A 72089-nucleotide genomic window follows, 5' to 3' on the forward strand; every position below is an offset into this window, starting at 1 on the left:
ACATGCCTAGCTGTCTATGCTGGCTGGCTATGCTGGCAGCCCCTAATCCCAACCAAAGCAGCAAACACTAATCCTAACCCAATTTGTTATCCCTAATCCTAACATATGACCCTAATCCCAGTACTTGCCTTTGGGGGGTTGGTCAACACCCTATTATGAGTACAAGTGACATGGTGGTGATGCCTCGTTATTGGTTCAAGTGGTAGAAACCGAATTCGTTGCTTGTGATAATTAGAAGTGTGGTGCTAATCACCCCTAATCAGTATGCCTACTGTAAATCTAACTGGCATGTGTATTGTAGCGCTCCTAATCAGCATGGGTGAATGCCCATGTGTAGTTGAACTATCAACATAAATAGTTACACACTTAATCCATATCTAGCTACTTTTATATAATATAAGTTGCCAGTATATAAAAATTGTTATAAAGCATATGCATCATGGTCTACTTTTGTCGATCTCATCGTAAGAAACGCAATGGTGCAAACGAAATTAATGATGAACATTTGGTAAGAAAGTTATCCTATTTTAAATAGTTGAATGGCTTAGAGCTTGTTCGGTTGCCCACGTTCGGCTGGCCAGCCATCTTTTTTTTCTACCGAAACAGTATACTTCTCTCATACAAACCAAGTTTCTACAGTGTTTTTCGGCTGCTACAGTCCGATCTTAATGCCAGCCGACCCCTCCCTTAGTTCAAAACTCCTATTAGCATCTTACGTTAGCATGTGCTGGTTGCTCTCGTATTGTTAGGCCAACAGCCCGGTCGGATAGCGCGCTCTTGTCTAGCATGATAGGTCTTTGTGGGCTCCGTCTTGCCTCTGCCGCACGCCGCTATCGAGCTAGGCCAGGTCTCTAGCCTACTTGCGTGCTGGTCGCGCACTCGGCGCCGAGCGCGACCACTAGCGCGTTAGACTTTGCGTTTCAGAAAAGTTCTCAGCTCACCTTCTGTGTCTCTCTCTCGGTCTCTCCCCATTCTTGTCCTGTGTGATTAGGGAATCGATGGATATCAAGAGTTATTGCTAGGGCTTTCTTAATTTATTTCAAAGCTGTAAAATAATTTGTCTTCACTTGTGCTATTCAAACAAAGCCAGTTGTCTAACAAAGTAACAGCCTGAAATGCAGTGTCGAAAATCCTCAGAACCGTGCACACGCAAGATTTTCATCTCTGATCCCTCACCGTCGCCGGCGTTTTTGCTTGGGCACCCGCAACCGCAACTCCTCCCAACATGCGCACAGCGCACTGCCCCGATCTGCTACTGCTATGGACAGGCACGGTCGTATCCTCGAAGTTCCTTCGCTCCCAGTTATTGTACTAGTAGCATTTTTGCATCCATTTGCAGCATTCGCAACTGTTACTGCCTCTGTGGTCACCGTCAATCACGGGGCCATCGCCGTATTCTTGCACCTACGACCATAAATGATGTGCCTTGAGAGGGCGCGGCTAATAACTTTTGCTGCATCTAGATATAATAAAATTTATAAATCTAGAAAAGTCAAAATAACTTACAATTTAGAACTAAGAGAGTACTAATTAGTACTAGTATAAAAAATAGAGTCACTTCATTAGATTTCAAGAATGGACTTATGATACACCATCTGTCGGTGTTTTTATCACCGACGAGTAAATTTGTATTTACGCGTCTAGCTCGGATGATGTGCTCGGAGGACACAATGATTTATACTGGTTTGGACGGAACGTCCCTACGTCCAGTTCGCTGTTGCTCGTGTTACCGACACTTGATTTGCAGCAGGGGTTATAAACAGGCGAGAGAGCGAGAGGATCTCAAGTCTCTGGTGGAAGGAGTGAACGGGTGCTGATAGCTCGCTTGCCGCTCAGCTATGTGCTCGTGTCGTGATCTTGTATCCAGATCCTCCTCTTTCATGGGGCGTCATGCTTCCCCTTTTATAGGCGAAGGGAAAGCGTGGGTTACAGAGGAGGAAAATAAGAAGAACGGGAGAGAAGAAGGCTTCCAGGGTTGCCGGGTCCTTCTCTTCCTTCATGCGTGTCCCGTCGATCCTGTAGATGTCAACAGGGACGGCACTATGTCGCGGCCCTGTTTGTCACTGGCGCCATGCGCAGGCGTCATCTGCCGGTCATGGCGTTCTACTCCGTCCCGATGGACGTCGTGGTGAACTGACGCGTCTGTCAGCGTCCATACGAGGATTAGGCAGAACAACACCGGCACGTTCGACACTGTTCTTGATGTGAATCCCCAGGTATGGCCCGTCATGGCCACGGGTTACATCGAGGCGTGTCAGCCTCTTCCCTGGCGTCAGAGTTTTGACCCAGCCCCATACGCTTGGACCTGGAGTGGTTAGCGGCGGTATGGGTCCCCGTCAGACGAGACGGAACCCGCATCCTCGAGGTCGGGCGAGATAGAGCCCGTGACCTTGAGCGAGACGAAAACTGCGTCCTTGGGGTCGGGCGAGACGGAGCCCGCACCCAAGGGGTCGGGCGAGATGGAGCCCGCGGCCTCGAGGTCAGACAAGACGGAGCCTGCGGCCTCGAGGTCGGGTGAGACAGAGCCTGCGACCTTGGGCGAGATGGAACCCGTGTCCTTAGGGCCGGACAAAACGAAGCCCGCAACCAAGGGGGCGAGCGAGACGGAGTCCGCGGCCTCGAGGTCGGGCGAGACGGAGCCCGCGGCCTTAGGGTCGGGCGAGACCTTTTAATACGTCTCGAGCCATCTGGGGAAGTCAGCATGGGCGCTAACTTTCTTGCTTTGGGTATCCCTAATATCGATACCCGACAGTAGCCCCCGAGCCTACGGAGGAGTAGAATACTCCTTTGGAGGCTTTTCCGGACGGGAGGACTCTGAGGGCCTTGGCCTTCATTTTGTAGCCCGCGGCGTGTCCTGGTAGGACGACAATTCCCTTTTATCGCGATTGGTCTTCTTGGGGGAATGTAACCATAGGATTCGGGAGGTCGGAAAGATTTTTCTTGATTCTGGTCCCCTAGGATCCGATCGGTCCGCCGTCGTACTGCGATCGCGCGTTCGATCTCCTTGCAAGTCCAACTTCCCTTGAGCCCCCGCGTGTAGCAGGGGTCCGGTCGAGGGCTGGCTCGTCTTTGTAATCGTTATCCCTCAAGCGTTTTTGATAAAACGGAGGGGCTGAGCCATGCCACGTTTTTCCTCGATGGACGAAATATGGTGCTCGGTGAGCTATTAACGGGCTATTCTGAGTGGGGCCCCGGCTTCCCGTTCGTGGGGGATCGGCATGGGTCAGCTGGTGACCGACTCCAGATTCTCAGTGGCCAATCCATATAATTCTCGGGTCCGTTCGACTGGTCCCAAATGCTCGTTGCCTTTCTTCGAGGAAAAACCATGGACTAGGAACTAACCAAGACTCGAACGTGGGCCGGGATACCCGCGGCACCCGTACGCCCGGGTACTGGCTGCTAGTGGGCCTATCCCTTTTCACTCCTCACTCTAAGGGCACCTCGGAGCGGCTATGAACCCATCGGAGGGCTAGCCTTCGAACTCCTGGGCCTGAATGGGTCGTAGGAGCGTTTTCAGCTCCGTATCCCTCCTTACCTATGACGGTTCTCACGCCTATCTACACCGATGCCAAGCTGGACAACATTGAGAAGGAAGTGGCCCCTCTGGCATAGGACTTACCTGCCGAGATAGAGGATGAGATCACCCCCCAAGAAATTAGTTAGGTAGATAAGCCAGGTGGCGAACTTGTAACTAGTGGACAAGCTCTTAAATTTCGTTATGGCCAAACATATTTTTAGCTCTTCTCCCCTTTGTGTATAAAAAGGTTAATGCGTTTCGACCCTTTCCGTCATTAAGGCTGTAAAGCTCGAGGTGCGGGTGAAAAAACTCTAATCACGCTGGTGAGCAAAAACACCGTAGCCGCTGGGGCGTAGGTTTCTTGCAGTCCGACCAGTTTTACTCAGCGTTCGTTTCCGCAACCCTTGCTTCTAGATCTTAACATGAGAAAGGATCGGGCACAGAGAATGTTTGTTGGCTAGATATACTCTTTAATGTGTTTCGACTCTTTCCATAGTTAAGGCTAAAAGGCTCAGGGTGCGGGAAAAAAACTCTGATCACACTGGTGAGCAAAAACGCCATAGCCACTGGGGCATAGGTTTCTTGCGGTCCGACCAGTTTTACTCAGCATTTGTTTCCGCAACCCTTGCTTCTATATCTTAACGTGAGAAAGGGTTGGGCATAGAGAATGTCTACCGGATAGATATACTCTTTAATATGTTCCGACTCTTTCCGTAGTTAAGGCTAAAAAGCTCGAGGTGCAGGCAAAAAACTCTGATTATGCTGGTGACCAAAAACGTCGTAGTTGTTGGGGCATAGGTTTCTTGCGGTCCGACCATGTAGGATCTCTGGTACACCTAGAGGGGGTGAATAGGCCTGTAAAAATTTAACTCAAACCGAAGTCAAATTCACCCGCGACATTGTCACTCCGAACAGCGGCACTGCCACACCTGCAGGAGAGATTAGTTCATAGTTCAAAAACTACCCAATGAAATTTAGATCGGGTAAATTTCTTAGCTTCCTATAGGGTAGTAGATCATAGATCCATAGCTCTCGAGGCTACTATACAAGTTGGCAAGCTCCACGGGTGACGCTCTAGCCGGCTAGGAGCCAAGCTCCAAGAGTAACAAACACAACCGCCGGCCAAAACATGAACCAAGTGCTCTTTAGAATTTGGGAATCAATGGAGTTGCTCTCTAATCAAGTTTTGAACCCTTTTCCCTCAAGGATTGATGGGGAAATCAATGGATTTGCTTGGGGGCTTTAGGTCAACAATGGAGTGAGAGAGAGAGCTCCTACTCTGCTTTGGACGTGCTCAAGTGAGGAAGAAGAGGCAGGTTGGTTACCGTTGGAAAGGAAGGGGAAATATATATATACCCCAACCCCCAACAGTCACTTTAAATCGCAGATAGCTGTTGGCGAGGAAAGTGAAAGGTATATATATACCCCAGCCCCCAACGGACATCGCACCCAAGGGGTTAGGCAAGACGAAGCCCGTGGCCTCGAAGTCAGGCGAGACAGAGCCCGCGACCTCGGGGTCAGGCGAGGCAGATCCTGCGACCAAGGGGTCGGGCGAGCTAGATCCCGCACCCAAGGGGTTGGGCGAGGAGGATCCCGTGACCCTAGGGTCGGGCGAGGTGGATCCCACAACCAAGGCGTTGGGCGAGGCAGATCCCGCGACCCTAGGGTCGGGCGAGGTGGATCCCACGACCAAGGGGTCGAGCGAGCCGGATCCCGCACCCAAGGGGTCGGGCAAGGTAGATCTCATGACCCTAGGGTCGGGCGAGGTGGATCCCACACCCAAGGGGTTGGGCGAACCTGAGCCCATGACCAAGGGGTCGGGCAAGCCTCTCTTCAAGTGCGGCAGTGTCGCACCGCGCAAGACAGCAAGGGTAATAGTGGAGTGTAGACTGTCTTGACTGTGAATCTGAGGATACTTGTGGTTGTTTGAGCACTTGGTAGTACATATTAGCTTAAGCATTGTGTCCCCCTTTATAGTACGGCTTTTCCTATACTCAAATTTAAGATATAAAAAAATCTTAAACCTCTTTTGAGTTTAAAGCCATCTACATTTATAACTAGGGGGCTCCTCTGTTTCGTGTAGCATCCTCGAATATAAATTCCCTACTTGTCATCTCGATAAATCTCATTAGTTCTATAATTGCATGGCCATTATCACAAAAACCCACAATTAGGGCTTGATTGCACTTTTAATCTCCCCCTTTTTAGTGATTGATGACAACCCAATTAGAGCTTACAAAAGATATAAAATAAATACTGAGATTTTTGAGCCATGGGTGTAGAGCATCCCCCTAAGTATGTGAGTAGAGAATTGAATTCTCAAATTGGCATAAGAAGCTAAGATTCACATTTTAGTGAAAGTGATGGGGCTCCCCCTACATCCATGCTCCTGTGGGGTGCTGCATACTGTGTCAGGTATGTAAAACATGATGCAAATGACAATTTATGCACACATACGCTTGCTGCTGTGCGGCAGTGCTACACCTGACTATACGAGCAAGATAGAGTCAAGCACCACACAGCTAGCTCAGACAAAAAGATATGCAACCTAGCACAATAAGATGACTTCTAATCCACACAATGATACATGTCCATATCCGATACACAAAGAGTCAAATAGTAGCATTATTTCATAATTGAGGGTTTTGAGCGACTCTCAAACTTTCCACCTAGCGAAGACTAACACTCATCGAATAGGACATGAAGCGCAGCTGCTGTGAAATTCTCTAATTTTTCCTCTAATTTTCTCCCCCTTTGGCATAAAGCACCAAAAAGAGAAGAAAAGAAGAAAGATCAACAATTACTCACCATCTCCCTGGATGTCCATCTAATCAATATCATCACCTCCTGCAGTAGTCCTAGCACCACCATCATAATCATCGTCATCGGAGTCAATACGTGCACGGCCCTGACGGTGAGTAGTGGTGGTGTAGCAAGTGGAACGCCTCGGCTCCTGTATTTAACGATATCTCTCTAGGGTCTCATCCCAATCTGCTACTCATCCCTGCTCCTCCTCCTCATCATCATCATTATCATCATCTGAATCTGTGTTGGAGAGACTCGAAAGGTCATACTGTGGAGGAGGTGGAATAGGAGGAAGTGGTGGAAGGTCCTGTCCATGCTGCTGACGCTGCTCAAGCTATGTCTCATACGCTCTATCAGTTGTATAGGTGCACTTGCCAAAGATTGCCTTCAACCACTTGCCAAACTTCTTCATCTTGCCTCCTCTGTGAGACCTAGAGCGAGAAGATTTAGGGATGTCTACATGAGCATGAGAGCTCCCCGCTCCCTGAGTAGCTGTAGTTGGATGAGTCTTCTCAATTTTGTAGACAGTGTGCATTCCATCCTTCAGAAAATAAAATTCAATGACCCTCTCAATCATGAACATGAGGTAAGGAGCATAGGGTAGCCCCCTCCTCCCATCCTCTACTGCAAATCTCTACTCAGTCCACATGAATCTAGGGACATTGAACCTGTCCCCACCTGGAGCAAATCTAGCCAACATATTTCTCACATAGCCATTAATATCTGAGGCTGCTCCATCCTTTGGGTTGATGGTGTTCCTGATGAGGTTGTTGAGGATGTAATAGAAGCTATGTAAACCACTCCTCTTACCATCTGCAATCCTTATATCTCTCCACATGTAACTGATGTCATGGATCTCAGCTCGAGGCTCATCATGAATGTAAGTGTAACCTCTATGCTCCTCCCCAAAGCCAAGAATCCGACTGAAAGTGACAAAGTTGACTCGGTAGTGCTGATCATTAGTCATCCAGTGAATCTCATCAGAGGTCTGGTCATAGAAGTATGTGGCATGAAACTATGCAAGGACCTCCTCATTCCAGTTATACTGGAAACCCATGATGTCTGAAAGCTAGAACCTATCACAAATTTTGATTGCCTTGTCAAACTCAGGCTCCTCCTTCTCCTACATCTCATCCCAATCAATGTATTGCATCTTGATGATCTTGATTTTCATGGATGCAAAAATGGCAGTGGCATAAAAGTTAAAATGAAACTCATTCCAGAATCTATAATCAATGCCCAAATCCTTGCGCACTGCATAGGGTTTGATCCCCCTTACCTCTTTCACCAGCTTCCAACTTTTGGAATAGTTGACAACTACATGCTGGCGGGAGTCATCTGGAGGTCTCATTATGATCTCACCCTCAAAATGTCTCATGTATCTACCATCAAAGTTAGAGAGAAGCTACGGGGTGTCAGGAATGGCATCAGTGGTACGACCTGTCATCTCTAGTCTCTCCTCATCTTCAAGGTTTTGCTTGTGCCTCCCCCTATCACCAAGTCCCCTTAGAGCTGCACTACTGCCTGCTACTATTGACCTCCCTCGACCATGGTGAGGTGGATCCTTGTCTCTTTGCTCATTCATCTTCCTTTTCCCCCTACGGTCATTATCTCCGTGCTCCATCTTCTCAAATGAGGAATGGAGAGGAGAGGGAAAAACTACTCAGGCTAGGGGCAGTAGCAGCCATCAGTGATGTTGAGGGATGGCTGGCAGCTGCCTCGACACTTCTAGAGATCGGCAACGCACGGCCAAGCGACGATGACGACGTGGGCGCAAGAGAAGCGAGAGGCATGGGCGTTGGCATCGAGGGGAAGAGAGAGGGAATGAAGTTACTACAGACTTGAGGATAAGAGGAAGAATAAATGGGCCTCACAGTAAAATGGTTTGGGCTGAATCTCAATTGAGAGTCAAAGTGCGGCACTGTCGCATGCCTCGCCCAGCACTGCCGCAAAGCGACATTGCCGCACGACAGGCATGGCACTGCCGCACTCTCCAAAATAGTGGGAATTAGCTATAATCTATATGACTTTCTTTGTATAAGATATGGACACATATCACCTATATACCATGACCAGAAACAAACAATCAATACAGACTTCGATCATGATACATAAGTTGCCTTTTATAAATCATTTTCATGCACAATATGAAAATTTTCAACTCTTTTGCCTAAATACTAGTTTATCAAATAGAGGCATGCTAAAATTCAAACCACGTTATGAGAATCAAGTATATTTAGCTCACTACGCAAAGCGCAAAACCTTGACTCGTCGAGGGGCTTTGTGAAGATATCGGCTAGTTGCTTTTCGGTGCTCACATAGCAAATTTCGATATCTCCTTTGGTTTCGTGGTCTCTCAAGAAATGATGACGGTTGTCTATGTGCTTGGTTCTAGAGTGGCTTATGGGATTGTTTGCAAGCTTTATGGCACTTTTGTTGTCACACAAGAGTGGGATTTTAGTGAAGTGACATCCAAAATCTTGAAGGGTTTGCCTCAGCCAAAGTAGTTGAGCACAACATGCACCGGCTGCAACATACTCGGACTCGACGGTGGAAAGGGCTACACAATTTTGCTTTTTAGAACTCCAAGACACTATGGATCGTCCAAGGAATTGACATGTCCCCGAAGTGCTTTTTTGATCTACTTTGCAACCGGCGTAATCGGAATCCGAATACCCAAGTAGATCAAACTTAGAGCCCTTAGGATAGCACAAACCAAGGTTAGGAGTGTGTACTAAATATCTCAAGATTCTCTTAATGGCCACCAAGTGGCACTCTTTCGGGTTAGCTTGAAATCTAGCACACATGCACACACTAAGCATAATATCGGGCCTAGATGCGCACAAATAAAGTAGAGAGCCAATCATGGAACGATCCATGGCTTTCCCTTCAATGTTGAGATCAAGATGTCCATTGGTTGGCATGGGAGTTTTGATAGGCTTGGCATTCACCATGTCAAACTTCTTGAGCATATCATGGGTGTACTTCGTTTGACTAATAAAAGTTCCATTCTTCACTTGCTTGATTTGAAATCTGAGGAAGAACTTCAACTCACCCATCATGGACATCTCAAATCTCATTGTCATGATCCTACTAAATTCCTCACAAAAAGTATGATTAGTACTACCAAATATTATGTCATCGACATATATTTGGCACACAAATATATCTTTACCGACTTTGTGAGTGAAAAGGGTAGGGTCGGCTTTGCCTATTTCAAAGCCTTGTTTATGCAAGAATTCCTTAAGGCATTCATACCATGCTCTTGGTGCTTGCTTAAGCCCATAGAGCACCTTTTGGAGTTTGTAGACGTGGTTAGGGAACTTATGATCTTCAAAGCCCGGTTGTTGCTCAACATAGACAAGTTCTTAAATAGGGCCATTGAGAAATGCACTCTTCACATCCATTTGATAGTAACATTCGAATTGCTTCAAGTCTTGCCATTGGTGCATATGTTTCTTCAAAGTCCAAGCCCTCTACTTGAGTGAAACCTTGAGCAACCAGCCTTGCCTTGTTCCTTGTCATCACTCCATTTTCATCTTGCTTGTTGCGAAAGACCCACTTGGTGCCAATGATATTGGTGTTGGGTCTCTCCACCAAGGTCCATATTTGATTTCATTCGAAATTGTTGAGCTCATCTTGCATGGCCATCACCCAATCCGGATCACCAAGTGCTTGCTTAACCTTAAAAGGTTCCAAAGCGGAAACAAATGAGTAATATTGGCAAAAGTTTGCTAAATGTGAATGAGTTGTTACCCCCTTTCGAAGACTCTCAAGGATGTTGTCAACGGGATGATCCCGTTGTATTGTTTGTCTTAGCCTTGGATGATCAATGGCCTCTTGTCTATCTTCTGGATCTTCATTATCTTCTTGCTCAAATATGAGTTGTAGGTACTGTCCTTGAATTGAAGTTGGACTTGCTGCTGCTGTCAGAGGGAGTGCGGCACTGCCGCTCTTATGTGCGGAACTACCGCTCTGCTGATTTGTAGCAGGGGTCGGCTCTCCCTCAGCATCAGGTACGTCAGCAGAACTTTGTTCATCAACAGCTTGAGGAACCACCACTTTAGTGACTTCATCTTCTTGTGGTCTAATATCACCAATAGCCAATTACTTGATTGCTTTACATGATAGATCCTCCTTTCCTACAACACTTGAATCAACTTGCTCCATTTGAGAGCCATTAGATTCATCAAATATTACGTCTACCGCTATTTCAACTCTCCTGGAGGTTTTGTTGAAAACACGATAGGCATGCTCATTTGATCCATAACCAAGAAGAAAACCTTCATCAACTTTAGGTGCAAACTTAGATATTTTGGGTTTCTTATTAAGTATGAAACACTTGCACCCAAACACTCTAAAGTAGGACACCTTTGGTTTGTTACCGGTTAGAAGCTCATATGAAGTTTTCTTCAACTTCTTGTGTAGGTAGAGGCGGTTGATGGCATTGCAAGCGGTGTTGACGGCTTCGCACCAAAAGAGGTCCGGCGTCTTGTACTCATCTAGCATTGTTAGTGTACAATTCTTTCTCTCTACTACACCATTTTGTTGAGGGGTGTTTGGAGTTGAAAACTCATGCTTGATGCCCTCTTCATAAAAAAACTCCTCAACTAGAGTATTCTTGAATTCGGTCCCATTGTCGCTTCTCATTTTCTTGATGGGGAGACCAAACTCCTTTTGAGCTCTTCTAACAAAAGTCTTCACTTTGTCTCTAACTTGACACTTATCAAACAAGAAAAATACCCAAGTGAAACAGGAATAATCATCGACAATAACAAGACCATATTTGTTACCCCCGATACTTAGGTAGGCGACCGGTCCAAAGAGATCCATGTGTATGAGCTCCAATGGTTGCATCGTGGTCATGATGCTCTTTGGTGGGTGAGGTATGCCAACTTGCTTTCCGGCTTGACAAGCGCTACATATCCTATCTTTCTCAAAGTAAACATTTGTTAGCCTAAGAATGTGTTCATCTTTTTGAAGTTTGGCCAAGTTCCTCATCCCAACATGGGCTAGTCGGCGATGCCAAAGCCAACCCATGCTAGATTTTGCCACTAAACAAGTCTCAAGCTTAGCTTGACTTTTGTTGAAATCAACTAAGTAAAGCTTGTTCTTTAATTAACCCGTAAAGGCAATAGAGGAATCCTCCCTTCTAAAGACTTCCACACCCTTATATGAAAAGAGATAATTGTTGCCCATCTCACACAATTCAGAAATGGACAACAAATTGTAACTCAACGAATCAACATGTAATATATTTGTAATTGAATGCTCAAGGGTTATAACAACTTTACCGAGACCGATTACATCCCCTTTTGAATTGTCTCCAAAGACAATATTTTTATTTGAGTGTGTCATCAGGGAATATGATGAGAACATACTCCTTTCTCTGAGTATATGATTTGTACATCCACTATCAAGCACCCAACTTGACCCACTAGAGGAGTATGCCTGCAAAATAGATTTAGTTGCTTGATTTAAGTCCCCAATTTGACTTGGGGCCTTGCATGTTAGTCACAAGAAATTTAGGAACCCAAATAGAAGTATTCCTATATGTGTTGGCTTCCTTTCCAACATATTTGGCAACCACTTTTCCACTATTGTAGTTCCTTAAAACAAAACATGAAGTCAGGCTTTGTCGAGGTGGTTGAAACTTTGGTTGGTAGGCAACTTGTTCATAGTGTCCCACACTGATTCCTTTGGCTTCTGCTGAACCTGTTTCTGCTAGGACACCTTCTTCTTGGGCTTAGTTTGATCAGGAGTAGAATTGGTAGCCTTCCCATTTTTGCAGGGAGTGGCATAGCCGGCCTTTGCTGTGGCACTACCACGGTGAGACACTGCCGCTCTGGACTGTGGCACTACCGCTATCTGTGCAGGCTGATCTATACCAACTCTTTCCTTCCTCTCAAACTTGACACACTCATAGCCATTTATGATCTTTCTTCCATTTGTCTTGGCTCCTACAGTGTGCCCAAGCACATGCTTGATTGAGGGGTGTCTCCCTTGCTTTAATTGAGGCACTTTTGAATCATTTGCCTTCTTGTCACTTACTTGAGCCTTAACACTGAAGCAGCCCTTGTCAATGATCTCATTGAGTCTAGCAATTTCTTTTCTCATTGCCTCTATGTTTGCAAGATTAGTGGAATAAGCATTCAAATTAATATTATAACATTCTCCACAACCTTGACTAGTGGAGGTAGTAGAGGCATCCTTTGCCTTAGAGGGATGTGAGTTGCTATCTCAAAGAATGTTATATTGCAGCTCAAGTTCTTTATGCTTTTCATCTAAGTCACAATACTTTTTCTTGAGAGCAATATTTTCTTTCTTGGTGATAGCATGGTCCCCTTGTTCTTTGGCCAAGGCCTTGCGCAAGGATTCTACCTCACTTCTCTCTAATGCAAGGCTTCCTTGCTAGCAATGTAGAGATCCTCTTGTTGGATAAGAGTTTCCTCTCTAGATTCTAGCTTGGCTTGGACACTCTCTAGATCCTCCATTAGGTTAGTGATGAATAATTTGGTCTTTCCATCCAAATTTTTAGTTATCATGTTTATTTCTTCATCACTAGATTCATCGTCACTAGAGCTATCACTAATATCACTACTAGAGATATCACTAGGAGGTGGAGGAGATTTGGCCTTCGATTTGGATTTTACCTTCTCACCCTTTGCCATGAGACAAATGTGAGGGGAGTAGTAGTCATCATCGGACATATCGTTGAAGAGCCTTGGTGTAGGGGATGACTTGTGAATAGCAATAGTTGCAACATTCTCATCCTCTTCACTTGTGCCTTCTTTAGTTAAGTCCCATTCATGCCCAATGTGAGCCTCTCCCATGTACTTCTTGCTCTTTCTATGGTTGGCCTTCTCCTCTTTCTTGTCCTTCTTGTATTTGTTGTCCTTGATCTCATATGGGCACTTGGCAATGAAGTGATCAGTGCTTCCATAATTGTAGCATGTCCTCTTTTTCTTGTTTGGGAAGCTTTTCTTCACTACCTTGTAGCCTAGCTTCTTTAGCCCCTTGTGATACCTCTTCATAAAGAGAGCAACATCATCAACTTTCTCATATTGATCATCATCTTTTTCACTTTTAGTTGAAGATGATGTGGTCTCTACTCTTTCTTGAACTTGCTTGCTTGCTTTGGGCTTGCTAGTTGAAGCTTGTTGGTTGATCTTAGACTTGCTTGTAGAGCCTTGCTTGCTTGATTTGTTGGCCTTGAGAGCTACATCTTTGATCTTGATGCCCTCTAACTTTGCTTGAAATTCTCTAAGTTTCTTCCTCTCATTTACTTCTTCTCTTTGCATGTCAGAGGTCAAGATCCTCCCAAGTACATCATTTGGTGTGAAGTACTCAAACTTCTTGTCTCTAATTAGAGTTACTACGGTCTCATTTCTTAGTGAATAAGCTTCCAACATAATCTTAACAACTTTGTGATCATCTAGCTCATCACAACCATAGCCTCTAATATTGCCCACCATGGTCATCAACCTATCAAACATGTCTTGTGGCCCTTCTCTATCCAAGATAACAAATCAGTTGAGCTTGGACATCAACAAATCAATTCTTGCCTTTCTTACTTTGTCAACTCCTTCATGTGCAAGATGCAAAGTATCCCAAATTTGCTTGGCAACGTCCACACCAATCACTCTATTGTACTCATCACCATCCAAGGCACTAAGTAGCACACTAGTAGCTTGACCGTTGAGGTGGATGATTCTCATTTCTTCCATGGTTTGATTCTTGGGATCAACCGGTGGCTCAAATCTATTGCAAACAACCTCCCAAATGCCAGGATGAAGACCTATAAGATAGGCTCTCATCAAGTGCTTCCACTTGGCAAAGTTAGTCCCATCGAAATGAGATAACTTGCCCATGGGCACATTGATGAAAGACTTGCGATCATGGTTAGTCATAGACATAGAAGAATAGTTAAAGGATATGGTGGCATATTTATTGTCATCATTCTTCTTGCCCTTTCCTTTCTTGTCCTTCTTGCTATGCACTTGGTAGGACTCATCATCATCACCATCTTCGGAGCTGCTAGATAGCTCACTTGAAGATGCATTGGAGCCTTTTGCTTCTTGTTCCTTCTTCTTTCTTGCTTCTCTTGCTTTTTCGGCATCGGTTGCCTTTAGCTGTGGGAGCATGGAGTTGCTCACTGTAGAGGCACTAAGCTCATTGCTGTTAGTGTCATGCAGCCCAACGTCCTCCAGATCGATGTTGATGGGTGTCACAATACCGGATCCTCCCCCGGGCTCCATACCTCATGTGGTGAAGCACACATGAGGTAACCTAGCTCTTATACCACTTGTAGGATCTCTGGTATGCCTAGAGGGGGGGGTGAATAGGCCTATAAAAATTCAACTCAAACCGAAGTCAAATTCACCCATGGTACTGCCGCTCCGAATAGCGACATTGCCGTACCTGTAGGAGAGATTAGTTCACAGTTCAAAAACTACCCAACGAAATTTAGATCGGGTAAATTTCTTAGCTTCCTGTAGGGTAGTAGATCATAGATCGACAGCTCCTAGGGCTGCTACACAAGTTAGCAAGCTCCACAAGTGATGCTCTAGCTAGCTAGGAGCCAAGCTCCAAGAGTAACAAACACAACCGCCGACCAAAACGTGAACCAAGTGCTCTTTAGAATTTGGGAATCAATGGAATTGCTCTCTAATCAAGTTTTGGACCCTTTTCCCTCAAGGATTGATGGGAAATCAATGGATTTGCTTGGGGACTTTAGGTCAACAATGGAGTGAGAGAGAGAGAGAGCTCCTACTCTGCTTTGCATGTGCTCAAGTGAGGAAGAAGAAGTAGGTTGGTTACCATTGGAAAGGAAGGGGAAAGGTATATATACCCCTAGCCCCCAACGGTCACTTTAAATCGTAGATAGCCATTGGCAAGGAAAGGGAAAGATATATATATACCCTAGCCCTCAACAGACACCACACATAAGGGGGCGGGTGAGATGAAGCCTGTGGCCTCGAGGTCGGGCAAGACGGAGGAGCCCGTGACCTCGGGGTCGGGCGAGGCAGATCCCGCGACCAAGGGGTCGGGTGAGGTGGATCCCGTTGTAACACCTCTGGTGTTTTGACCTAGCACTAAAATTTGACATGTCATCATGTGCATTGCAAAGCATTCATAAAGCAGAAAATTTTGAATACATTCACTGAATAAGCTTTATTTCATAATGTTGTTATTTCATGTGATGTGATTCAAAACCCTAAATAAAGATCATGACCACAAGGGTCAAATTTCATGTGATCATGTGAGGTCATGTGTCATTTGACTCATAACCCTAATGGGCCATGTTACTGGTAAAAAATCAAAGTTAAAGTAAAAGGAAAACAAATCAAATTTGAATTCAAATTCAAATCACAAAAGTCCTTTTTGCCCCTTTTGTCTAATTCAAAATCCAATTGGAATTTGGGGTTGAGGCAAAAATCAAAGTTGAAGATTATTTTATGTGGATCAACTTTGGTATTTAAAGTTTTTCAAGTTTACATATAAAATCTGGAGTAATTTTGAAATGATTCAAATGCTTAAATGCACCCCAAATTCAAATTTCAAAATGGAGGCATAATTTGAAAATGTTCCTTGAAGCAAAGTTGTAGAGTTTGAAAAGTTGAGCAACTTTCATTTTTGGAGATTTTCAACTTCTTTAGAAAATTTGTGAGTAATTTGCAAAATTAACGCAGTGGCAATTCTGTAAATACTTCAAAATTGAAAAGCAGCCGAGCGCCACCTCTCTGCTTGCCGCCGGCGCCACACGGTTGTCGCCGCCGATCAATTTGCGCCGCTTCCTCGCGCGTTGACACGCAGCCGGAACTGTGGCGAGCTCGGGCGTGAGCTGTCGACGCCGGGCGCGTTCCTCCCGTCTATAAATAGCAGCAGCCGTCGCCGTCGTCCCTATTTTTCCCCTCTGCTCTGCTCCGCCGTCAGCTAGCTCCGCCGCTCCCCGTAGCCACTGTCGAGCCGCATCCGTCGTACCCAGCTACGCCAACGTGATCGCCTCGGCCTTGCGCTTCTCTGCGGCTTGCTCACGTCGTTTGGGTTGGCCGGAATCGCCCGGCGCAACGTCTTCTTCCCCGAGACCGGCCGGAGATCCGCCACCATCGACTCGACGTGGCCAGGCTGTTCCAGACCGTCTTCGTCTTCACCAAATGCACCGGCGTGATCGTGGTGAGCTACTGAACGCGATACTCGCTTTGTTTTAGACTCTACTGCACCGTTGCCGGGGTTACGCCATGAGCCGTCGTGCCCAAGCCGCCACGGCCAGCGTGGAGCTCTCTCTGGTGCGCCTTCTACCATTCTAAGGGCTGGGATGGGTTCGTAGGAGTGTGTAGATCATTTGGGTGCGGTCTGCCTCGCCGGAGCGTCACCGTCGGCGCATTTTGGGCCGGCCAGTGATGGCAGCGCCGCCATGACCTATATGTGTCACTGACGAGTGGGGTCGGGCTGTCAGTGAGAAAGAAGGAGAAGAACAGTGAGGTTTTATTATTTTCTGATTTTGAATAGTGCTGAATCTTTGGAAATTTGTAGGAAAATAATCATAGCTCCAAAAATTCTGAAATTTTGTGTGTAGCCTCTGTACTTGCTCTAGTATGCTTCAAAATTTTGAAACTTGAAATTTGAATATATTTTTAATGTTCAAATATTCAGTCCATTAATTGATAAATGCAAATTCCATGATTTTTGTAGGCTACTGTATAATTCCAAAAATTATGAAATTTGTTTTGGTACACTAATTTGTCATGGGGATGCTTACATAAAATTTTGAGGTCATTTGGAGCAAGTTCATTTTTGGGCTCATTTCCAAATTAATTCAAAAATGGATGAAAGCAAACCCTAAGTGTTACCGTAGTGGTCGGAGAGTTCGCCAAAGTGGTCAAAGAGCTCGCCGAAGTGGTCGGTGCTGGCGTGGTCACATCCGTTACGAATATGGTTTGATTAGTTTGGATTGTAACTATACCGTGAAGAAAAATTGTATTCGAGGTGTTGTTATATTTCATGTACCATGACAACATCATGTTTACATTATCATCATGTTAAAGCATCTGTTATCATTTTGTGTAGAATCCGAGAGTGAAACAATTCTAGTTGAGCAAGTTCTGGAAGAACCCCTGGTTGTCACGGGATTCGATCATTGTAGTACTGATCCGGAACCTGAGATCGTCAATGAAGGCAAGCCCTAGTTTATGCATTAAACCATTACCTTGTTTACTTTGAAAAGTTTATCACCTATGTTACTTATTGCATTAAGTTGATTAATTCAAATGTTACCTACTTGATGCATTGCCTACCTTGCTAATTGTTTACCATCCTTGAAGATGTTTTCATTTACAAAGGCATAGAATGCTTAGTATGCTTTATGGTAGGATTTCAAAGTAAAAGTTTCGATACAATCAAAGATGGCATACTGGCCAAAGAAAGAAAGAAGGTAGAATGAACTAGAGACTAGTCGGGTGACTTATCTTGAATTTTGGGTAATGTTGCCGACTATGTCGCTTAAAGGCCACTCATTATGGATCTTCTGAACGAGACACTTTGTAGTACTGGTCACATACTCCGGTAAGCCTACTTCGGCTAATCCGATACTAAGACGAATGCCCACGCACTGGGAGTGGAGAGATGGCGGGAGTAGCGTGTACCCTCGTGGCTAGAATGTGGCCGGATTTGAGGTGTGCTGTGCTCTCGGGTGGCGTGGAGACGGCTTAGTATAGGAGGATCCGGTAGCGAGGTTGATATATGCAAGATTAAGTTCTACATATGTCGTGTGATAGGAATCCCCAGCTAGGACTTGAATCAATTCGAATTGCCGGTGCTCCGCGGATATGGAGACTCGATTCATTACAGAAGCAATGCAGGACTGGTGAATTACTAAAATATGAGAAAAGAATGGAATGAGAAGGAATGGAATATGGGAAATATACATTTAGTTGAGATAATGAACAAAAAGGACTTAGGGGTAAAACTTGAAAATAGGACAAGAATAGTAAGCTTTTGGCAAAGAACTTTGAACCTTGCTACATCCTTACCTTGCCCTAAACCCCTGCATCTCTAAAAGTATTACACCCCTTTACGTCGGGTTAGTCTTGTTGAGTACTTTTGTACTCAGGGTTTGTTAACCCTTGTTGCAGGTGAGTCGCATGCGCAGGCTTGTTTTGGTCCCTGTTGCATGTCTGTGTTTGAAGTCAATGACGATGAGGAATGATGAATGGCCTTTGGACACGGCACTAGTTTGTATGATAAATAATGTTAATGTAATATTATCCCGCTACTATGGTTGTATGACACTTATGGTATTGTAAGTTTAAAAACAACTGGTTTGTAAACTATGTTATCTTAAGACTTCCGCTATCTTTTACTCTGATGTATATATTTGAATAAACTGTTGTAATCTGCAATGTCTGTGATTGGGATCCTGTTTGAAAAGAGAATCATGGATGATTTGGGTTTCCCAAGGATACCCGATAGACCTGTTGAGTTGTTGGGAACTCGTGTACGCTATCCGAGGTCTGTCAAGACAATGATAGGTGCATGTGGGCCCGATTTCTTAGGAGGTTCTGCCACAGCTGGTATCAGAGCAGTTCCCATCTAAGATCATTGTAGGTTACTTTGAAAAACCTTCAAATTGATTTGGATCAAAGAAAGTAAACTTGATATTTTAAAGTTCAAATTTCTTTCTTCTTACCTTTTGATGTAGACTCAATCCTATCTTATTTGAAAGTTCGTGGTGGATAATATGATTAGGTTTGTCCTATGTATTAAAAATCTAGTACTTCTGATTATATAAATCTTTTGTACCTAGATTCGTAAGATCGATTCATGCATCATGCTTGAACACTTTGCATAATAATTCCCCTTAAAAAGTGGTTGGGTAAGTAATGTCAATCCCATTCTTGCTAACCTCCGTTATCCTCAAGCTATTCTTATAGTCCTACCCTAAATTCTACAGGCTATGGCAAAGACCAAGGTAACCGCACGCAAGTCCACCGGACCTCATGGAGTCCCTCGTCACCAGTTGGCACCAAGAAACCATGAGCTTGGTGAAGGAAGTGCCAAGACCCTAGGAGATGAAGGATCTTCAAGCAACCCCGCCAACATCGAGAACCTTACCAAGGAGCTCAACACTCTTTGTCGAGCTCATGCCAAAGATCAAGAGAAGCTGGCGGAAATGCAAAGGGGTATCACCATGACCATGGAGCATCTGAATTTACAAATCATAGAATAAGGTTTCCTATCCAATATTGCAGTAGAGTCCACTATCAAAGATCAGATCATTGCTGCTCAACAGAAAAGTAAGGGCATAGCCCATATCAAAGATAAAGTCAGATCTGGAAAACCAACATGTTTCAAGATTGATGAATCTGATGTTGTATGGTTCAAGGATAGATTGGTAGTACCCAAAAATCTGGAGCTGCGAAAGCAGATTCTTGATGAAGCTCATTCTACAAGATACTCCATTCATCCAAGTAGCAACAAAATGTATCATGATCTGAGAAAGAGATATTGGTGGACCAAAATGAAAATAGAAATAGCTCAATATGTGGCCAAGTGTGATATTTGTCAGAGAGTCAAAGCGATTCATATGAAGACTGCAGGTCCATTACATTCATTGCCAGTTCCATCTTAGAAGTGGGAAGATATATGTATGGACTTCATCGTGGGATTGCCCAGGACATCTGCAGGCTACAATTCAATATGGGTTATTGTTGATCGCCTAACCAAGATAGCTCATTTCTTACCAGTTAGAGATAAATATTGAGCGAAACAATATGCAAAGCTTTATCTTGATAGAATCTTCAGTCTGCATGGGGCACCCAAGACCATTGTCTCTGACAGAGGGTCATTGTTCGTATCCAAGTTTTGGAAAAGTTTATATGAGTCTTTGGGAACTAAACTTATCTGTAGTTCTGCTTATCATCCGCAAACAGATGGACAAACTGAGAGGGTAAATCAAATTCTTGAAGATATGTTAAGAGCATGTGTCCTTTCCTATGGTGCTAAATGGGATGAATGTCTTCCCTTAGCTGAATTCTCATATAATAATAGCCATCAAGAGAGCATTAAAATGGCACCATTCGAAGCATTGTATGGTCGTAGATGCCAGACACCTTTAAATTGGTCAGAAGCTGGAGAACGTTGGTTCTTTGGACCGGATGTGGTCAAGGAAGCTGAAGAGAAAGTTAAACTCATACAAGCCAATATGAAGGTAGCTCAATCCCGACAGAAAAGCTACGCTGATAAGAGGAGACGGTCGCTAGAATTCAAAGTGGGAGATTATGTCTACCTCAAGGTATCACCGATGAAAGGAGTTCATCATTTTGGGATTCGGGGAAAGTTGGCGCCCCGCTATGTAGGTCCTTTTCAAATCCAAAACGGTGTGGACCGGTTGCCTATCGCGTCAAGCTACCAGATCACATGTCAGCGGTGCATGATACCTTCCATGTATCCCAGTTAAAGAAGTGTCTTCAAGTACCTGACCAAGTGATAGACTTAGGTGATGAAGAATTAGAACCTGATTTGACTATTGCCGAGTACCCCATTAGAGTCTTAGATCAGAAAGATCAAGTCACTCGAAGACGTACAATCAAGTTCTACAAAGTATAATGGAATCAACACACAGAAGATGAAGCTACTTGGGAGTCCGAGGATTACTTAGAAGAAAACTTTCCTGACTTCTTCGCTTCTATTTAGTTGCAAAACCTTGTCTATATTGTAACTTGTCTTGTTTGTCAACAGAATGGAAAACCCCCTCACTAGCCTTTTGAATAAAGTTATGATGTGTTAGCTTGACACATTTCCTTTTCCATTACCTAGCCTTAGGTTTTAAATCTCGGGACGAGATTTCTTTAAGGGGGAAGGGTTGTAACACCTCTGGTGTTTTGACCTAGCACTAAAATTTGACATGTCATCATGTGCATTGCAAAGCATTCATAAAGTAGAAAATTTTGAATGCATTCATTGAATAAGCTTTATTTCATAATGTTGTTATTTCATGTGATGTGATTCAAAACCCTAAATAAAGATCATGACCACAAGGGTCAAATTTCATGTGATCATGTGAGGTCATGTGTCATTTGACTCAAATAACCCTAATGGGCCATGTTACTGGTCAAAAATCAAAGTTAAAGTAAAAGGAAAACAAATCAAATTTGAATTCAAATTCAAATCACAAAAGTCCTTTTTGCCCCTTTTGTCTAATTCAAAATCCATTTGGAATTTGGGGTTGAGGTAAAAAGCAAAGTTGAAGATTATTTTATGTGGATCAACTTTGGTATTTATACTTTTTCAAGTTTACATATAAAATCTGGAGTAATTTTGAAATGATTCAAATGCTTAAATGCACCCCAAATTCAAATTTCAAAATGGAGGCAGAATTTGAAAATGTTCCTTGAAGCAAAGTTGTAGAGTTTGAAAAGTTGAGCAACTTTTATTTTTGGAGATTTTCAACTTCTTTAGAAAATTTGTGAGTAATTTGCAAAATTAACGCAGTGGCAATTCTGTAAATACTTCAAAATTGAAAAGCAGCCGAGTGCCACCTCTCTGCTTGCCGCCGGCGCCACGCGGTTGTCGCCGCTGATCAATTTGCGCTGCTTCCTCACGCGTTGACACGCAGCCGGCACCGTGGCGAGCTCGGGCGTGAGCTGTCGACGCCGGGCGTGTTCCTCCCGTCTATAAATAGCAGCAGCCACCGCCGTCGTCCCCGTTTTTCCCCTCTGCTCTGCTCCGCCATCAGCTAGCTCCGCCGTTTGCCATAGCCACCGTCGAGCCACGTCTATCGTACCCAGCTACGCCAACGCGATCACCTTGGCCTTGCGCTTCTCTGCGGCTTGCTCACGTCGTTTGGGTTGGCTGGAATCGCCCGGCGCAACGTCTTCTTCCCCGAGACCGGCCGGAGCTCCGCCACCATCGACTCGACATGGCTAGGCTGTTCCAGACCGTCTCCGTCTTCACCAAACGCACTGGCGTGATCGTGGTGAGCTACTAAACGCGATACTCGCTTTGTTTTAGACTCTACTGCACCATTGCCGGGGTTACGCCATGAGCCATCGTGCCCAAGCCGCCACGGTCGGCGTGGAGCTCTCTCCGGTGCGGCTTCTGCCATTCTAAGGGCTGGGATGGGTCCGTAGGAGTGTGTAGATCATTTGGGTGCAGTCTGCCTCACCGGAGCATCACCATCGGCGCATTTTGGGCCGGCCAGTGATGGCAGCGCCGCCGTGACCTGTATGTGTCACTGACGAGTGGGGTCGGGCTGTCAGTGAGAAAGGAGAAGAACAGTGAGGTTTTATTATTTTCTGATTTTAAATAGTGCTGAATTTTTGGAAATTTGTAGGAAAATAATCATGGCTCCAAAAATTCTGAAATTTTGTGTGTAGCCTCTGTACATGCTCTAGTATGGTTCAAAAATTTGAAACTTGAAATTTGAATATATTTTTAATGTTCAAATATTCAGTCCATTAATTGATAAATGCAATTTCCATGATTTTTGTAGGCCACTGTATAATTCCAAAAATTATGAAATTTGTTTTGGTACACTAATTTGTCATGAGGATGCTTACATAAAATTTTGAGGCCATTTGGAGCAAGTTCATTTTTGGGCTTATTTCCAAATTAATTCAAAAATGGATGAAAGCAAACCCTAAGTGTTAGTTTGGGGTTTGATCTTGTTTTGGTCATGTTTTGTGACCAGTAGGGTTTCAAGATCCGTAGTGGTCGGAGAGTTTGCCGTAGTGGTCGGAGAGTTCGCTGTAGTGGTCGGAGGGTTTGCCGTAGTGGTCGGAGGGTTCGCCGTAGTGGTCGGAGGGTTCGCCGTAGTGGTCGGAGAGTTCACCGTAGTTGTCGGAGAGTTCACTAAAGTGGTCGGAGGGCTCGCCGAAGTGGTCGGTGCTAGCGTGGTCACATCCGTTACGAATATGGTTTGATTAGTTTGGATTGTAACTATACCGTGAAGGAAAATTGTATTCGAGGTGTTGTTATATTTCATGTACCATGATAGCATCATGTTTACATTATCATCATGTTAAAGCATCTGTTCTTATTTCGTGTAGAATTCAAGAGTGAAACGATTCTAGTTGAGTAAGTTCTGGAAGAACCCCCGGTTGTCACGGGATTCGATCATTGTAGTACTGATCCGGAACCCGAGATCGTCAACGAAGGCAAGCCCCAATTTATGCATTAAACCATTACCTTGTTTACTTTGAAAAGTTTATCACCTATGTTACTTATTGCATTAAGTTGATTAATTCAAATGTTACCTACTTGATGCATTGCCTACCTTGCTAATTGTTTACCATCCTTGAAGATGTTTTCATTTACAAAGGCATAGAATGCTTAGTATGCTTTATGGTAGGATTTCAAAGTAAAAGTTTCAATACAATCAAAGATGGCATACTAGCCAAAGAAAGAAAGAAGGTAGAATGGACTAGAGACTAGTCGGGTGACTTATCTTGAATTTTGGGTAATGTTGCCGACTATGTCGCTTAAAGGCCACTCATTGTGGATCTTCTAAACGAGACACTTTGTAGTACTGGTCACATACTCCGGTAAGCCTACTTCGGCTAATCCGATACTAAGACGAATGCCCACGCATTGGGAGTGGAGAGATGGTGGGAGTAGCGTGTACCCTCGTGGCTAGAATGTGGCCGGATTTGAGGTGTGCTGTGCTCTCGGGTGGCATGGAGACGGCTTAGTATAGGAGGATCCGGTAGCGAGGTTGATATATGCAAGATTAAGTTCTACATATGTCATGTGATAAGGAATCCCCAGCTGGGACTTGAATCAATTTGAATTGCCGGTGCTCCACGGATATGGAGACTCGATTCATTACAGAAGCAATGCAGGACTGGTGAATTACTAAAATATGAGAAAAGAATGGAATGAGAAGGAATGGAATATGGGAAATGTACATTTAGTTGAGATAATGAACAAAAAGGACTTAGGGGTAAAACTTGAAAATAGGACAAGAATAGTAAGCTTTTGGCAAAGAACTTTGAACCTTGCTACATCCTTACCTTGCCCTAAACCCCTGCATCTCTAAAAGTATTACACCCCTTTACGTCGGGTTAGTCTTGTTGAGTACTTTTGTACTCAGGGTTTGTTAACCCTTGTTGCAGGTGAGTCGCATGCGCAGGCTTGTTTTGGTCCCTGTTGCATGTCTGTGTTTGAAGTCAATGATGATGAGGAATGATGAATGGCCTTTGGACAAGGCACTAGTTTGTATGATAAATAATGTTAATGTAATATTATCCCGCTACTATGGTTGTATGACACTTATGGTATTGTAAGTTTAAAAACAACTGGTTTGTAAACTATGTTATCTTAAGACTTCGACTATCTTTTACTCTGATGTATATATTTGAATAAACTGTTGTAATCTGCAATGTCTGTGATTGGGATCCTGTTTGAAAAGAGAATCGTGGATGATTCGGGTTTCCCAAGGACACCCGACAGACCTGTTGAGTTGTTGGGAACTCGTGTACGCTATTCGAGGTCTGTCAAGACAACGATAGGTGCATGTGGGCCTGATTTCTTAGGAGGTTCTGCCACACCCATGACCAAGGGGTCGGGCGAGCTGGATCCCACACCCAAGTGGTCGAGCGAGGTGGATCCCACGACCCTAGGGTCAGGCAAGGTGGATCCCGCGACTAAGGGGTTGGGCGAGCCGGATCCCGCACCCAAGGGGTCGGACGATGCTGTAACACCCCGGTGTTAAGCATGCACTAACATTTTTCAAATCATGAGCATAATCATTATTATGCATTCATAAGCATGACATGAAATATAGAATTGAAACATACTAATGAAACATGTATGTTGCATAGTTTTATTTTAATAGATTGGATGCTATGTTTGTTTTGCCATGTGTGTACCTTGGTTGATCACTTAGACCACTTAGAAGTAATTATGATGCGATTTGGAGCAAGGTGTATATTCAAAGTTTTCTCAAACTTTGCTTTTTGAAAATAATCTTCCAAAAAATGATTTTGAAATTAAATTGACCTTAATTTTGTAATTCAAAATCAACTGGGAATTAGCCCTAGCTCCTTTTGACAAAGTTGTAGAGAATAAATTTTAGGGCAACTTTTATTTTTGGGCCAAAGTTTGAAACTGATTGAAATTGCTCAAAATTTGCATTTGAATGTAATAGGAATAGAAAATAAATTGAAAATTTTGATTTGCTTCTTACCGGGCTGCCCGCCCCGCTTCTGGCCTAGCTGACAAAGCTGGCCCGCAGCGCTCGTGCTCCCGCTCCCGCGCCGCGCGCTTCGCCCTAGCCCAGCAGCCGCTTCGCCGGCCTAGGCCCACGCCGCGCCTCCCACTCACCCGTGCCCGAGCTTCGACCGCGCCAGGACACGCGAGCCGCGTGGCGGCCATGCGCCGGCGAGATCGCCGCGCGGCACCGCCGGCCTACCCAGTTCCGACCGTCCCCGCCCCGCCTTTAAGACCCCTATCCGAGCCTCCCTCTCCATTCTCGCTCTCTCTCCCATTTTCCTCTCATGCGCCAGCAACCGCGCACACGCACATGCTCGCCTCCGCCACCGCCCGCACCAGCTCCTCGCCGAAGTTGGCTTGCCCGGCCACTCTAGCTTGCCGTCGACCGCTCCATCTCGCCCTAAGCTCTGCCTCCACATCGCGCACCCCGTGCTCGCGTCGGTTTGCCTTGGTAAGCTTTCACCGACCGTGAATCACTCACCGTAGTGAGATCCTCCTCGCCGGAGTGCTCCGCTCCATGGACTCCCCCTCTCCGCTCCACCTCTCTCCCTATTTCCACGCGCACCAGCACCACACTGACGCGGTCTCGCCAGCCATTCCCCGCGCCACATCTCGGTCGGAGATGGCCGGCCGGCGTCAGGCTGCGCCACCGCGCCACCATGGACGCCGGTGAGCTTGCTCCTAAGCTCCACTGGCCACGGTAGATGTACCATTAGGTCCGCCTTGTCATGGGGAAGCCTCCGGTGGTGACCTCACCGCCGGCGAGCTCACCGACGGCGAGAACCGCTGTGGCCGAGCGCCTCCCCTGTCGTAGTGACTGACTGGTGGGGCTAGGGGGCCCACTGTCAGCCGCTGGGGTGCACGTCTGTGTTTAGATCTAGGTGGATCTAGCAATTTTGATCCGGGAATTTCAGAAAGATTAAAAGAAATGATTCACAGATTTTATTTAAATGCTTTGGAAATTCATAAATCGAAAAATATTGCTCTAAATTCGATGAAACAAATTTTGCTAGGTTTCTTGTGACTAAATCTATCTGTTAAAAATATTGCATGTGGTTTTTGTGATACTTGTGTATAGGGTTTTATTTAATTCTTGTATTTATTGTTTTCTTGGAAAATGCTCAATAAATAGAATATACATCAGAAAAATATGATTCCAATTTGATTGATCTATTCTTGAGATGTACTTTGTAGGAAAAATATATGTCATGCATGTTCTGTAGAGAAATATTGATGTGTAGTTCAAGTGCCTTTAATTGATGATTTTTGTTATTTTAATAGAGAGCAAGAATTGTATAAAACAAGTGTATGATAATTTTTGTGCAGTGATTGTTTACTGTGTAGAACATAGGAAAAATATTAAATCTATTGTTTGATACTTTTCATAATACAAAGTATTTTCATGCTCATATTTATGCCATAGCTTGTCATTTTTGTGTAGGCTATTTTACTTATCCAAATGCCATGAAAATTTTATGGTAGTCTACTTAGAGTAGTACTATTCTACTGTAATTTTCTCAGATTTTTTGGTGCTACCAAAATAGGTGTTGCTGTTCAAACCTAGTTTCAATTAGGGTTTAATTAACCTTTTTAATGCATGTTTAGTTAATAATGTTTGCTTTGGTGTATCTTTGAAGCATCTTAGCTTGCTGTGGTGACTTGGCATGTTAGTATAGTGGTTGTAGTAGTAGTATAGTAGTACGTGTTCTTGGATGATGTTGGCTACCTTGTAGAAGAGCTTTACTCCTACTATGTCCAATAAAGTTAAACATGTTCATCTACATTCCATGCATCATGATCATTACATGTCATCTCTCCAATGCACCTATGCATGAGCACTTATACATCTGCATCATACAGGATCACAGGAGGAGTTGCTAGTAGCAGTTCAGGATGAGCAGACCAGGACAGATCCATAAGAAATCCAGGCACAGGAGGTGCCCGAGGAAGAGGAGCAAGGAGAGGACTTGCCCGAGTGCGTGGATCATCAACCTAGTTCGTTCGAACGAGGCAAGCCTCGGAGCATTCTAAGTCTCCTACTTTATAAAAGCAATTCTTTCTATATATGAGTTTATATATTGTTGCATTAAGTTGTAGGAGTTGATTAAAACCGTTGATGCATTTATTACTATCCTTGCCTACCTTATTACCTTTTACCCTGTTAGGTCGGGATCGAATAATTGCTTAGCCTTGCTTAGACCGGTAGTGATCGGTGATTTTCGGTCACCTACATTTATAGGTGGTTACTAGAAGAATTTAGCTATGGAAAGAATGATATCCTAGAATTAACCATGTGTGATGGATAATTGGAGACCGGACGGAAAAGTTGGAGGCAACCGGACAGGGTTCTGGGGTGCTGTTAGTTTTCCGTCTATGTCGATTAAGGACCGATCGTTGCTCGTCCCTCTTGTCATGTTGAACGTATGCCTCACATTTAGCTAGCCGAATAAAGTACCTTTCGACCGTGAAGCTAGTGACACTATTCGAGCCAGGATAAACTCGGATTGGTAGACTGGTGCTGAAGGGGCTATGACGGGGATGTGAAGAGTGAGCCCAAGGTGCGTCCTGGCTATCGGGCAGTCCCTGGGTAGTGCGGTCCATGACTGTTATCCCGCAGCTACTTGGAAAGTGTCATTAGTGATCTGTAGCTCACTTGATCGGTGAGTGTGGTTTGTGTGAGGAATAAATCACCAACTGGTTAGGAATCGATTCGAATCGTCATCGCTCTTGGATAGTGAGCACTTGACTTGAGCTACAGCATCGTAGTAGTTATGATGGAACACTGATGGTTATCTGGATGATATGGGATATGCTAAATCTAAGTTGGTAACTGGATGTTATTGGTTAATCAAGTGATTGCTATAGTATAGGTGCTTACCTAGATGGATAGGCCATAATAAAGATGATGCAAAGTACTTAAAATGGTTTCTTCATGATAGCTTATGCTTTTCGCAAAAGAGTCAGCTAGCCCACTAAAGAAAGCCTTGTATAATCCTTGGTGTCGCTTTATTTTGGTTTAAGATGGGTAAGTCTAGCTGAGTACCTTCTCGTACTCAGGGCGTTGTTCCCATTGTTGTTGCAGATGGTCAAATGTACTATGGCTATTGCATTAACTGCCTGTACCTGGTGATGGGCGACAACTAGGACCAAGGGCAATGGTCACTCCGTATCTTTCATCTGATGCTTTTGTTGGAGATGACTACCTACTGGCACTGTATCTGAACCAAAAGTGTGTGTGTGGCTTTAAAACTATTTGCTTCCGCTATTTCAGTTTGAACTTGGGTTGTAATAACTTTATGTCCTAAACTCTGATGTATCCAACTGTCATTGCAAACTTTATGTAACATATGATGGTGACTGCTAAACTTGTACAATCTTGGTTTGTATGTCGATTGGTTTGAAATCCTTCATGGTTTCACGGACTACCGGGTTATACGGGCTTAAGTTTGCTAAATTATCTGCTTCGGTGGAAGATTTCCTTACTTAATCTCGTATAATTGGTCGGTTCTATTATAGCTGGCATCAGAGCAAGGTTTAGTAGGTTACTATTCCCATGAGTATTTAAAACCAAAGTTGTGTTTAAAACTGAGTTTTAAAACTTAATAGTGTGCCAGTGGTCATATCTTGTATGCCCAGTTAAGGACTCTAGGTGGCTTATTTAAGTACTGACTTGGGGGTCTTTGCATCATATTTCTATTTCGTTGCTCATACGGCGTGCTATTGTATGAGTGCCATTCACTTGAGTGGTAATGTATGGATCCATTGCCTCTATGCCTCGGTAAGTGAGAGTTGTGAGAGCATGATCGGATACACTACCGATCTAGGGAAGTGCTTATATGATGCTGGATTATTTACATGCCATACGCGTGTTTGTATGAAGGTATCCAATGTGTGGGGAATTCCGTCCTGTGGTGACGATGCCGTCGATAGGATGATGGTTCGGGTAGTTGCTACCATTGTACGCGTATCTAGGGATGCGTGTAGAGCGAGTAGATTACTTTACTACTTTCGTGCATATTTTTCATACTGTCAGGGTTTGGGCTGAAGTGGATCTTTTGCAGGTACATAACAGCGCTATCGTGTAGTACGTATTAGCTACGTTTATGAGAGACCGTTGTATGCCGCCGTCTATGCCGCTAGCAATTGTTATTTTTCCTAAGTTTGTGAGAACGTACGGAACGTGCATGCATCATGTTGTTACATATCATTCATGGCATTGTTCCTCCCCTTATAAGTTGATTATCTCATTTTGATAAAAATGACAACTTAACCTTGTTCTCACGTAAGTAATAAAACAAAATTTGCTACAGATGGCACGCACAAAGCAGACCGCTCGCAAGTCCACCGGAGGTAGAGCTCCCTGCCATCAGCTTGCTCCACGTACCCGTCAGCACCACATGTTTCTTGGAGAGTTTGGGATGCCTACACTCTTGTGGAGAGTGCTCAGCTATGTAGGCTATCCTGATGGAATGGAGCCCCGCTATTTCTGGACAAATGAGCAGTTAGGGGAAGGTCTCTTGGTTACTATGGAGGCCGTTGTTTGTCCCCGAGGTGACGGTTCTGAGTGGACTGGTTGGCGTTATGAGTCAACTAGCAGGACCGCTGAAGAAGCAGCTGACAGGGCAGCCTTTGGGATACTGAGGGATATCATGGATCGTTTTCCTCAAGAGTTGGTAGCTGCTATAGTTGGAGTCTTTCCGAGGGGCAACCCCTCCACTGACTCATGGCAACAAGCAAGAGGAAGATCTCTAGAGATTGGTGCAGCAGAAGGATAGAACAGTGATAACCCTGCTATGAGCGCCATGTTCATAGTGATGAAGGCTTTCGATGGAGTAGAAGGTAGCCTGAGACGTGTGTCTGGTGCTCTTGGTCAGGCCTGCGATGACCGACGCTAGCTTAAGAGGGATCACGACGCCGAGATTGAGAGGCTCAATGCAGAGATGGCTCAGTTGACTCGTCAGAGGGATCAGGCGACCCAGAGGACTGGAGTCTATGAGGGAGACATACGTGCACTGAGAGAGCAGGTTGAGTGTCTGACCACCGCCAATAGGAACACTGAGCGCATGTTGATCCATGTGCTCCACCAGAGGAATGAAGCCTAGTCTGTAGAAGATGTTCTGAGAGCTCGACAGGTTGAGCTGGAGCAGTAGCTAGCCAATGCAGAAGAGTACAATGACAACCTACATGAGGAGGTTTATCAACTGAATAACCAGCTCCACCCTTACGTTCCTCTTGGAGCAGCAGAGATGGATCTAGATGAGGACAAGGATCCCAAAGAGCTTGAGGCACCAGCTGATGATTACAACGATGATGTGGATAGTGACAATGTCGACATCTCCGACTTAGACAGCGAGCACGATGAGTAGGCTAGTAGTTGTTGCGCTAGCTACTAGGGTTTCATTTGCGATGACCTTTTGCATGGTTGGCATGTCTGGCACGTAATAATGAGTAGAAAGACTAAGACCTTGATGTAATGTTGGAAAACTTGGATGTGTTTGTGGCGATATCTGAACGTCAAAAGTCTAGTGTATGTATGCTGGCAATTTGGTTGTAATGGACGTGATGTGTGCACTTAAGTAATCTAATTAGTGACGTTGTGTTAATTGGAATGACTTATTGTGCCCCTGTTTTATTGTATGAATTTATTCTCTCTAGTGAATTTAGTACGGCATAATTTTTCATTCACCTGCAATTTCTAGAACATCGCCTAATAATTACTGTTGCTAAAATATGTAGATGCCAAACACTCACCGTACCATGTATGACGCTACTGAGGCAGGTGGCAGTGCCACTAGGAATGAGAACCGTGATCCACCACCACCACCTCCTCCTCCACCGTACACCGTGGAACAGTTCTTCGCATAGTTCCTTGGAAGTCAACGCAACATGGAGGGCATGCAGCAGAACATGGAAGCTGCATTGCACCACATTGCTGACAACACCCACCGTGGGTTAAACCTAGGTGGACATGAAGCAAATTAGTATAGCAGTTTCAAGGACTTTATGGACACCAGACCACCAATTTTTGAAAGAAGCGGCAGAGCCATTGGATGTAGAAGAGTGGATAAATACCATGGAAGATAAGTTTCATGTTCTAAGGATGACAGAAGTGTTGAAGACTGAGTATGTAGCTTATCAGCTACAAGGCCCTGCAGGAATGTGGTGGAAGCACCACCGCACCACTTTTCTCCCCAATGCCCACATTACTTGGAGGGAATTCACTGAGGCTTTTCATGGAGTTTATATTCCACCTGGTTTGACAGAAATGAAGTTTGGAGAATTTCTAGCACTGAATCAAGGCACCAAGACTATGACACAGTATCTACATGCATTCAACAATCTAAGTCACTATGCCTCTGACATGGTGAATACCGATGCCAAAAAGATCGCTAGTTTCAAGAGAGGTCTAAATCCTAAGATGATGAAGCACGTGGGTACCAACACGAGAACTGGTTTCAATGACTTTGTTAGTGGCTGCTTAAAGCAAGAAAAGAACAACAATATATATGCTACATCCAAGACTCGCAAGAGGGCTTTTGAGTCAGGTCCATCCCAGCCAAGGGCCTCGATGGCAAATCATTCTGCGTATCATCCGCCTGCCCCTGGTGCAAGGTTCAGGCCACCCCAGTGGAGGAATCGGAATGCCTAGCAACCTCAGAGGAATCAGAAGCCATTCAAGATGGCGGTGCCACAAGCCAAGACTGGACAAGGTAGTTCATCTGGAGCTGCTACTCAAGTAAGAGGACCATGTTTCAACTGCAATCAACCTAAGCACTTTGCGAAGTATTGCCCATATCCCAAGAAGCAGCAGAATTAGTACCAAGCTCGTGTGCATCACACCACCATTGATGACATCCCGAAAGGAGAGCCCATGACAGCCGATATGTTTTCTATCAACAATCATCCTGCAATCATTTTGTTTGATTCTAGATCATCTCATTTATTCATAAGTCAAGCATTTGCAAGAAAGTATGACCAAAAGATAGTTGAATTGGAATATGCATATTGGATAAGTTCAGTTGGGGCTGATCTGTTAACTAATCAGATAATCTAGGGGGTAACCCTGAGTATAGCAGATAGGCAGTATAAGCTTAACTTGATAGTTATGCTAGGGCTAGTTTTGGATGTGATTATGGGAATGAACTGGATGAATAAGATGGGAGTAGTAATTGATGTTGGAGGAAGAAGCATTTCTCTCAAGGAACCTATTAGAGAAGGTACATTTCAAGTAACCTTACCTTGGAGAATAGATCTGGCCAGTACAACTTGTGTAGTCCAAACTACTCTTCTAGCCAAGATTCTAGTAGTGTTTGAGTTTCCGAACGTGTTTCTAGATGAGTTACCCGGTCTTCCACCGGACAGAGATGTTGAGTTTGCCATTGAGTTAATCCCTGGAACACCACCGATCTCAAGAAGGCCTTATCGAATGCCTCCAAATGAATTAGCCGAGTTGAAGAAACAACTCCAAGATCTGTTGACTAAGGGTTTAATTCGTCCAAGTTCATCGGAATGGGGATGTCCCGCGTTTGTGAAGAAGAAGAAGGATAACTCCTTATGGATGTGCGTGGACAACCGGCCACTGAATGCGGTGACAATTAAAAACAAGTATCCTCTACCTCGGATTGATATCTTGTTTGATCAATTGTCAAAAGCCAAGGTGTTCTCCAAGATAGATTTGAGATCAGGGTACCATCAGATCAAGATTAGACCACAAGATATACCCAAAACCGCATTCTCCACCAGATATGGTTTGTACGAGTATCTTGTCATGTCCTTTGGTTTGACAAATGCTCCTGCATACTTTATGTATCTGATGAATTCAGTCTTTATGCCGGAGTTGGATAAGTTCATGATTGTGTTCATTGATGACATTCTAGTATACTCAGAGAACAAATAGGATCATGTAGAGCATCTAAGAATTGTCTTGACTAGACTCAGAGATCACTAGTTGTATGCTAAGTTTAGTAAATGTGAGTTCTGGCTAAAGACAGTTCCTTTTCTCGGTCATGTGTTATCTGAGAATGGAATCTCAGTGGATCCTAGTAAGGTACAAGAGGTTATGGATTGGAAGGCACCAAGCACAGTTCATGAGGTTCAGAGTTTTCTTGGATTAGCCGGTTACTATCGTTGTTTTATACCAGACTTCTCGAAGATTGCCAAGCCAATGACAAGTTTGCTACAGAAGGATCATAAGTTCGTTTGGACATAGGAGTGTGAGGCAGCTTTCTGCACCTTGCAGAATTTGCTAACCACTGCTCCTATTCTGGTGCAACCAGATATAGAGAAGCCATTTGATGTGTTTTGCGATGCATCAAAGAATGGTTTAGGATGTGTTCTGATGCAAGATGGAAGGGTCATTGCTTATGCCTCACGTCAGTTGAGGAAGCATGAGGTTAACTATCCTACGCATGATTTAGAGCTTGCGGCCGTTGTGCATGCTCTAAAGATTTGGAGACACTACTTGCTTGGGAATGTGTGCAATATCTTTACAGATCATAAGAGTCTCAAGTACATATTTACTCAGTCTGAGTTGAATATGCGTCAGAGAAGATGGTTAGAGCTGATAAAGGATTATAATCTGAATGTGCACTATCATCTGGGAAAGGCAAATGTAGTAGCAGATGCCTTAAGTAGGAAGTCACATTCTCTTGCTGTGCAACCGTTGTTTGAAGATGGGTTCAATTTATTGTATCCTGCTATGTTGCATAATATCCAGGTTAGTTGTACCTTGGAGAGCAAAATCATTGAGGGTCAGAAAATAGATAAGGGAATATTCCATATCAAGGAGAAAATGAAGAAAGAACTGACCAAGCACTTTAGAGTGGATGAACAAGGAGTGTTATGGTTTAAGGACCATCTGGTTGTACCTAAAGATTGAGAGCTCAAGAACAAATTGATGGATGAAGCTCATCACTCTAAGTTGTCTATCCATCCTGGAAGTAGCAAAATGTACCAAGAATTGAGACCTCGTTATTGGTGGACGAAGATGAAGAAGGAGATTGTAGCGTATGTTGCTCGTTGCGACATGTGTTGTAGAGTGAAAGCTCTTCACATGAGACCCGCAGGAATGTTGCAACCTTTGTCAGTACCAGATTGGAAATAGGATGATATAAGTATGGATTTTATCACTGGTCTTCCCACCACACCAAAGGAGAATGATTCGATTTGGGTGATTGTAGATCGCCTTACCAAATCAGCTCACTTTTTACCAGTCAAGAACACTTTTCGACCCCCTCAGTATGCTGAGAAGTACATTGCAGAGATTGTCCGATTACATGGAATACCAAAGACTATCATGTCTGACCGTGGGTCACAGTTTATCGCTTATTTTTGGGAGCATCTTCATAAAGGTTTGGGTACTAGCTTGGTTCGTAGTACAGCTTACCACCCACAGACAGATGGGCAGATAGAGCGAGTTAATGCTGTTCTTGAAGATATGCTTAGAGCTTGTGTGTTATCATCTAGGGGTTCATGGGAATCATGCTTACCTTTGGCAGAGTTCGCTTACAACAACAATTACCAAGAGAGTATCAAGATGGCTCCATTTGAAGCATTGTATGGCAGGAAATGTAGGACACCGTTGAATTGGGTTGAACCTAGAGAGAGAAAGTTTTACAGAATCGATTTTGTTGACGAGGCTGAGAAAAAGGTCTGTATTATCCAACAAAACATGAAAGCGGCACAGTCACGCCAGAAGAGTTATGCAGATAAGAGAAGGAGACCGCTAGAATTTCAAGTTGGTGACTATGCCTATTTGAAAGTTACCCCAATGAAGAAGAAACGGTTTGGAATTAAGAAGAAACTTGCTGCTAGGTTTGTAGGACCGTACAAGATCATAGAGAAGAAGGGTCCCATAGCTTATAAGTTATAGTTACCAGAAGCGATGGGTTTGATCTTTCCTGTCTTCCATGTATCACAGTTGAAGAAGTGCGTGCATGTTCCGGAAGAGAGAATAGAACCTCAGGGCATTCGGATCAAATCAGACTTGGAATACCGTGAGCAACCGATTTGAGTTTTGGACACTAAGGACCGAGTCACTCGGAATAAAGTGGTGAGAACATATAAGATACAGTGGAGTCATCATGATGATGGTGATGTGACGTGGGAAACAGGAGAATATTTGCAAAAGCTTATAAGGATTTTTATAACAAATGGTTCGTAACTCAAAATCTCAGGACGAGATTCTTATAACGGGGGAGGGCTGTAACACCCCGGTGTTAAGCATGCATTAACATTTTGTAAATCATGAGATAATCATTATTATGCATTCATAAGCATGACATGAAATATAGAATTGAAACATACTAATGAAACATGTATGTTGCATAGTTTTATTTTAATAGATTGGATGCTATGTTTGTTTTGCCATGTGTGTACCTTGGTTGATCACTTAGACCACTTAGAAGTAATTAGGATGTGATTTGCAGTAAGGTGTATATTCAAAGTTTTCTCAAACTTTGCTTCTTACTGGGCCGCCCGCCCTGCTTCTAGCCTAGCTGACAAAGCTGGCCCGCAGCGCTCACGCTCCCGCTCCCACACCGCGCGCTTTGCCCTAGCCCAGTAGCCGCTTCGCCGGCCTAGGCCCACGCCGCGCCTCCTGCTCACCCGCGCCCGAGCTCCGACTGCGCTAGGACACGCGAGCCGCGTGGCGGCCATGCGCCGGTGAGATCGCCGCGCGGCACCGCCGGCCTGCCCCATTCCGACCGGCCGTGCCCCGCCTTCAAGACCCCTGTCCAAGCCTCCCTCTCCATTCTTGCTCTCTCTCCCATTTTCCTCTCACACGCCAGCAGCCACGCACGCGCATGCGCTCGCCTCCGCCACCGCCCGCACTAGCGCCTCACCGGAGTTGGCTCGCCCGGCCACCCTAGCTCGCCGTCGACTGCTCCATCTCGCCCTGAGCTCCACCTCCACCTCACGCACCCCGTGCTCGCATCGGTTCGCCTTGGTAAGCTTTCACCGGCCGTGAATCGCTCACCGGAGTGAGCTCCTCCTCGCCGGAGTGCTCTGCTCCGTGGACTCCACCTCTTCGCTCCACCTCTCTCCCTATTTCCACGCGCACCTACACCACACTGACGCGGTGAAGCTCGCCAGCCATTCCCCGTGCCACATCTCGGCCAGAGATGGCCAGCCGGTGTCGGGCCACGCCACTGTGCTACCATGGACGCCGGTGAGCTTGCTCTCGAGCTCCACTGGCCACAGTAGATGTACCATTAGGTTCGCCTTGTCACGGGGAAGCCTCCGGTGGTGACCTCACCGCCGGCGAGCTCACCGGCTGTGAGAACCGCCGTGGCCGAGCGCCTCCCCTGCCGTAGTGACTGACTAGTGGGGCCAGGGGGCCCACTGTCAGCCGCTGGGGTGCATGTCTGTGTTCAGATCCGGGTGGATCTAGCAATTTTGATCCGGGAATTTCAGAAAGATTAAAAGAAATGATTCACAGATTTTATTTAAATGCTTTGGAAATTCATAAATCAAAAAATATTGCTCCAAATTTGATGAAACAAATTTTGCTAGGTTTCTTGTGACTAGATCTATCTGTTAAAAATATTGCATGTGGTTTTTATGATACTTGTGTATAGGGTTTTATTTAATTCTTGTATTTATTATTTTCTTGGAAAATGCTCAATAAATAGAATATACATCAGAAAAATATGATTCCAATTTGGTTGATCTATTCTTGAGATGTACTTTGTAGGAAAAATATATGTCAGGCATGTTCTGTAGAGAAATATTGATGTGTAGTTCAAGTGCTTTTAATTGATGATTTTTGTTATTTTAATAGAGAGCAAGAATTGTATAAAATATGTGTATGATAATTTTTGTGTAGTGATTGTTTACTGTGTAGAACATAGGAAAAATATTAAATCTATTGTTTGATACTTTTCATAATACAAAGTATTTTCATGCTCATATTTATGCCATAGCTTGTCATTTTTTTCAGGCTATTTTACTTATCCAAATGCCATGAAAATTTTATGGTAGTCTACTTAGAGTAGTACTATGCTACTGTAATTTTCTCAGATTTTTTGATGCTACCAAAATAGGTGTTGTTGTTCAAACCTAGTTTCAATTAGGGTTTAATTAACCTTTTTAATGCATGTTTAGTTAATAATGTTTGCTTTGGTGTATCTTTGAAGCATCTTAGCTTGCTGTGGTGACTTGGCATGTTAGTACAGTGGTTGTAGTAGTAGTATAGTAGTACATGTTCTTGGATGATGTTGGCTACCTTGTAGAAGAGCTTTACTCCTACCATGTCCAATAAAGTTAAACATGTTCATCTACATTCCATGCATCATGATCATTACATGTCATCTCTCTGATGCACCTATGCATGAGCACTTATACATCTGCATCATACAGGATCATAGGAGGAGTTGCTAGTAGCAGTTCAGGAAGAGCAGACCGGGACAGATCCACAAGAAATCCAGGCACAGGAGGTGCCCGAGGAAGAGGAGCAAGGAGAGGACTTGCCCGAGTGCGTGGATCATCAACCTAGTTCGTTCAAATGAGGCAAGCCCTGGAGCATTCTAAGTCTCCTACTTTATAAAAGCAATTCTTTCTATATATGAGTTTATATATTATTGCATTAAGTTGTAGGAGTTGATTGAAACCGTTGATGCATTTATTACTATCCTTGCCTACCTTATTACCTTTTACCCTGTTAGGTCGGGATCGAATAACTGCTTAGCCTTGCTTAGACCAGTAGCGATCGGTGATTTTCGGTCACCTACATTTATAGGTGGTTACTAGAAGAATTTAGCTATAGAAAGAATGATATCCTGGGATTAACTATGTGTGATGGATAATTGGAGACCAGACGGAAAAGTTGGAGGCAACCAGACAGGGTTCTAGGGTGCTGTTAGTTTTCCGTCTGTGTCGATTAAGGACCGATCATTGCTCGTCCCTCTTGTCATGTTGAACGTATGCCTCACATTTAGCTGGCCGAATAAAGTACCTTTCGACCGCGAAGCTAGTGACACTATTCGAGCCAGGATAAACTCAGATTGGTAGACTGGTGCTGAAGGGGGTATGATGGGGATGCGAAGAGTGAGCCCAAGGTGCGTCCTGGCTGTCGGGCAGTCCCTGGGTAGTGCGGTCCATGACTGTTATCCCGCAGCTACTTGGAAAGTGTCACTAGTGATCTGTAGCTCACTTGATTGGTGAGTGTGGTTTGTGTGAGGAATAAATCACCAGCTGGTTAGGAATCAATTCGAATCGCCATCGCTCCTGGATAGTGAGCACTTGACTTGAGCTATAGCATCGTAGTAATTATGATGGAACACTGATGGTTATCTGGATGATATGGGATATGCTAAATCTAAGTTGGTAACTGGATGTTATTGGTTAATCAAGTGATTGCTATAGTATAGTTGCTTACCTAGATGGATAGGCCATAATAAAGATGATGCAAAGTACTTAAAATGATTTCTTCATGATAGCTTATGCTTTTCACAAAAGAGTCAGCTAGCCCACTAAAGAAAGCCTTGCATAATCCTTGGTGTCGCTTTATTTTGGTTTAAGACGGGTAAGTCTAGCTGAGTACCTTCTCATACTCAGGGCGTTGTTCCCATTGTTGTTGCAGATGGTCAAATGTACTATGGCTATTGCATTAACTGCCTGTACCTGGTGATGGGCGACAACTAGGACCAAGGGCAATGGTCACTCCGTATCTTTCATCTGATGCTTTTGTTGGAGATGACTACCTACTGGCACTGTATCTGAACCAAAAGTGTGTGTGTGGCTTTAAAACTATTTGCTTCCGCTATTTTAGTTTGAACTTGGGTTGTAATAACTTTATGTCCTAAACTCCGATGTATCCAACTGTCATTGCAAACTTTATGTAGCATATGATGGTGACTGCTAAACTTGTACAATCTTGGTTTGTATGTCGATTGGTTTGAAATCCTTCATAGTTTCATGGACTACCGGGTTATACGGGCTTAAGTTTGCTAAATTATCTGCTTTGGTGGAAGATTTCCTTACTTAATCTCGTATAATTAGTCGGTTCTGTTATAGATGCGGATCCCACGACCCTAGGTCAGGCGAGGTGGATCCCAACCTGAGCCCACGGCCAAGGGGTCAAGCGAGACTCTCTTCAAGTGCGGCAGTGCCGCACCGCGCAAGACAGCAAGGGTAATAGTAGAGTGTAGACTATCTTGGCTATGAATCTGAGGATGCTTGTGGTTGTTTGAGCACTTGGTAGCACATATTAGCTTAAGCATTGTGTCCCCCTTTATAGTATGGCTTTTCCTATACTCAAATTCAAGATATAAAAAAATCTTAAACCTCTTTTGAGTTTGAAGCCGTCTACATTTATAATTGGGGGCTCCTCCATTTCATGTAGCATCCTCGAATATAAAATTCCCTGCTTGTCATCTCGATAAATCTTATTAGTTCTCTAATTGCGTGGTCATTATCACCAAAATCCACAATTAGGGCTTTATTGCACTTTTAGACCAGTTTTACTCAGTGTTTGTTTCTGCAACCCTTGCTTCTAGATCTTAACATGAGAAAGGGTCGGGTATAGAGAATGTCTACCAGATAGATATGCTCTTATCAGCCCCCGAGTAAGGCCTGACCCCTTGCCGTTGCTGGGGTTGGGTGTCACTAAAGATCAAGGAGTCGATAATAAAACTGATAAAAGAAAGCATGCGTAGATTAAGGGTAAAAGCAACATAGCTGTTCGATGTTCTAGGTGTTGATGAAGACTTCACCATCGATGGTCTTGAGCGTATAGGTGCCTGGTCAGAGCACCTCCGCGATGACGTACGGTCCCTCCCATGGTTGAGAGAGCTTGTGGCGGTTCTTGTTGCTTTGGACGAGGCGGAGCACCAAGTCCCCGACACTGAAGGCTCGACCCCGCACTCAACGGCTATGGTACCGGCGCAACGCTTGCTGGTACTTGGCCAAGCGAAGGAGGGCAACATCGCGTGCTTCATCTAGCTGATCCATGGCATCCTTGAGGGATGCCTTGGCTCCCTATTCGTCATACGCCCTGACCCTCAGTGCTCCATAATAGAGGTCGGTCGAGAGGATAGCCTTGAAACCATAGACCATGAAGAATGGCGTGTAGCCGATGGCCTGGCTGGGGGTTGCCCTCAGGCTCTAGAGCACCACAGGAAGCTCCGTGACCCATCGTCTGCCAAACTTGTTCAACCAGTTGAAGATCCTGGGCTTGAGGCCTTATAGGACCATGCTGTTCGCGCGCTCAACCTGCCCATTCATGCGGGGGTGCGCCACGGTGGCCCAATCGACGCGGATGTGGTATTCATCATAGAATCGGAGGAACTTTGTCTCAGTGAACTACGTGCCATTGTCCGTGATAATGGAGTTTGGGATTCCAAAGCGATGGACGATGTCAAGGAAGAATAGCACGGCTTGCTCGGACTTGATCGCGGATATCGGTCGAGCCTCTATCCACTTTATAAACTTATTTATGGTGACAAGCAAGTGCATATAGCCCCCGGATGCCCTCTTGAGAGGTTTGACTAGATCAAGCCCTAGACCATGAACGGCCATGTGATGGGGATCGTTTGGAGTGCTTGGGCCGATAGGTGGGTCATCCGAGCGTAGTATTGACACTCTTCACAGGTGCGCACAATCTTTTCATCATTGGCTACTACGGTCGGCCAGTAGAAGCCTTGTCAGAACGTGTTTCTGACTAGGTCCTAGGTGTGGCATAGTGCCCATAGACCCCACCGTGGATATCACTCAGCAACTGCTTCCCATGTTCAATGGGGATGCATTGCTGCAGGATCCCGGTGTGGCTTCGCTTGTAGAGCTCGCCCTCAATAACGACAAAGGACTTGGCGCGATGCATGAGCAGCCAAGCCTTCATTTTGTCTATCGGCAGCACCTCACAGAGGAGGTAGTTGAGGTAAGGCGTCCTCTAGTCAGCCAGAGGGTCAGGCTCTGTCGCTGGATCCTCGTCAAGCTCCATGACTTCGGGGTCAGATGGAGCCACTGGCTGGTTAGCCCCTGAGTCTAGGGCAGGCGGCCCATCACTGGTCTGTTTTGGCTCCTCATAGTAGACCAAGGGCTTGTACTGATCGCTGGCGAAGATGCCCATCAGCACCGGCTCTCGACCGAACGCCATTTTCACTAGCGTGTTGGCTGCCTCGTTCAGACGCCTCAGGATGTGATTGAGCTCGAGACCATTGAACTTGTCCTCTAGTTGGTAGACTTCTCGACAATACGTAGCCATCTTGACGTTGTGTAGCTTGATTCCTTCATGACTTGGTCGATGACCAGCTAGGAGTCACCCCAAACATCAAGCCATCGGATACCCAACTCGATGGTGATGCGCAGCCCTCGCGTCGTTGCTTGTTCTTCTTCTTGTTGGGGCGGTTCGAGGTGCCTTCGCTGGCATCCTTGTCCCGCATTACCTTGCCTTTGGGGCAGTTGAAAATTGCCCCGACCACCTCCTTGCCCAAGGCATGGCTGGTGGTGATGTCGAGGAGCTCCTTGGTGGTTCACGGGCCCTTATGTCCCAGCTTGTGAACCAGGGACTCGTAGGTGGTCCCAGACAGAAAAGCTCCTATGACATCGGCGTCGGCGACGTCGGACAACTCGTTGCACTGCTAGGAGTTCGTGGGCCCTTATGTCCTAGGATGCGCGTATGTGCCCTCAAAGTTTCCCACGAAGATCTCTTTTATGTTCGCTCAACTTTGGATTTGGTTGGGTGGAAGGTGTTCCAACCACGTTCGCGCTGAGTCGGCCAGGAACAATGGAAGGTTGCAGATAATGAAATTGTCACTATCCACTCCACTAGCTTGGTAAGCAAGCCGATAATCCTTGAGCCATAGTCTGGGGTTTGTTTCCTTGGAGTATTTTGGGATGTTGGTCGGCAGTCGGTACCACAGTGGGAAGACGGCGTTGAGGATGTGTCGGCCAAAGGACTAAGGTCCCAGCAAGTCAGGGTTTGGGCTTCGGTCCTTGCCACTGTTGTAGCATCCATCACGATGAGGGTGGTAGCTGCAGCTAGCCTCCTCCCTCTCATCACTGCGGGCACGCCTGTGGGCATCCAGGGTGTTGCACGTGTCACGGTAGAGGCCAAGATGCTCATGCACCAGGGCCATGACACGCGGCCTGCTGCCTCACTGCACCTAGTGGACTGACATGTCCCTATCGGGTCGCTCTGAGGGCACGTGCTGGCTAGAGTCGAGCTCACATCATTGGGACAGCGAGCTCTCGGCCTGCTATGCCGCTGCACGCTCGAGTAGCATGTGAATCTCGCGATGGGCCTGACGATCCTCGGGTGTTGCATGCTCCAAAAGCCCCTGGAGCAAGGCCGCCATGGCAGTGATGTTCTAGGTTGCCCGGGTGAATCTCACGATGGGCCTGATGATCCTCAGGCTTCATCGTCCTCAATGATCCTTCGGTTCATGTCATAGGCCACGGCATGCGCACGCCCACCATCTCCGTGGTGCTCGATCTCTCGCTCGAGCTCCGCACATTCTTGCTTGAGCTGGTGTCGTGCTTCTTCGTGCTCTTAGTGTCGCACCCTCAGCTGCTCTATCCGTAGGTGAGGTGGGGCCCCTGCATCCCCCTTGACCTCGACGTCGAGGTCGTCTATTGGGGTAGCCCCTCCCTCGTGGATGCTTTCGATGTATCCCTCGGGGGTACCTACCATGAAACATTCTCACGATGGGTGATGGCTCCTCCTACTAGAGTTAGACTCAGAGGGCGACTCTGATTCTCCCACGAGAAGGTCCTAGAAAGATTTCATGATGTATTCGGTCATCCCCATGAACTCATCGTTCATAGGGGATGGGGGCATGTGCTGCGCCACAAGGTGGCCAACGGTCTCTACAGCGTTGCACAGACCAAACAAGAGCACTATCGGGGCACTTCGGATGAGGTATTCTAGGGAGAGCGGCTCTCCTCCGGCAATCTACGTCATGACGTTGGTGAACGAGAAGATGAGACAGCGTAGGTCCTCCTAGGATGGTTGAGGTCCTAGGAAGGCATCGAGCTGGCACCCTAGACTCCAGTAATCGAAGCCGAGGAGCTGGTCGCTCCTGGGGGCGTGGGCCTCTAGTGCATACAGCTACAGCTCCTCAAGCATCTCGGCGATCACGTCAAGGCCAGTAGAGTGGAGAGGCTGGACGATGGCGGGAACCTGCGCTAACTCTCCCTTCATCGTAACAATGAAGTATAGCTTCCCGAAGCGCACGTGCACGCCCGGGACACAATTAATGCCGTGACTAGCCATCCGAGGCCTGATGTCGATGTCAAGACGCGCAAAAAGCACCTACCTGGTGTAACACCCTTGGTGTTACATTGTACTATTTTTGCTAAACACTGCATGAGCATCATACTTGTCTGTGGATGTGTGTAATATAGTAATGTACATAACTTGGAAACATTCGTCGGAAACACGAAACAAATGTTACATTTCATGTCGCTTTACATTGTTAGTATTCTAAGCGAATTTTTATCGGATAAACATGCTGTAGAGCGTTTATGCGAACTTTAATAAAGTTTGTAGTACGTACTTCGTAGTCGATGATGAAATATGTGCGATCGAGGACGAGGCTCGCTAGCTAGTATATCAAGAAGCTCGGAAATTTAATTCGACGCGAAACCATCGAGGTTTATTCGTTTTGCATTAAGTCTGTAATTGGGTCGACGAAGCCGCGTTTGGAAATTTTTGTAGAACGAGCGGCCTAAGAAGTGACATGATGTCATGGCTTGGGTCGATAGCCCTATGTACCCTCTTGCGTATAAAAGAATTGGTTTGGCATTTGGACCATTGGGTAGGATTTTGCAACAGCTTTAAAAAGCGTGCACGTCACATAGTTCGACCAAGCCAGCGCTAGCCACGGTCACTACCTCTGCTTGGCACTGCTACTGCCACTGCTAGCCGCCAGCAAGCACTACCGAGTCGGCCGCATCGTCACTGCTGTTGCTCGCGTCGCGTCGCGTTGCGTCGCTCGCTTGGCGTGCCGTCCGGCGCTATCGTCCTGGTACTACTCCCATTGACGCCGTCTATGCGCGCGCGTGGGCTCGTTCGGCTTGTCATGTTCTCATGCTTGCGCTCAAGGCTGTGCCAAAGGCGCCTGTCACTTCGCCTGCAAGGTCATTGGCCAGTCGAGCCACACCAAGCAACAGAATCGATGCGCTGCCCTTTTCTGTGTATCGTGCACGTGTGGTGGTCGCGTGGACGGATGGTGTGATGCCAAACCGGTCACTGTGGCGATGGTACAAGGGAAGGACGCCAATTTTGAAATTCTGTCGCCGTCGACCGCCATAAGTCCTTAGGAGTCGCCACTGCAATTGGCCTCAACCACTCCATCGTTTTCCAATTAACCGTGCCCACTGCGACCCAAATAGATAGCGTGTGAGTGAAGCCATCCCGGCTCTCGTTCGGCCTTCAGCAAGGTGACACAGGGCATTTCCTCGTGGTGGTCCACCATGGCCGCCTGTGCTGGCACACGGCTAGGGTGTCGTGGGGTGTTTCACCGTTTCAATTAGGCTGTGCCTTGAGCAATAGTTGACTTGATTATCACAATCGTGTAGTGTCCCCGTCGATGTGTAGCAGGTTGCCAGGAGCATCTTCTCCACGGCTGGCGTGAACCGAGCAACCTCGCGCAAGCAGAGGAGCCGGCGGTGCATACTATTGCTATTAGCTTGTTGACGTCAGCTCTGCGTCATCCCTACGTCACACATGTTTTAGGGCCGCTTTCTTGTAGAAAAATAAATCTATGAATACATTAGAAATACGCGGCCTACGTTTCCGCCTGGGCCAACTCGTGCCGCGGCCTACGCCAGCTCGCGTCGTGGTCTGCGCTCCCACCGTGGGCAGGCCTACCCACACCGACCTTAGTCTGCTGAACCATGCTGCCACGCCGGGCCACACTGCCACACCAGGCCACGCTGGCGCTGCTCGCGCACGCTCGCCTGCTGGGTCGCGCTCGCGTCGCGTCTGCGCCCGCCGCTTGCTGGGCCGCTCGCGCACGTCCGCCACTTGCTGGGCCGCGTCGCGCGACGCCGAGCGGGCCACGCCAGTTGCTGCGGCTGCGCGCGGGCAGGAAACCGGGGTGGGCCGAGCCGAACCAAGTGGGCTGCGCGATAGAATGGCTTTTTCTGATTTCCAGTAAGATAGGAAGTGTTTATTCAATAAAGGTTTTTAGCTGAACTTTGATAAATTGTAGTAAATTGTGTAGTTGTCCAAAAATAGTGAAACTAAGTTTGTTAGATTCACAAAAATGCCCTCTATTTATTAGTGTAGTTAGTTCACAGTTAGCTGTTGTGATGCTAGGTTCGTAAAGTCAAAAAAGAAAAACTTAATATTAGTTAGCTTAATGTTGTAGGAATTCTTGTGGCAAATCGCTAATAGTTTTAGCTTTAAAATTTTTTACAGTAGGTTCACTAGGATATTATGTACTTGTTGTAGATTTTGTAGCCCTAGAGTAGGTTGTTAAATAGAGTAGCCATTACCCTTGCTTTATCGTATATAGCGTAAATTAGCATTAGGACTAAGAACACTTGTAGTTGCTATAATAATAATGAATGTCATATTTCAAACTTGTTATCAGATAGCTTAGCACCGTGGTCAGTAGCAATAGCTTAGTAGTTAAATCAATATACTGTTATTTTAAGGGTTGCTGTTGTTATATTCCTAAGCATTGCATCGTCATTTCATGCATGTAGATCACGAGCTGGTAGACTTCGTGCCTGTTGACGAGCTGGAGTACGATGAGGTGATCAAGGAGTCTGAGGAGGAGATCCTCGTGTAGGAGGGAGCCTCGGAGCCTACTGGTGCTGACTTTGCTGACCTATCGCCTGCCCAAGGCAAGCCCCGATGCATAACCCTTATTTTAAATGATCACTGAATATATATCTATGATGTGCATTTAAGTTACAAGCATTTTATGGAAACTACATGCATAAATATATCTACCCATGAGTCCTACTAGTACAGGTCAAGTAGCTGCTATGCTCAGGATATTGGTAGCATGAGTAACCTGCTGTTACTCGCAAATAGGTAATAAAATATGATCACTCATGATAAAATGGTGGAAATAAAAATGGTGATCGGGCAGGGATATGGTTTGTGTACTGGTGAGTGTAAGGGGTTGTGTCCTATGGCCAACAGGGCATGACTCGGTTACACTTTTTCCCTGTCCATGTCAATTAAGGACCGGTCATTGCATATGACTCTAGGCAAGTCACAGATTTATTGTCCCGAGCGCATACTTAGGTATGGACGCAGGGAAGACTTGTTGCTCTCTTGTCGCGGATCCGGCGCTTTCTGGACCGACTGATTGGAGGCGGAGATGGTGGAGGTCCTTGCACCACACTAAGTCCGGGACTCAGGAGAGGGGGTTTGGAGTCCAAGTTTGGATGGGGACCTAGACACCTAGGACGGGAGAGTGATGGGTTAGTCCTGCTTGAGCCTAGGGTACAAGCGGGGCGTGTGTTTTCGGGGCACCCAGCTGGGCACATTGATTCACGAATCGCCGGGAAATCTGGTACGACTTGTCTGCGGTTTAGCACTGTAGTAAGAACTGAAAGTTGAAAGGAGAAGAAATGGAACTGATCGCTCAACTCTTGCTTGAAAGTAGCACCTCCGTAAATGTGCTATTTTGGGCGGTTCTACCACAGTTGGTACCAGAACCAATAATGGTCACGAGTTTCATCACTTTTTTTCAAAACTAAAAATTTGACCAACAAAAGCTTTGCAAAAAGTAGGATGCGATTAAGTTAAGTTAAATAAGTATAAGCCCTAGCAATATGGTCTATCTAGGATAGCGGCACTGGTTTTATCTAATCAATTTTCTGCAGGTACACTAACTTACGTTGCGTAAGAAAGCGCTTAGTATACGGGAAGTGAGGGTGCGATGTGCTGAAAAGTTTTACGAATGCCGCTATATTCCGTCTTGAGTGAGCGCATAGGCCGAAGCATGCATCATGATAATAGCATCTTACTTCAACTGAAATCCCCCTACACATATAATTGAATTAGTAAATTGATAGGACTAACTCACGGAAACAGCGAGAGTGGCCGGGCCCATGAGCCCAATGGGGAGAGCCATGGGGCTCCACTTTTGGCTCCTCCTCCACCACCGCCGCCTTCGATGACCCACGCCGAGATGATGGCAGAGCTGTTGGCTGCTCGTCGAGAGTCAGCTCATGCCATGGACATAATGGCACAAGCTGTCGCGGGTCTCGCCCGCGGAGGCCCCAGGGGCAACGGTGGGAATGGGGGTGGTGCCCGCCATACTGAGGGACCGTCCTCTTACTAGGACTTCCTCAAGACTCACCCACCCACCTTCACCCCATCTGATGGGCCTCTAGATGCGAAGCACTGGCTTCGCATTATGGAGCAGAAGTTTCTACTGCTCGACGTGGCCGACGAACAGAAGGTGCACTTTGCAGCGCAGCAGCTTTTGGGTTCCGCAAGCGCATGGTGGGACACCTTCTATTCCATGGAGCAGCCTGATCATCCAACAACCTAGCAGGAGTTCACCACTACATTCCGAGAGTTCTTTATCCCTACCGGTGTCATCAACCGGAAGGTGACTGAGTTCCTAGAGCTACGCCAGGGGATCATGACAGTGATGGGTTATGTGAATAAGTTCAATCACTTGGCTCTGTATGCTGGCATCCATGTCGACTCTGATGACAAGAAGAAGGATCGCTTCTTTCGTGGTCTCGCTCCCATCCTTCAAGAGAAGCTGTACACGGCGAACTATCAGACCTTTGGGGCACTGATGAACACCACCATTGCCATGGAGGGTTTTCAGCGGGAGTCCTAGGCCGAGTGGAAGAGGAAGCAGGTGGTAGCTACATCCTCTAGCCACCCTCACACACAGAAGATACAGGTTGTCGGCAGGGGCCCTATCAATCATCAGGCGGGCCTTTGTTCCGGCAGCTCCAGCAGACTTCTCAAACTTCCTCCACCCAGTAAAGTGCACCCCCGTAGCAGGTGCAGCCCCAGCAGTCTCAGGGACAGTAGGTCCCACCTCGTCAGGGGTTTGGGAATAAGCCCGGTGCTTGCTTCAAGTGTGGCAAAGATGGCCACTATGCCCAAGCTTGTCCCCAGAACCAGCCAGCTCAGTCCGCTCAACCGTTTGCGAACTCCAGGCTTGTCAAGAGGACCATAATCAAGAAGAAAGTGCCCAGCAGATCCGGCCAGGTGCATTTCATAGATGCAGAGCAGATTTTGCAGCAGGAGCCGATGATGGCTGGTATGTTTACCATCGACTCCCATCCAGCTTTGGTGTTGTTTGATTCTGGTGCATCACATTCCTTTATGAGCATGGGGTTTGTAGAGCGGCACAACTTACCACTTATGGCTATACCATATGCCTATAAGATCCGTACTGTGGGTTCACAATTGTTCATCAATACCTGCACGGATACAGTAAGTTTGGTATTAGCCACCCACACTTACCGCCTACAGTTCATGGTCATGCCTGGGCAAGGCATTGATGCTATTCTTGGAATAAATTGGTTGCGGGTGTATGGGGTAGTATTGGATATGAAGAGGAGAAGTGTGGAGTTATGGTTTCCTTCTTCGGAGGATAGGATGTCTCTTATTGTACCCTTAGATCCAGTCTTACCTATTGCTGTCCATGCTGAAGCCTCTCCTAATCTTACCTCCATCCCGGTAGTATATGAGTTCCTGGATATTTTCCCTAAAGATCTTCCTGGGTTGCCATCGGACAGAGAGGTGGAATTCTACATTGAGCTTGAGCCTGGTACTACCCCTATCTCAAGACGCCCGTACCGCATGGCTCCAAGGGAACTAGCTGAAATGAAGAAACAGCTAGAAGAGTTGATGGACAAAGGTTTCATCCATCCTAGTTCTTCACCATGGGGTTGCCCGGCTATTTTCGTGAAGAAGAAGGATGGTACTTTGTGGATGTGTGTGGATTATCGCCCTATTAATGCGGTAACAGTTAAAAACAAGTATCATTTGCTCCGCATAGATACTTTGTTCGATCAGCTAGCTGGCGCCAAGGTGTTCTCAAAGATTGACCTCCGATCAGGCTATCATCATATCAAGATCAGGCCACATGAGATACCAAAGACAACTTTCTCTACTAGGTATGGGTTGTATGAGTACCTAGTGATGTCTTTTGGTCTTACCAATGCTACTGCCTTCTTCATGTACCTGATGAATTCAGTTTTCATGCCAGAGCTAGATAAGTTTGTGGTAGTTTTCATTGATGACATCCTGGTCTATTCCAAGAATGATGAAGAGCATGCCCAACACCTTCGGATAGTACTGGCTTGACTAAGGGAGCACAAGCTATATGCTAAATTCAGCAAGTGCGAATTTTGGTTAGATCGAGTGCAGATTTTGGGGCATGTGTTGACACCTGATGGCATTTCAGTGGATCCCAGCAAGGTGCAAGACGTATTGGATTGGAAGTCTCCCAAGTCTGTGCACTAGATTCATCAGTTCCTTGGTCTAGCTGGATACTATCGACGTTTCATTCCTGATTTCTCCAAGATAGCCCAGCCAATGACCAAGCTGCTCCAAAAAAAAGCTAAGTTTGATTGGAGCCCAGCTTGTGAAGAAGCTTTCCAAACTCTAAAGACATTCCTAACCACTACTCCTGTGTTGGCCTAACCAGATATTGATAGGCCCTTTGATGTATATTGTGATGCCTCGAAGATGGGGTTGGGGTGTGTGCTTATGCAAGATGGGCGTGTGATAGCATATGCTTCGCGCTAACTGAAGAAGCACAAAGTAAACTACCCCACTCATGACTTAGAGCTGGCTACTGTGGTCCATGCTCTGAAGATTTGAAGGCACTATCTGTTGGGTAACAAAGTACATATTTTCACTGATCACAAGAGCTTCAAGTATATTTTCACCCAGTCTGAGCTAAACATGAGGTAGAGGAGATGGTTAGAATTGATAAAGGATCATAACTTGGAAGTCCATTATCACCCAGGAATGGCCAATGTAGTGGCCGATGCTTTGAGCCGAAAGTCACATCAGGTTGAGGAAACAACTTTGTCTCTCGACCATGCTGAAGTGTTGGCTCATGTTGCATTGACCTCAGAATTGCTGGAGCAGATTATTTGGGAGCAAAAGGAAGACCCCGAAGAGATTCCTTGCATCAGGAAGTTGATGGCTGAAGGGCGTGGCTCTCACTTTAGTGTTGATGAACATGGAGTGGTGAGATATAAGGATAGACTGGTGGTTCCATCCAATGAAGAGCTAAAAAGAAAGATTTTGAATGAAGCTCACCATTCAAAACTGTCTATTCATCCTGGCAGTAACAAGATGTATCATGATCTACGCCACTTGTACTGGTGGTCTAACATGAAGCAGGACATCACCCGGCACATCGCGGAGTGCGACACTTGTGGTAGGGTTAAAGTAGATCATACGCGTACCCCAGGATATTTGTAGCCCTTGCCCATTCTTGTTTGGAAATGGGAGGATATTTCCATAGATTTCATTGTGGGTTTATCCTGCACCTCCACGGGCTTTGATTCTATTTGGGTCATTATGGACTGTCTCACCAAGTCTGCCTATTTTATCCCGGTGGACACTAGATATACAACCAAGAAGTATGCTAAGATATATTTTGATCAGATTATGACCCTTCATGGAGTTCCCCTTACTATCATCTCTGATAGAGGGTCAATCTTTGTCTCTCGTTTCTGGGAGCAACTGCAACACTGTCTGGGGACTCATCTTCTTAGAAGCTCAGCATACCACCCACAAACTGATGGTCAAACTAAAAGGGTGAACTAGGTGCTCGAGGATATGTTGAGGGCTTGTGCCATCTCTTTTCCTGAGAAGTGGGATAAGTGCTTGAAGTTAGCTGAATTTTCTTACAATAACAGCTACCAAGAGAGCATCCACATGGCACCATTTGAGGCTCTATATAGGTAGAAGTATAGAACGCCACTAAACTATGTTGAAGTGTGAGACCATGGGTACTTTGGGCCTGATTTCATAAAAGAGGCTCGAGAGAAAGTAAACATTATTTGAAGCCACTTGAAGGCAGCTCAAAGCCGACAAAAGTCTTACGCAGACAAGCGAAGGAGGCCTTTGGAGTTTGTAGCTGGGGATTATGTGTATCTCAAAGTGTCTCCTATGAGAGGGGTGCATCGGTTTGGTGTCCATGGCAAGCTAGCCCCTCGATATGTGGGCCTGTACCAGGTGTTGCAACAGTGTGGACTTGTTGCTTATCGCCTCTAGCTTCCTGATATTTTATCTGTGGTACACAATGTGTTTCATGTATCGCAATTGAAGAAATGTCTATGTGTTTCTGATGAAGTTGTGGAAATTGAAGAGCTTCCCCTCCAGCCAGATTTGACTTATGTGGAGCACCCTATCAAAATCTTGGATGAGAAGGAGAAAGTGACCAGGAACAGAGTAGTAAAGTTCTACAAGGTGCAGTGGCAAAACCATTCAGAGGATGAAGCCACCTGGGAACAAGAGAGTTACCTATTGCAGCATTACCCCCACCTTCTCGTCGGCTCTGATAGTTAGTTGCTACGCCAAAAATGTATTTCCCTATCTCTTTCTCACACTAGGCACATGAAATCTCGGGTTGAGATTTTGTTTTAGGGGGGTAGATTTGTAACACCCTCGTGTTACATTGTACTGTTTTTGCTAAAACACTGCATGAGCATCATACTTGTCTGTGAATGTGTGTAATATAGTAATGTACATAACTTGGAAACGTTCATCGAAAACACGAAACAAATGTTACATTTCATGTCGCTTTACATTGTTAGTATTCTAAGCGAATTTTTATTGGACAAAAAATGTTGTAGAGCGTTTATGCAAACTTTAATAAAGTTTGTAGTACATACTTCGTAGTCGATGATGAAATATGTGCGGTCGAGGACAAGGCTCGCTAGCTAGTATATCAAGAATCTCATAAATTTAATTCGACGCGAAACCATCGAGGTTTATTCATTTCGCGTTAAGTATGTAATTGGGTCGATGAAGCTGTGTTTGGAATTTTTTGTAGAACGAGTGGCCTAAGAAGTGATGTGATGTCATGGCTTGGGTCGATAGCCCTATGTACCCTCTTGCATATAAAAGAATTGGTTTGGCGTTTGGACCATTGGGTAGGATTTTGCAACAGCTTTAAAAAGAGTGCACGTCACATAGTTCAACCAAGCAGGCGCTAACCGCGGTCACTGCCTCTGCCTGGCATTGCTGCTGCCGCTGCTGGCCGCCAGTGAGCACTATCGAGCTGGCCATGTCATCACTGCTGCTGCTCGCGTCGCGTTGTGTTGTGTCGCTCGCTTGGCGTGCCATCCAGCACTGCCGTCCTGGTACTGCTCCCGTTGATGTCGTCTGTGCACGCGCATGGGCTCATCTGGCTTGTCGTGTTCTCATGCTTGCACTCAAGGCCGCGCCAAAGGCGGCCGCACCAAAGGCGCCCATCACTTCACCTGCAAGGTCGTCGACCGGCCGAGCCACGCCAAGCAACTGAATCGATGCACTGCCCTTTTCTGTGTATCGTGCACGTGTGGTGGTCGCGTGGACGGATGGTGACATGCCAAACCGGTCACTATGGCGATGGTACAAGGGAAGGACGCCAATTTTGGAATTCTGTCACCGTCAGCCGCCATAAGTCCTTAGGAGTCGCCACTGCAATTGGCCTCAACCACTCCATCGTTTTCCAATTAACCATGCCCACTGCGAGCCCAAATAGATAGCGTGTGAGTGAAGCCATCCCAGCTCTCATTCGGCCTTCAGCAAGGTGAGATGGGGCGTTTCCTCGTGGTGGTCCGCCATGGCCACCTGTGCTGGCACACGACCAGGGCGTCGTGGGGGCTTTCACCGTTTCAATTAGGTTGTGCCTTGAGCAATAGTTGACTTGGTTATCACAATCATGTAGTGTCCCCTTCGATGGTGTAGCAGGTCGCCGGGAGCATCTTCTCCACGGCCGGCGTGAACCGAGCAACCTCGCTCAAGCAGAGCAGCCAGCAGTGCGTACTGTTGCTATTAGCTTGTTGATGTCAGTTCTGTGTCATCTCTATGTCACACATGTTTTAGGACCGCTTTCTTGTAGAAAAATAAATCTGTGAATAAGTTACAAATACACGGCCTACGTCTCCGTCTGGGCCAACTCATGCTGTGGCCTACGCCAGCTCGCGTCGTGGTCTGCGCTCCCGTCGTGGGCTGGCCTGCCCGCACTGGCCTCGGTCTGCTGGGCCGCGCTGCCACGCTAGGTTGCGCTCACGTCGCTCGCGCACGCTCGCCTGTTGGGCCACGCTGCCGCATCGGGCCACACTTGCGCGCGCCCCCGCCCACCTGCTGGGCCGCGCTCGCGTCGTGTCTGTGCCCACCGCTTGCTGGGCCGCTCGCTCACGTCCACCGCTTGCTGGGCCGAGCCGAACCGAGTGGGCCACGCAATAGAATGGCTTTTTCCGATTTCTAGTAAGATAGGAAGTGTTTATTCAATAAAGGTTTTTAGCTGAACTTTGATAAATTGTAGTAAATTGTGTAGTTGTCCAAAAATAGTGAAACCAAGTTTGTTAGATTCACAAAAATGCCCTCTATTTGTTAGTGTAGTTAGTTCATAGTTACTTATTGTGATGCTAGGTTTGTGAAGTCAAAATAGAAAAACTTAATATTAGTTAGCTTAATGTTGTAGGAATTCTTGTGGCAAATCGGTAATAGTTTTAGCTTTAAAAATTTTTATAGTAGGTTCACTAGGATATTATGTACTTGTTGTAGATTTTGTAGCCCTAGAGTAGGTTGTTAAATAGAGTAGTCATTACCCTTGCTTTATCGTATATAGCGTAAATTAGCATTAGGAGTAAGAACACCTGTAGTTGCTATAATAATAATGAATGTCATATTTCAAACTTGTTATCAGATAGCTTAGCACCATGGTTGGTAGCACTAGCTTAGTAGTTAAATCAATATACTGTTATTTTAAGGGTTGTTGTTGTTATATTCCAAAGCATTGCATCGTTATTTCATGCATGTAGATCACGAGCTGGTAGACTTCGTGCCCGTCGGCAAGCCGGAGTACGATGAGGTGATCGAGGAGTATGAGGAGGAGATCCTCATGCAGGAAGGAGCCCCGGAGCCTGCTGGTGCTGACTTTGCTGACCTGTCGCCTACCCAAGGCAAGCCCCGGTGCATAACCCCTATTTTAAATGATCACTGAATATATATCTATGATGTGCATTTAAGTTACAGGCATTTTATGGAAACTACATGCATAAATATATCTACCCATGAGTCCTACTAGTACAGGTCGAGTAGCTACTATGCTCAGGATATCGGTAGCATGAGTAACCTGCAGTTACTCACAAATAGGTAATAAAATATGATCACTCATGATAAAATGGTGGAAAGGAAAATGGTGACCGGATAGAGATATGGTTTGGGTACTGGTGGGTGTAAGGGGTTGTGTTCTGCGGCCAACAGGGCATGACTCAGTTACACTTTTTCTCTGTCCGTGTCGATTAAGGACCGGTCGTTGCCTATGACTCTAGGCAAGTCACAGATTTATTGTCCCGAGCGCATACTTGGGTATGAGCGCAGAGAAGACTTGTTGCTCTCTTACCGTGGATCCAGCTCTTTCCGGACTGACTGATTGGAGGCGGAGATAGTGGAGGTCCTTGCACCACACTGAGTCCGGGACTCAAGAGTGGGGGCTTGGAGTCCAAGTTTGGACGGGGACCTAGACACCTGGGATAGGAGAGTGATGGGTTAGTCCTGCTTGTGCCTGGGGTACAAGCGGGGCGTGTGTTTTTGGGGCACCCAGCTAGGCACATTGATTCGTGAATCACCAGAAAATCCGGTACGGCTTGTCTACGGTTTAGCACCGTAGTAAGAACTGAAAGTTGAAAGAAGAAGAAATAGAACTGATTGCTCAACTCTTGCTTGAAAGTAGAACATGTGCTTATATAGACTGGCTAGATGATAACTTAATATGGCTGATAATAATATATAAATAAGGACTCACTATTAGTATTGCTTTCTGCCAAAAGAAACCAGCAAACCATAAAGCTTATCATATTCCTTGGAGTCGGGAAATTATTCCCACTAGTCGGATAAGTCTTGCGAGTATATTGTGTACTCAGGGTTTATTTACCCCTATTGCAAGTGATGCATGAGAAGTACCCTTGTGTGGAGGATTTTTCTGGTGGGCTCAGACGGAGTCCTCGCTCCTATCGCTAGATATTTATTTAAATTCCGCTGTTTATCATTTCACACTCTAATATTTGGTAATGTAATAATGTACTTTTTAAGAATCTCTGATGTATGAAATGGACTTGTATTGTAACTTGTTCTTATTATTGGATCCTTGGGAAAAATGTGGATCTTTCGGGTTCTCCCTTGGGGTATGCCCGACGGATACCACCCGATGTAGCTTGCTTTCGGTTTGCTTAGTGTCTGGTGGAAGACGAGCACCTCCGAAAGTGTGCTATTTCGGGCGGTTCAGCCACACCTAGCGTGCCAACTATCGGTGTTTTTGGACCACCAACGAGTAAATTTGTATTTGTGCGTCTAGCTCGGATGGTGTGCCCGGAGGACACAAGAGTTTATACTGGTTTGGGTGGAATGTCCCTACGTCTAGTTTGCTGCTGCTCATGTTACCGGCACTTGGTTTGCAGTAGGGGTTACAAACAGGCGAGAGATGGAGAGGATCCCAATTCTCTGGTGGAAGGAGTAAACAAGTGCTGAGAGCACGCTTGCCGCTCAGCCATGTGCTCGTGTCGTGCTCTTGTATCTAGATCCCCCCCTTTCATGGGACGCCCTGCTTCCCCTTTTATAGGCGAAGGGAAAGCATGGGTTACAAAAGAGGAAAAAGAGAAGAACGGGAGAGAAGAAGGCTTCTAGGGTTGTCGGTTCCTTCTCCTCCTTCATGCGGTCCCGCCGATCCTATAGATGTCAACAGGGATGGCTCCATGTCACGGCCCTGTTCATCACTGGCGCCATACGCATGCGTCATCTACCGGTCATGCCGTTCCACTCCGTCCTAGTGGACGTCGTGGTGAACTAACACGCCTGTCAGTGTCCGTACGAGGATTAGGCAGAATAGTATCGGCATGCTCGACACTGTTCTTGATGTGAATCCCTAGGTATGGCCCATCATGGCCACGGGTTACATCGAGGCATGCTAGCCTCTTCCCTAGTGTCAGAGTTTTGACCCAGGCCCATATGCTTGGACCTAGAGTGGTTGGCAGCGGTATGGGTCCCCATCGGACGAGACGGAACTCGCGTCCTCGAGGTCGGGCGAGACAGAGCCCATGACCTTGGGTGAGACGGAAACCACGTCCTTAGGGTCGGGTGAGACGGAGCCCGCACCCAAGGGGTCGGGTGAGACGGGGCCCATGGCCTCGAGGTCAGACGAGACAGAGCCCGCGGCCTTGAGGTCGAGCAAGACGAAGCCCGTGGCCTTGGGTGAGACGGAACCCACGTCCTTGGGGTTGGGTGAGACAGAGCCCGCACCCAAGGGGTCGGGCAAGACGGAGCCCGCGGCCTCGAGGTCGGGCAAGACGGAGGTCATGGCCTTAGGGTCGGGTGAGACCTTTTAATATGTCTCGATCCATCCAAGGAAGTCAGTGTGGGCGCTAACTTCCTTGCTTTGGGTATCCCTAATATCGATACCCGACACCATCTCATTTAAAATAATTTGATTCCTTAAACCAAACACCCTAATAGCAATCCATTAACATCATAAAAGATCGGATCCCACCCCTATTCAAACCAACTAGACTACACCTTAAGAGACAACTTAAACATGATAAGAAGAGTAGGAAATGGAAAGTAGGTCAAGCTAACAAATCGCTCAAGCTGAGCATCTTGATAAGCTACCCGCCCATTGCCTTGCTTAGTCCTAGGGTATGGAAAAACATTACATCATGTGTGTGAATGTAGTAAAATAGTAGCTATAACACTAGACAATCCTTCAAGGATAGACTTACTGTCTAACATTAGATATCCTTCAAGGATAGACCAAACATGTTTGGTTTGAGTTGGGTTAAAGCCAAAAAGACTTGTCATGTCCTGTAAGGATTCCCTAATGTCAGACCCCACCATTTAAAAGCTAGAGATCAATCTAGATCTAAGTATTTTTGTATGAGCTTAAAGAACATGCCAACAAATTTCTCAAATAGAAGTCTAGCTTTGCACGTGAGCGTCGGCTCCCATTGCAATGCCAATGCTCTTGTGGTGACTCGATCAAAAGGAAGAGGAGAAGGATCTTAGAGGGTGGGTGGCACTTTTGGAGGGGAAGAAGAAGAGACAGGGGCTAAAGAATTGGGCTATGAGTGGCACAGTGGTGGTTGTGGTGATAGGCATTGTGAGTGAGTCGAGGCAACAAGTTCACCGTAGGAAAGACAATAGAGGAAAACTGATAGAGAGAGCTAGTAGCGGGATATGATACAAAATGTTAGGGAAGAAGGACATGGGTAGGAGGTGAACGGAGTGGCATATCGCCACTGGCCATGGGTGGTAGGAGATTAAGAAGGGAAGGTGGAGGATATTCCCCAACCTTGCAGGAATACTAGTATGTATAGGTGCCAACTAGTACAAGCGCAATCCCTATACATAAGATCAACTCAAAAGAGAGAGGAGCATTCAAATGAAATGCGCACATTCAATTTTGTATTTTATTGTTCTTTTTCTCTATTAATGTATATGCCGTGCAGAACTTTTACGGTTCATTAAAAAAACTAGATGTGTACATGTATCCAATTGTAGGGTCTTCGGTGGCCTCCACAGAGAAGGTGATTTGGAGTGAGAGAAAATCACTATATCGGATCTTTGTCATTCGAACCGAGCTTTGACATGGGTATGCAGAGTTACTATTGTGAAAGGTAGTAAATTTTACTCACTGCGGTGACCACAATCAGCATCAAGCGCCTGTAGATCAGTGGATAGAGCGTCTGTTTCCTAAGCAGAAGGCCAACAGACTACCTATACGGGAGACCAATTTTGGGTTGCCTGATAGACACAACCCAAATATGAGCATCCTCTCTTCAGGAAACTCATTTGCAGAAAGGATTTTCTTTTGAGTCCTATTGTTGAAGAAGATGCTGAATGGGTATTGAACCATTTGACTGTAGCGCTACCCAAATGTCAAATATGTCTTGTATTTTGGGTGTTGTTGTTGGAGTTAGTCTTATGATGTACTTAGGGGGTGTTTAGATACATGTGACTAAACTTTAGTCCCTGTTATATCAGATGTTTGATACTAATTAGGAGTATTAAATATTGATTAATTACAAAACTAATTGCATAAGCCGAGACTAATTCGCGAACATGATGCTACAGTAAACATATGCTAATCATAGATTAATTAGGCTTAATAAATTTATCTCACGAATTACTCACGCCTTATGCAATTAGTCTTATAATTACCTCATGTTTAGTCCCCTAATTGACATCTAAACATTCGATGTGACAGGGACTAACAAACACCCCCTTACTCTTAGAGAGAATTACCTGTATGGCCTTGTGAAACTCACTTATTTCTTCTATGACCCTGGAAACTTCAGAATTCCTTGTATGGTCCTGTGTTCGAATTTCAGTGTCCTATCGACACTACCGTCACTTTTGGACCTTAACACCGTTAAGTGCCATGCGAAATGACCATAATACCCTTGTTATAGAAAATGCACTGATTCCTTATATGACATTGTTTAATGTGATGGTAGAAAATATACTTGTTTCCTTTATGACACTGCCTTTTTCTATGTTTTATTTGGACATTAAAATTCATCCACTATATTAATGTGGTTAAAATTTGCAAATAATTTTGTTTTGCTAATATGCATTATTCCTCGAGCCTGGAAAGAGAGCCCGGCTGCCCGCCGCCACGATGCAACAACCTGAAAGATCTTAGTGAGGGTATTCTGTTTTTTCGTCGGCAAGAAATATAATTAAAGTTAAGCGCATACACCCTTGATTGGCTTGTTACACGCGTGCATGAGTGCACGTGTAGCTGCACACAGTGCTAGCTTTCTTCACGTAAGGAGCACCGACTGCTTTTTAACCACATTAATATAACGTGGATGAATTTTAATGTCCAAATAAAACATAGAAAAAGGGAAGCGTCATAGAGGAAACAAGTATATTTTTCTAACATCACATGAAACAGTGGCATACAAGGAAGCAATGCATTTTCTATAACAGGGGTATTCTGGCCATTTCGCATGGCACTTAACGGTGTTTGGATCCAAAAGTGATGATAGTGCCGTATAGGGCATTGAAATTCGAACACGGGTCATACAAGGAATTTTGAAGTTTTCAGGGCCGTAAAAGGAATAAATGAGTTTCACAGGGCCATGCAGATAATTCTCTCTTACTCTTATGCAAATCATTCATTTTTCCTTTTTTTGTTTTTTCGATTCCGATATTATTGAAGTATTGGCCGATTTTTATATGAATAATGAGTAGTGAATATGTTCGTACGTTGCAACGGAAAGTGCAATTTGTTACGTGACAACTTGCGGATCAAACATTTTTTCAATGATTTTGTCATTTTAACTCGTTTTGGAACTAGACTTCGTACTGTGTCTGGACACGTTGCTCTTGTATGGATACAAGAGCCATAGAGATTTATCAATGATCACGTCATGCATTCTAATTCATCTTGAGAACAAACTTTGCAGTATACTTTAATATTATACTAGCAAATATATTTTGGAGGTGCTCATTGGGGTACGGTTTACGTACATGTGTTCATAGGGGTGAATGTGCGTGCATGCATGTTGTGGGCATCTACGTTATACCGTGTAATTCTAAAAAAAATGTTTGCACGTTACAATATAACGATAGCAACATGTAACTTATTGCATGGTCACATAGATGATTTGCTGCTCGAAGATTTATTCATGAATTGTATCATGTATTTCAATATGATTTGGAATTGAACTCCGCACTATCATTGGACGTGCGTTATCCTAGCTTTTACATATGAGCACGAGTTCCAGGTCATGTAAGGAACAGGGAGGGCTATGAGGACATTGTGGGAAGTCAAAACGGTTTGAAGAATCCTCTATTATCGAAAATGATAATGAGGCCGTGGAGGGCTATGAGGACATTGTGGGAAGTCAAAACGGTTTGAAGAATCCTCTATTATTGAAAAGGATAATGAGGCCGTTCACGATGAACTTCAAAGACGGAGGTGTTCGGAGTGCGAGAACGAGGACCCTCGATGCTTCTATCGTGGCCACTTCTCGTGGGCCCTATGACCCCGACTGGCCCCGCGCCCCCGACGGAAGCATCACCCATGCCTTCAGAAAGCAGTTCAGCGGTATATTTCTCTTATATGTGCTCTATAATCTAGGAATTCTTTTCCCACACTAACGATATATATTAAAAGTTATTGTTGTAAAAAAAAGACGAAGGTGTCAAGCGTCTACCCATGAAGCCCTTGTTAATGCTGATTAACAAAGGATTTCTTACCCGCCTCTAATGTTTTTTCCTATTGTTTTTAAAAACAGTGAGCCCATCTACAAGGCCCGCTGAGCCCTTCACTGCCGCCCTTGACCATCTTTTGAGTCGGAGTCCTCGAGATTGGGGAGTCCATGCCCCGGGTTTGGTGCTTGGACGACCCTCCTCCACGTTGGTAGTAGCTTTTGTTCGTAAAGTTGCACCGAATCCGCATCGCTCTCATCAGATCAAGGTAAGGAAACAAAGGCCACACAAATCAAAACCACATTGCAGTGCACAAAAAGAAAAAAAAGGATCCAACATGGCTTGCAATCGGATGACGTAGATACAAATCAACGACAAGCTCACCTGAAGGGAAAAGGTAGGGGATGGAGAGAGACCGCATGACCGTCACCACACTATCGACACCTTCACATCGAGGCCCTTGTATCCATTCGTCACTATGAAGGCGCGTGTCATACCTCCATGCTTAGGTCGCCTCTATCTCCACGTTTCATTCAATGCGGCTCCTCTCCTTGCCGTGTCAAGGCACTCAACCTAGTCGTGGCTCCCCTTCCTGTGCCTCGGTGCTTCTCGCCCTCCCTGTGCCATCTTCGGTGTCCCATATGCCAGTGTCTACTTGAATGGATTTGATGACCTTGAATTAAGAGCTCATACTGGAGTAGATGCAAAGGAAACTGACCATCAAAAGTAGGGAGAGCCCTTAAATAAAGAATAGAGATCCCGATTTGAGGTTTATGCTGGAGTTTCTCTAACTTATATTATTTGTATTTAGAGACGGATTTGGGCCTAGGGTCTATAGAGCCAAGGCCCTAAACATGCCCCAAAATAGTTTTTATAATATATGTGCCTAATTTCATAGAGCCGAGACCCTAAAAATATATTTTTTGAGAATAAGACCCTAAAAATATTTGTTATAGTACATGTGAATTTCAGGCCTAATTCAAAGTGGGCCTACACAGTTAATCGGCCCAGACTCCCGTCCCCTCCGGCCGACCCCAACTCCACGACCGTGAGCGGGAAAACCCGTTTGGCCGCCTGTTCCTCTCCGGCTCTCCCTGCCGGCCGCCGCCGCCTCAACCCAGCAGGCAGCAGCAGCCGCTGGCCGGCAACTCAGGCCCCTGTCGCTAGGGTCCGTCCGTGGCTCTGCTCCGCGGTTGGAGGCGCCGGGCGCGCTTGGCTGGGCGGCTGTCCGCCTGGCCGCAGCCGCACTGGCCAGTGCACACTGGCCGTGGCTGGTGAACCACGAGCTCCGAGCGTCGAGCCGGAGTCGGCGACACGGCATATCCGTCGCGGCGTGGGCAGGGTGCCAGCGGCCAGCCGCCAGGGCCGCAGGAGCGCAGCCGCGGCCGCGCGGTACTCGTCGCCTACTCCTACTCGTCTGAGCCCTGGTAAATTCCCCATTCTCGAATCCATTCTCCGGTTCTGCCCGATCTAAAAAATCTTTGAATGATAATTAATTAGGTCGATTTTTGTAGAGTTGCACAATGAATAGGACTAAAGACATTTAAATCTTTTTTTCTCCTGCTCCTCCAATTATACAACCAGTGTTCCGAAACCAACTTTCTACACAAGCACAATCAGAAGTAGTATATAGTAGTAGAAACACAGGTTATCAAGAGCCCTGCTAGCAATGCAAATGGCTTACAAAATAGGTTTAGGTTCACTTGATGAAGATACGAGAGATGAGGGAGAACCAAACCATCATTAGTGAGGTATTATTTTAACCACTTCTATGCTTCCATCAATTATGTTGTGGATTTAAGCATGGAATTGAGATATCATCGAAACTTATGCATTTATAATCTAGTTTTGTTATAGGCAATTTTTGCCGTGGGACATCGTGAAAACAACAAATTGGCTGCAACATACCGCCAACACTTGCTTTTGCTGAGTACTATTATGAAATCGCGAATGTTTGCCAGTGGACACCGTCTCCATTAAAATAAGAAAAACAGCAATCGGGAGAGAGAAACATTCCAAAATGACCAGCGTTGCCCCTTGGTCGAACCAGACCCTATTGGTCGAGCCGGACCACTACTTGGTCGAACCAGACCCTGTGCTCTATCCAACCCTAGCCGGCGGCGTCTCCAGTCTCCCACAGCGCCGGCGTCTCCAGCCACCCACGCCGCCGTCTCCAGTCTCCTGCAGCGCCGCCGTCTCCAGCCAACCACGCCGCCGTCTCCTGCCGCCCACACCGCCGTCTCTTCCCCACAGTCGGCGTGCCATGGATGCATGAAGATGGCTTCGCCGGCGAAATCAAAGCGGCTCCGCCCGAGCATAGATTCACCGTCCAAGGGAGTGAATCTGTCATGGGTTCCTGAGGGGTATGCACTCTTATCCTCTTCCACTTTTCGATCTGGGGTTGGTTAACAGGGTTGCAGTGAACTTGGGGGTCGATTTGCGTATCCGAAGCTAGGGTTTTCATGATTTCTTGTTCTTGTCCATGTTTTAGGATGGACAGTAGTTCTGCATTACGCATAGCAGTGCGTGTCCCATGTTACTATGAGGCTTGCGATGACGGTAGAAATGTGGCTCACAATGCAGCAGATTTTCAGCTCATTGTTGATAGTGACACTCTGAATCTGATTGATTTAAGTAAGGATGTAGCTGCCAAAGTGTCTATTGGGAAGAATCAGAGCTTCAATTTGACATATTTCGACAAGAACACCCAATGCTATACCAATCTGACCTCAGATGCAACTTTGATGGATGCTACTAACAATTATTGGCACCTAAGGCGGCTACCTTTGTTTGTAAATTTTTATGACATGATTCCTATTGCATATAGTCAGAGTGTGTCTTTGGATAATGAGGCCAGTGCATCTGTTGCTCTCCCATTGCTGCCCCCTCTGCTTGGTCATGATGATGGGCAGAACAATCAGATTGTTGAAACTGTTGGGCCTGGTGGAGGTGAGGCCGATGTGGAGTCACTTAGTGGGGGAGAAAGTGATGATGACAGTGTTCACTCTTCTAACTCTGATGACTCAGCTGAGAAATCCACACCTACTCAAGGAAGAAGCAAGAAGAAGCATGCTGATGATGATGTTTCATGAGAAGAAGATGTTGAGGAGTATGTTGGGGTCAATGATGAGGGCCATTATATGCCAAAACAGCAAGATCAACAAGCATCAGAGGGGGATACTGACTCTGACTCTCTTGTTCATGATGATTTGTATGTTGATGATGATGCTGGTTGTGAGATCAATGAGCATGTTACTAACTTAGAAAACCCAACTATAGAATGTGGTGTCACATTTGAGGATGGGGACACTTTTAAGAGGGCTATTAGACAATATGCTGTGCTAAAAGAGTTTGAAATTGCAGCTCCTTACAGTGAATCCAAAAGGTATAGAGGGCACTGCAAAGGATTCAAGAGCAAGAAGAAGAGGTGCAAGTGGAGGATACATGCTTCTCAATTGCAAGATGGCAAGACTTGGCAGGTCAGTTTATTTCTTTTTCAAATTTTCTTACATTTTGGTTCTTATTTTTCCCAACATGTGTTTGATGCTTTGCCTTCCTTTTATTTGTCAGATAAAGAAGTTGGGAAAACATACTTGTGCCAGCACATCCCAACTGGAGAAGAACTGCATGGCTACCAATGCCTGGGTGAGGGACAGGGCCATTACCATCCTGAAGGATGAACCAACAATTCAAGCTGGTAAACTGAGGAAGGATTTGCAGAACAAGTATAACATCCAACTTTCATACTATGTTGTCTGAGATGGACTGCAAATGGCTCTAGAGCAAATTCAAGGAAAATGGGATGATAGCTTTGAAGATGTTTTTAGATTCAAGGCTGAGGTGGACAGGACAAATCCTGGTAGCATTGTGGACATTGAGTGGATACTGGCTGGTAATAAGAGGAGGTTCACAAGGATGTTTGTTGTATTTAAGAGTTGTGCTCAAGGTTTTTTGAATGGATGCAGACCCTTCTTAGGTGTTGACTCAACAGTTTTGACTAGGAGGTGGAGAGGGCAGTTAGCTTCTGCTTCAGCTGTGGATGGACACAACTGGCTTTTTCCAGTGGCATATGGTGTCTTTGAGTCTGAAACTGCTGAAAATTGGAAATGGTTTTTTGAGAAACTTAAAGTGGCAATTAGGACTCCTACAGGCCTGGTCATATGCACAGATGTAGGCAAAGGAATAGATAAGGGAGTTACATATGTTTTCCCAAATGGAGTAGAGCATAGAGAGTGCATGAGGCATCTAGTGAAGAATTTTAACAAGAGGTATAGAGGAGTAGTGTTCAAGAAACATTTGTGGCCAGCAAGCAGAGCTTACAACCAGAGGCACTTTGATCACCATTACAACATCATGAAGCAAGCTTCACCAAGGGCAATGAACTGGATAGAGGACAACCACAAGCACATATGGAGTATATGGAAGTTCTCTCATGCAAGCAAATGTGACTATGTTACTAACAACATAGCAGAGACCTTCAACAGTTGGATTAGGAATGAGAAGTCCTTGGCTTTAATTCCTCTGTTGGATAGGATCAGACAAATGATCATGGAGAAACAAGACCTTAGGAGGTCACTGTCACTTAAGCTGAGAGACAAGATCTTGCCTCATGTCATCAAAGAGCTGCATGCCATGAGTAGGAATTTACAGTATGCCATACATAGGGGGCCCAACAACGCTGCTGAGATTCAAGGCACTACAGAGGAACTGAAAACCTGGAGGCATACTGTCGACCTTGATAATAGATTATGCAGCTGTCAAAGGTGGCAGATTACTGGATTGCCATGTACTCATGCTCTCTGCTTCATCCATTCCATGCGCAACAGAAGTGTGGAAGACTACATAGATGACTATTATTCGGTTGATAAGTTCAAGAAAGCATATGAACATGTGATAAGTCCCATGATAGATAGGAACCAGTGGCCTGATGTGGACTTGGGTTTCAAACTTTGGCCTCCAAGGTTCAAGAGAGCTGCAGGTCGGCCCAGATCAAGAAGGATAAAAGGTTCTGAAGAAGGTGGCAAGCAAAAAAGCCAGTGCCAGTGCAAGAGGTGTGGAGGGTTTGGTCACATGATGAAGACCTGTAATGAAACTGTTTATGACTCTGATGCACCACCACCAGCACCACCAAAGCCCAAGAGAGCAAAGAAAAAGAAAAGCACTGCCACAACAACTATCTCTACCCAGCAATCACAGATTGAAGGTGCTCAAGAAACAACTGTCTGTCCTGCTCTGACAAACAGCCCACCAAACATTGCACCACCAGCTCTAACAAACAGCCCCGCAGCAAACACTAGGAGGTAAATGTAAAGACTTGATGCCTGTTATCTATGACAACATACTGTTATTTATCTTTCTAATGTTGGGTATGACTACAGCCGCAAGAGGGCATTGGAGCTAGGTGGTGAAACTTCCTCCCCAATAGTAGAAGTGCAGCATCAAAATAAGAAGAAGAAAAAGGTGGTGACCACCAAGGCTACTGGAGAAGAAATGCAGGCTGGGGAAAAGAAGGCAAGCAAGGCCGGCAAGAGGATCAGCAAGAAGAAGCTCATCCTGGACCTGTGATGCATGTCTTATGTAATGGATCTATTTTATGGTGAACCTGTTATGTAGTGTGATGAACCTATAAACTCAGTTATGCAATCTCAATCATGAACTCAGTTGGCAGACTTTGTTGTGTGAAGTGATCAAATTAAACCTGGATGCATGTATTTGCAACAATTTGGCACACCATTTTCTTGCCCCATCATTCATGAACTCAGATACAATTTGGCAGACCATTTTCTTGCAACATAGTTAAGATGCATCATTGATTTCAAACAAGGTACAGATAAGCTGGATACATGTTCATGACCAACAACACTAACTGGATACATGTTCATGACCATGACCAACAACACTAACTGGATACATGATAACCCGGATATATGACAACCTGCTGTTCTGCTTCACTTGACCAACAACACTAACAGAACTAACACCAAAACGAAAACCATTACACCACCAACTACAAGCAGCCGCTCTCCAATTTTATTCATGTTGGTCAACAATTTCTTGTTGCTCTCAAGTACTGACTTCAGTAGTGCCTCTGAACCTTGGAGATGAATCACTGCAGTCTCCAACAGATCTTGGCAGCCATCAAATCCTTGGCAGGCCTTCTCCTTGTCATTGCCTTCCCTCATCACCTCGAGCGCCATGGCACCCTGAACTCGAACCTGACTACAAGCGCGAGGAAGAATGCTTTTGGCGACCAAGTAATTGATATACTGTTCCTCAAAGTAGTACACTCCACACGCAAAGTCGGTCTGGCAAACAAGAGATGAAAAATAAAAAAAATGCGCATCTCCTCAAAACCAGATCAGAAGTCAACGACCACTTACATGCTCAAGCAGTGGACACTTGTAAAACCTCTTCCCCTTGCTGCCAGGCTTCTGCGACACGCGCCCGATGAAAATGGTTCCGCACTTGTGGCAAGGAACCAAGGGCAAGAATCCAGCTTGGTCTCTGTAGGGGTCGAGCGACGGCGAAGCTGGGTGCGGCGCGCCGAACGGTGTGGAATGCGAGCTCGATGCCATGGCTCGAAGCTAGGGTTCGTCGAGATGGGAATGAGGATGGGGAGAGAGACTGACGAGAACGAGAACGGGGGAAGGAAGAAGACGACCGGGGCCGAGCTGAGCTGGTCCAACCGGACCACCTAAATGATAGGACTCAGGCCGGCAGGGGTAAAAACGTCTCTTTACTGTGCTTTCTCTCTCCTGATTGCTGTTTTTCTTTATTTTAATGGAGGCGGTGTCCACTGGCAAACATTCGCGATTTCATAATGGTACTCAGCAAAAGCAAGTGTTGGCGGTGTGTTGCAGCCAATTTGTTGTTTTCGCGATGTCCCACAGCAAAAATTGCCTTTGTTATATTATCGGTATTAGACCTGGTGTTGATGGTATACATGCTTTGATAGTGGCCCTAGGCATGAAAATTGACAAGCTCCACCACAGTTTGGATTCGGATGTGCTTGTATTATGCCTGCTAACTTTGATTGTTTTGCAAAAATTATCAGGTGTACATGTGTACACCCATGTCCTTTACTGGGTCCGCCCTTGGATCCTAGGCTATGCATACCAATTGAGCAAATGCATTTTATGATTTGCTGATCCTCGGCACTATGTAGGCATTTCTTTTGTAGCTCTTGGAGATTTTATCAACTGAAATGGTCCAAATTATTGAGATGGTTTGGACATGTCCAACGGAGACCTTCAGAGGCACTAGTGCGTAGTGGAATCCTAAGCCAGGATAGTAACGTGAAGAGAGGCAGAGGAAGACCGAAGTTGACTTGGGTAGAGGCAATAAAAGGAGACTTGAAAGGATGGAATATATCCAAAGACTTAGCTTTAGATAGGAGTGCTTGGAAAACAGCTATTCACGTGCCTGAACCTTGATTGCTTCTGCTGGGTTTCAACTCTAGCCTACCCCAACTTGTTTGGGACTTAAAGGCTTTGTTGTTGTTGTTGTTGTTGTTGTGTTGTTCAATTAAGCCTACAATTGAGATGTAGTCTAAATCTTGCATCTTTTATTTGCTACTCCCTCCATTACAAATTATAAGACACTTTGGCTTTTTTAGATACGTAGTTTTTGCTATGTACTTATATGTACCCTATGTCTAGATACGTAGTAAAAGCAATATATCTAGAAAAGCCAAAATGTCTTATAACTTGGAATGTCTATGGAGCACACTTTGTCCTAGTTTAGGTGGTTTAAGCACTTAGGTCTTGGCCCTAGGCTTGCAGATTCGCCAGCTCCATCACTGTCTCTAGTGAGTTCAATATGATGTCTATGGAGCACACTTCACATTGGGATGAAAGTGTTGGACCAATCCCCTAAAAAAGATTGAAATTCCTACCATCTTGCCACATAAGCTCAAATTTCCCATGTTGAGCGAGGATTCTCCAACCTGAACTTCACTTTGTGCTTTATTTGGAGAGTGTCGTTACTATGAATGTGGTGACAGCAACCTCTTTATTTTGCCTTTTACATTAGATGTTCCCTGTGCAGTTTGATTCCTGAGATGCAAATAGTAGGCTATTGACATGGATGAGAATATAATTTTGACTCTTTTTTTTTTTTGCAGAATTTAAATTGCAACGTGCTGCTTCTTTATATGCACTTCTGAATGCTTGGACCTGGTGTGACCACATAGCTTGGTATTCATTTCATAAATCATGGAAAGAAGATTGGGACAGCATGTATATTTGATTCCCAGAACTCTTCCCTTTATGCAACTGAATGCTATGTCCTCATTCTCAGCTGGCCATGGACGCCGACCCAAGAAGAAGCTATATCACCGTGAACCTGGTCTTGACAAGGCCATGGATCTTCAAAAGAAGCCTGCTCTTCTCCTTCATTTGCGTGACCTCATTTTGGCACAAAAGACAGGGTCACTACTTGTACGTGACCTTGAAAAGGAGGTTGGCTTTGTCCAAAAATGGAACTTTCTTTCACTTATCGAGCGCCACCCCAATATCTTCCATGTCTCTGGTGGAAGTGCTTCCCGAGAGCCCATTTCTGTCACACTTACGGAGAAGGCCAGAAAGATATCCAGTGAAGAGGCTGAAGCGCGAGAGCTAATGGAGCCAATCTTGGTGAGAAACCTTAGGAAGTTACTGATGATGTCGATGGACTGCCAGATTCCTCTGGAGAAGATTGAACTAATTCAGTCTGAACTGGGTTTACCTAAGAACTTCAAGAGCAACTTGATTCCAAGGTACCCTGATTTTTTCTCAATCCGTGATGTGAAGGGACTGGACCATTTGTGTCTGGAGAATTGGGACTCTTCACTAGCAGTCACAATACGAGAAGAAAAAATGAATTTTGAGGGTTCCCAGATAGGCCGTAGAGGGATTCCTAAAGATGGAAATTTCTTGGGTCCTTTTGCTTTCAAGTTGAAGTATCCAGCAGGATTTAGGCCAAACCGGAAGTACCTTGAGGAGGTTGTCAGGTGGCAGAAGATGGCATTTCCTTCACCTTATTTGAATGCTAGGCGAGTCGAGTCTGCAACACCACAGGCTCGAAAGCGTGCCATTGCTATTCTGCATGAGATTTTGAGCCTGACAATGGAGAGGCGGTTGACATCTGATAAGCTAGATATATTTCACAACGAGTACAGGCTTCCATGCAAATTACTTCTTTGTTTGGTGAAAAATCATGGCATCTTCTACATCACTAACAAGGGAGCAAGAAGCACAGTCTTCCTCAAGGAAGCTTATGAAAATAGTAACCTTATTGATAAGTGTCCTTTACTGAAATTCCATGATCGGTTTGCATCTTTGATTGGCCGACCGTGCTCCAACTCAGACAACATGCTGGCAGTATAATTGGAGTGTGGATTTACTGATCAGGAGACAAACTATAGTTGGTGCATCTGTTTTGTTGAAACTCAGGTCAGCTCATTGCACATGCAACTACAATTTAAATCCTGTGTACAGTTGCCGTTTCTCTCAGTTCAGTAGCTAAAGATAACTAAAGAATTGAAAAAGCCAGTGTCTCATCTTCAAATGTGAAGCCATCTGAGAAGTGAAGTGGCAGCTCGGCAGATTAGGCAAAATAATGCTTGTACCAGAAGTCACATCTTTATTCTCAGTTTCCCACAATTGTAGGTTTGCATCCTAGGGCACCATATGATTGACTTAGGAATGTTCTAGGATTAGCTCCTTTATGCAGCTTATATCCCAAAACAATGTTATAGCATTTGTAGCTCTTACTATCATAACATGTGGTTTGCTTCTCTTGGATTGAACCGTTCTGATAAATAATACAGTCAGATGCTCATTCATTTTAAACAGTATCATACTCTCTCCTTTTATTTTGTAAGGCGTGGTTTGACCCAGCATGGTCTCTAACATCGTGACTTGACCATTAATTTCTCATATATTATAATGTTCGTGACTATGAATTTTACATATGGAAGTGTTTTCAAAATTTCAAATATGAATTCGATAATACCAAATTTGTATGGTGTAATCTACAAAGATTTAAATTAATTGTTGGTCAAAGGTTAACAACCGTCAGCTCTCTCTGTCAGCAAACCAGTTTGATTGGAAGAGGTTATCCTGGGTTACTCTACTGATCCTGCCACAGTCCAAATCCTTGCTGAGCTTGCAATGGGTAAAACAGTTCCACACTTTACTCTTCAGCAAGCTGTTCTAAGAATTAAAGGAAGACTCTAGATTAGTGCCAATAGTGCACTACAGCTCTAGCTCATTTCTGCTCTCCATGCCAGTCCTTTGGGAGGCCACTCTGGTTTTCCAGTGACTTACAGAAGATTAAGGCAATGTTTGCTTGGCCACAAATGAAGCAGTCAGTCCATGACTTTGTCACACGGTGTCAGGTCTGTCAACAAGCTAAACCAGAGCATGTGAAGTATCCAGGGTTGCTGTTTCCATTGCCAGTACCTGAACATTCTTGGCAAGTAGTCACAATGGATCTTGGTGGTTGTCAACAAACTCTCTAAAGTTGCCAATTTTCTACCATACACATCTATTTATAGCTATGACTATTGCTCAAACCTACATGCTGAATGTCTATAAGCATCAAGGGATGCCCCAAACCATTATCTCAGACTGGGACCGTATTTTCACTAGTAACCTTTGGCAAGCCCTCTTCAATTTGGCAGGCACACAACTGAGTATGAGCAGTTCCTATCATCCTCAGTCTGATGGGCAGACTGAAAGGGTAAACCGGCGTGTTGAGACATATCTCAGGTGCTTTGTACATGCTTGTCCATAACAGTAGGGGAAGTGGCTCTATCTTGCTGAGTATTGGTATACTACATGCTTCCATTCTTCTTTGAGGAAGTCTCCTTTTGAGGTACTATATTGACACTCTCCTCGACATTTGCTATTGTCCCTGTTTAGTGTTCCAGATCTTCAAGAATGGTTGGAGGAGCGCCAACTCATGCAGGCACTGGTCAGGCAACATCTTGAACGCGCACAGCAGCGCTTCAAACATTAGGCAGATAAAAAATGATCTGAACGTAGCTTCAATGCTGGTGATCTGGTGTTTGTCAAACTTCAGTCATATGCTCAGAACTCTGCAGTGTCCAATCCAACTATGAGCTCTCATTTCGTTATTTTGGGCCTTTTCCTGCCAACAGCAAAATCAATGCAGTGGCATATGAAGTTCGGCTTCCTCAATCTAGTTTATCCAGTGTTTCATGTGTCCCAACTGAAATTGGCCAAGGGA

The 72089-nt window shown here is 45.4% G+C and overlaps 3 protein-coding genes across 7 annotated transcripts in view; 2 read left to right on the plus strand and 1 right to left on the minus strand.

Moving 5' to 3' along the window:
• Window positions 1-41420: 41420 nt before the first annotated feature.
• Window positions 41421-41735, minus strand: LOC136452157 (uncharacterized). The gene has a single exon (XM_066452802.1). The coding sequence runs from the start codon at window positions 41733-41735 to the stop codon at window positions 41421-41423; it is 315 nt and encodes a 104-aa protein (XP_066308899.1).
• A 20152-nt stretch (window positions 41736-61887) lies between these two features.
• LOC136544935 (protein WHAT'S THIS FACTOR 1 homolog, chloroplastic-like) overlaps window positions 61888-72089 on the plus strand; it is a 15340-nt gene continuing 5138 nt past the window's right edge. For 2 of the 5 annotated variants that reach the window (XM_066537025.1, XM_066537080.1), the window contains exons 1-3: window positions 61888-62284; window positions 68980-70288; window positions 70930-72089. The exon at window positions 70930-72089 is cut by the window's right edge. In XM_066537025.1, coding sequence (XP_066393122.1) covers window positions 69071-70222 — 1152 coding nt within the window. In that variant the 5' untranslated portion in view covers window positions 61888-62284; window positions 68980-69070 and the 3' untranslated portion in view covers window positions 70223-70288; window positions 70930-72089. Of the gene's footprint in view, window positions 62285-68979; window positions 70910-70929 lie in introns of those variants that run through there. The other 3 variants (XM_066537257.1, XM_066537184.1, XM_066537133.1) reach the window with 3 other exon arrangements.
• On the plus strand, window positions 64629-66479 carry LOC136452167 (uncharacterized). Its single transcript, XM_066452811.1, has 2 exons — window positions 64629-66157; window positions 66236-66479. Exons 1-2 carry the CDS (start codon window positions 64629-64631, stop codon window positions 66420-66422), a joined length of 1716 nt encoding a protein of 571 aa, XP_066308908.1. The 3' UTR covers window positions 66423-66479.

Source organism: Miscanthus floridulus, chromosome 1, assembly GCF_019320115.1.
Source record: "Miscanthus floridulus cultivar M001 chromosome 1, ASM1932011v1, whole genome shotgun sequence".
In the NCBI taxonomy this organism is placed as follows: Eukaryota; Viridiplantae; Streptophyta; class Magnoliopsida; order Poales; family Poaceae; genus Miscanthus; species Miscanthus floridulus.

Bases quoted from the DNA above. Each gene is read 5' to 3' on its own strand.
- LOC136452157 (XM_066452802.1), bottom strand. From the start codon at position 41,735: ATGGCTACGTATTGTCGAGAAGTCTACCAACTAGAGGACAAGTTCAAT.
- LOC136452167 (XM_066452811.1), top strand. From the start codon at position 64,629: ATGGCTCTAGAGCAAATTCAAGGAAAATGGGATGATAGCTTTGAAGAT. The intron at 66,158-66,235 runs GTAAATGTAAAG...GTATGACTACAG, and splicing joins CCCGCAGCAAACACTAGGAG to CCGCAAGAGGGCATTGGAGC.